The following is a 72,089-nucleotide window of genomic DNA, read 5'->3' on the forward strand; positions in this document are numbered from 1 at the left end:
ACGAGTCTTTCAAAGCCATTTCAATTGTGCAGGCCTGTGATTTGCCCTGCTTGTCTGGCTGTGGCTATGGTCACGGCCAAAACGACATCAACACCACATTGCCCCTGACTCCCCGAGCCTGAAAGAGAGACAAAACATTCTGTAATTGGGGATTGCTTTGCATGAGTTTTAATTTGATTAGTAACATCCCATAAGGCTAACCTGGTATATGGAAATTATGGACAATTAAAGCTGTGATCAATTAGGTCTAAATTGTTAGTCCATTAAGAGGCAGTAACAAGAACTCTTGATTTTCAAAATCTTTTCCCCTAAACCTTTTGCCCTATCAGTCCTCATAATGACAGATGAAAACTCCTCTGTTACTCCTGTGTTATGCCAGGAGTTTAGAGAAATCCATTCATTTTTATTATTTAGGAGCATGCAACCAGATCGTCTAGGCATAAATAATGTATAAAAAGATCTTTGCAAATGCAACACACTTCCTTTTTATCACCATCGTAAAAACAATAAAAATAATCGTCCAAATGGCTTTAGCAATCCAGAATATGCAGACCATGTGTACAGTACAAGGACCTACCATCTCTAGATAAATTAGGTACAAATGTCCTCAGATTAGTTTATAAAAGCTTCAGAGCAGTGTCTTCAAAGGACACTTGAACTTTAAAGATATGAAGTGGGACATAGCATTGTAGAAAAATCCTGACTTCAAAACGATAGCCTTTTTCTTTTTTAGTAATAGACTGAGGAAAAAAATATATCCAGTGGAGGAATTTTCAGAAACATAGTTCAGTGGGTCTCTATCTGGGGCCTTGTGTCTCCACCCAGGTCAAGAAGCACCTGTTTCCTATTTCCTGGTGAACTGTTCCCAAGCCTTCAAGGCCCAGGTCATATGCCACCTCTCCAAGAGGTAGTCTGTATTCATTCCAGAAAATGTACCTCTGAACTCCCATAGGCATTTCTTCACTGGGCCCCTTACGGTTATCTTGTGATTTTCTTCCTTGTCTTCATTGCCTTGCCCTTCACATTGTAGACTGTTCTCTGCCTCCCGTGGTGTTTGGCATATGATCTTGAACCCAGAAGCCACAGATAAGCTTTTGCTGAATTTATCAATGACCTACTAAATTCTTGTTACAAATGTACTCTCATGGCCTTGAGGAGATGATATATACTCTCTTTTTATTTTTCCCCCATTACTGAGAAAGGTCTAAAACTGAGTTTTATTGAGATTCAAGCTTGTGACCCTCATACATCAGCCAAAACAAAAATCTGGTTGCTCGCTTGAAAGAATTCTTGCAGGGAAAGATCCATGTGACACACTGACAGAGATGCTCTCTAAGCTCAGATTAAGAGTAGATATTCGGGAACTTCCCTGGTGGTCTAGTGGTTTAGACTCCACAATAGGGGGCCCAGGTTCAGTCCCTGGTCAGGGAACTTGATCCTGCATGCCATGACTAGTAAAAGATTCCAGGCAATAGTTTATAGCTGATTATACAACCTGCAGGAGAATGTTTGTTTTTTAATGGCAACTGTCCCCCAGATAAAGCAGTTAGAAAGGGATTGAAAGTGATGGAAAAGAGAGATGTTGTCCAGCTGTGGCTATGGTCATAGCCAAAATGACTGTTTTCCAGATTTAAGACTTTCTTGCTGTTTAATAGTGAATACTCACTGAGTATTAAAAATAATCATTTGAATTGCTGGAAGGGGTCATGAACAAAAGAAGCAAGGGTAATAGCCTCAGATGAGGTTCAGTTCAGTTCAGTTCAGTCACTCAGTTGTGTCCAACTCTTTGAGACCCCATGGACTGCAGCACGCCAGGCCTCCCTGTCTGCCTCCAACTCCCTTAGCTTACTCAAACTCATGTTCATCTCATCAGTGATGCCATCCAACCACCTCATCCTCTGTCATCCCCTTCTCCTCCTGCCTTCAATCTTTCCCAGCATCAGGGTCTTTTCCAGTGAGTCAGCTCTTCCCATCAGGTGGCCAAAGTATTGCAGTTTCAGCTTCAACATCAGTCCTTCTGATGAACATCCAGGACTGATCTCCTTTAGGATGGACTGGTTGGATCTCCTTGCAGTCCAAGGGACTCTCAAGAGTCTTCTCCAACACCACAGTTCAAAAGCATCAATTCTTTGGTGCTCAGCTTTCTTTATGGTCCAACTCTTACATCCATAGACGACTACTGGAAAACCATACCTTTGACTAGATGGACCTTTGTGGGTAGGAGATTAGAGTTTTAATCCCACTGCTATTCCTTTGACATTTTTGTTTATTGCAGCCATACCTTGTTTTGTTGTGCTTCATTTTATTGTGCTTTGAAGATATTGCTTTTTTTTTTTTTTCAAACAAATTGTAAGTTTGTTACAATCCTGCATTGAGCAAGGATCCCTTGGAGAAGGAAATGGCAACCCACTCCAGTATTCTTGCCTAGAGAATTCCATGGATAGAGGAGCCTGGCAGGCTACAGTCTGTGGGGTCAAAAAGAGTTGGACACAACTGAAGTGATTTAGCAGGCATTGTTGTGCTCTGAAGACACTGCTTGTGTTCCGTTTGTTTGTTTTTGACAGATTGAAGGTTTGTGGCAATTCTGAGCTGAGCAAGTGTATCAGTGCCGTTTTTCCAACAGCAGTTGCTCACTTTGTGTTTTGGTAATTCTCACAAAATTTTCAAGCTTTCTCATTGTTATTGTATTTATTGTGGCGATCTTTGATCAGTGACCTTTAACTTTAGTACTAGGACTTGCTGAAGACTCAAATGACCATTAGCATTTTTAACGATAAAGTATTTTTTCATTAGATATGTACATTGATTAATTTATTAGACTGATGCTATTGCACAGTATAGTGTAAGCATAAGTTTTATATTCACTGGGAAGCCAGACATTTTTGTATGATTGACTTTATTATGATATTCCCTTCACTGCAATGGTCTAGAAATGAACCTACATTATCTCTCAGGTGTGCCTGTATCTTTGTAAAATAATGTTCCCTTGTCTTGTCTGACACATTTATAGAAATCTAAGGGTTGACTTTCATTGCAGTTCAGTACAAAAGGCATATAGGAAGTGACCTTGGAGAGCCCAGGCAATAAATGTCAAAGGCGAGGAGCAGGGATTCAGATGGAAAGATGGCCCAGTGGAGATAAAAGCAGAAAGCTGTGGAGGGCATTAAATGAGGGCTGCATGACATCCCTGGCTTGGCTGTATCACTTTGCTGGTATTTCGTCACTTTAGATGCTATTTCTATAATTCTTAACATCTAAAGCTCAAGGAAAGAAAGAGTTAAGATTAAGGTAGTGAGAAGTTATGAGTGACTTGAGTTGGCAAGTGCCTTAGTAATTGTACAGGGGTCAATGAGCTTGTTTTGCAGAGGGGCAGATGGTAAATAACTCTGACTTTGTGGGCCCTGTGAGGTGCACTATAATTCCTCACCTCTGCCATTTTAGCATGAATGCCTGTGTGTGTGTACACTGAGTCACTTCAGTCATGTCCGACTCTTTCGCTTCCCCATGGACTGTAGCCCATCAAGCTCCTCTGTCCATGGGGTTTTCCAGGCAGGAATACTGGAGTGGGTTGCCATGCCCTTCTCCAGGGGATCCTCCTGACCCAGAGATTGAACTCACATCTCTTATGTCTCCTGCATTGGCAAGTGGATCCCTTACCACTGGTGCCACCTGCAAAGCCCAACATAAGAGCAGCCATAGGCAATGTGTAAATGAACAGGGCCGTCTGTGTTCCAGTGAAATTTTATTTGTGGCACAGATGTTTGAATTCCTTACAATTTTTGCATGTCACAACATACTCTTCTTTTGATTGTTTATCAATAACCTTGAAATGAAAACTATTTTCTTTTTTTTTTTTTTTAGCTTGTATAGAAGCAAGTGGGAGTCTGGATTTGCCCACAGGCTGTAGTTTGACAACACCTGGTCTTATCCAACCTCCTCATTTACAGATACAAAATGGAGGCCCAGAGAGGCAGTGGCCTGCTGGGGATCACACAGCAAGTTGTCATGGCTATTTTCTTCTCCTGAGCAGACTTGTTCTATTCAAGAAAGGACAAAAGGGAAGCATTATTCAGAGAGAATAACTGTAGATGTTGGATTGTTGGAAATATAAAATGTTGGGTTGCAGAACCTAATTGTATATTGTATATTCTGGGATGTATTTGTGATTGTGGACATTCCAGAGACCAGTTAGGCATTAATCTGATGGGGTAAATAATCATGTTTGTGAAAATACTGTTACCTGCCCCTCACTAGAAACCTCACCAAGACAGCAACATTGAGACCATGCAGACCTTTTAGCAGAAAAAGAAAGATTTTTTTAAAAAATGGTGCCAAGAACATGCAAAATGTGATTCTGCCACTGAGCAAAATCCTAAATTTCCCCCCCCAATAAGATTTTATAAATTATCAAGAGGTTTTATGTTACTTATGTAAATTTTATTTTATGTAATAAAATTTTATTTATGTAAATTCCTTTAAATATTAACTTCTGCCTGAGTAGGAGTTAATATTGTTAAATGTCTTCTCTAAACATGAGTTTAGAGAACTTATTTGTCATTCATCTCTCTAGATGGGATATACTTCTAATTCCTAATCTTTCTGGAGAAATGAGAGGTGAATGACTGCCCCACAGTGTGTGGCCAGGTGATATTTTGGTATCTGACATTGGATTTAAGATTTCTTTAAAGATTCCTTCTAGTGACTTTCCTGGCGGTCCAGTGGTTAAGACTTCACCTTCCAGTGCAGGGGGCGAGGGTTCAATCCCTCTTTGGGGAGCTAAGATCTTTCATGCCTCATGGCCAAAAAACCAAAGCATAAAACAGAAGCAATATTCTAACAAATTCAATAAAAACTTTAAAAAATGGTGTACATAAAAAAAAAAATCTTAAAAAAAAAGAAAGATTCTATATTCAACTGTTTCTGATTAGAACGACAGCTGCTCTCCCGGGGCATGCTAAAGTTACACACTGTACATGTGATCATGTCATTGAATGCCAGCCTCCTGGCCAAGGGCACACAGTGTTATTACTACCATTCTACAGATGAGGAAATTCAAGTTCAAACAGGTGAAGTAGATCCATAGTTAATTAACGTGAGACTTGGGATAGAACTCAGGCAAAGAGGATGTTGAGCTCCCCCACAGGGCACAAAAAGTTAATGTTGTAGCCCTCTGATGGCACTGAATTTCATTGATTTGGTGTTAATATTTCCAGTGTGAAACATTCTAATGAAATGTTTACTCAATGAGAGGAGGAGAAGGGTGGGGCCTCACTCTTTCATCCCCAACACCAACAGAATCAGAATTTTTCTACCACTTAATGACCTGTGGGGCATCCCACACTGCTGGGTTATACAGATGTCTCTGTGTAAGAAAATCCAATTCAAGGAAATCAAAATGTTTCCTTTTGGAAGTAATTATTTGCACCTCAAAAGGATGCTTAACAAAAGATTTACATTCGGTTTTCCTCTAAATAGTGAGTTAAGTATATTTATAATATGATTTCATCTATAAAAAGGTTTGATTGACACAATTTCCAAGTAGATCAGTTCATTGATTGTTAAGACATAAGCTACATATATATTCTGTAGCTGAATGAAACCAAATCAAAGAGCAATAAGGAAGAAATTAGAAAATTTGAGAATCCTTTAAAGGGAGTACCTCTTCTTCCCAGGGCAGGAATGCACCCTTTATAGCAGACAAAGTACAGAGCCTTTGCTAGAGCAAGACAAATCTTTGATCTTTAGAAATACCCATTTGATATTGTGGCAAAGTTTGCTCTTCATTCTTTTTGTCTGGCTGCATGATATGCCAGATCTAAGTTCCCAGGCCAGGGATCAAACCCATGCCCCTGCAGTGGAAACGCAGAGTCTTAACCACGGGACTACCAAGAAGTCCCCACATTTGCTTTTCTGATACCTCCACCTCGTTCTGTATTCTGCTCTTGGGCTTCCCTTGTGGCTCAGCTGGTAAAGACTCTGCCTGCAATGCAGAAGACCTGGGTTCAATCCCTGGGTTGGGAAGATCCCCTGGAGAAGGGAAAGGCTACCCACTCCAGTATTCTGACCTAGAGAATTCCATGGACTGTATAGTCCATGGGGTCACAGAGAGTTGGACACGATTGACTTTCATAGGGAACAGCCAAAAGCATGTTGCCTCTCTCAAATTCTTCTGATAATTCCAAGAGGACAAATTAGATTCTTTAAAAAAAAAAAAAATCATGTCTACTTCCTTTGTTCCTCATAAAGCACACGTTCCAAACTCCACTTTTCCTTACATGTGTCCTCTTCCGGATAATCCGATTCTGTCACTGTCCTTTCTTACATCGAGGGAACCAGCACTGAAAAAGTATATAATAAATGTGTTCCGCAGAGCACAGAGAATGATATGGACTTCTGCTTGCATTAATGAAATATAAGGAAAGTTTTTCACATCTGAAACCTCTACTCCCACAAAGAGGTCGCTGACTTACACTTTTGACGGTGTTGAACCAACATTTTAATCCTCGGTTCACATCTGCCGGTACTGTTTTCAATGAGCAACTGTTATGAAACATTTAATTTTAAAGCATTTTCTTTTACATTTGGTATTAATTCAAAAGAAAACAGGGGTCACAATAAATCAACTCCGTGAATGTTTACATGTACATTACAACAGAGCTGTTCACGTTTCCCATACATGGACCCTTAATTCATTGAAGGGAACTAGCTTGGGGGCATTACCCACGGAAAAACCTTGGACTAAAGCAGATACCAGTGGATTGTTTCATTGTTGTGAAGTGAAGTGGAAATTCTGGTGACGAGAGACTTCTGTTTACGTGAAACGGGTCTGTGCAAAATGTGATTTCAAGATGGCTTTTTGGTGGAAACCTGCTGTTTCCATGCCACTGGCTTATTACTCACATTTAAAAATGAACTCCATGCTAGGCAAGACATCCACATGTTCAATCACTTCAAAATGATTATGGCTGTGTTTTCATTAAAAATGTTTCAATAACCATGGGAAGCTCATGAAATTCAAAACATGAAAAATGTCTGGGTGATAAACATGTCTCTGAAATTCCGATTAAGCAAGGTGACCTGGGCTTCCATGACAAATGACTTTTAAAAAAAGAAGTTAAATGATTTTAGTTCAGTTTAGTAAAAGGAGGGGGATGTGTTGGTCGGGGGTGCATGTAGCGATGGTATGAATTGGCGGTCAACCCACGGTTGTTTCAATAGCCCCTGTCTCACTGTTCAGCTGTATCTACTGCAGAGAGAAGATGTGGTACTAGCCGATGCCCACAGCTCACCTACAGGCATGAGCTTTCCGTGAAAACTAGGGTTCTGTGGCCACATTTCCTTACTGCGTTAGTCACTGCTGCCTCTGTACGCTGACCTGCCTCTGTAAGCCAGTGTGAGCCCCTAACATTTGGATCAAGGATGATATAAACACATGGCTCTTGAACAGGGCCCGTGGAAGACGTCAGTAGTCTCATTTGACGGGTGCTTGTTCCCAGGGAGCTTAGAAACAAGGTCACACTTACCCTCAGCACAGAACTGGTCCAGTTCTCATTCAGTCCCGTTCAGAAAACCCATTCTGCTCCCACCTTTGTTCTCCTTGAGCATAACCTTCTGAGGAATCTTGCCTCATGCTAGACGCATGCATTTCTGTCAGCTCCGGTCCAAGGGCTGGAAGACTGGATACACCTAGAGTAATGGGGGAAATGTAAAGAGACAGGGAGCAGCCAGGAAATGCAAGCAACATGACGGAGTCTTAAATAGTCCTCAATATCTGCCATTTTGTCATTTTATTTATTTATTTATTTTTATAGCTGGGTATCTTATTGGCAGTGAGTTTGCTAAGGAAACCAAATAGTTGGAACAGAGAGCCCCAATCCCATTCATGAAGTCTTTTCTCTGCTTTAATGGAGTAAGAACATTGAAGCATAGCTCATGTTTTACAGAACTATAGCCCATCAGTCGCCAACATGATGGGTGTCAGCATCCCTTATTTAGAAGGAGATCATGTTGGTTAATCTTTTTGTTTTCACCAAAGGATTTAAGGTCAGTCATCTGTTGCAATTCTCTTTCCCTCTCTCCCTCTTCTCTCCATCCCTCCTTCCTTCCTTTCTTTCCTTATTTAATTGAGAATGTTCTCCCACTCATGAACATTTGGGAGAAGTTAAGCCAATTCAGGGATGACATTTCATGAAAACTACACCTAGTAAGACAAAACATATTTTGTCCTTCTTTTGGATGCCTGAATTAGAACTAAGCAAATAAACACAGGTGGGAGGTGTCACTCATGCAACAGAAATAACCATATACCAACGTGTACCTCAATCCACAGTGGCTGTTGTTCTCTACATGGGAGAAAGCCGTGGTCAGTCCTCTTTGTCATGGGCAGCATCAAATTCCTAATGGCAATACCTAACAGATATCCAGTGCTTACTTTATTATACCAGGCATATTATATGCATTGTCTGACTTGATCTCCAGCAAAATTAAAAAGGTATAAACTTTTCAAATGTCCATGTTAGCAGTGAGGACATTGAGGCTGAGAGTGGTTGAAAACTCTTGTTCCAGAGTCACAGTTGCCAAGTAGTAGGTAAGAATTTTGTTGTTGTTTTTGTTTGGCTGCTTTGGGTCTTAGTGGCAGCATGCAGACTTTTTAGTGATGACACGTGGGACCTAGTTCCCTGACCAGGGAATGTCTTGAGGCCCTCTCTGCATTGGGAGCTTGGACTCTTAGTCCCTGGATCACCTGGGAAGTCCCAAGAATTTAGAACCAGGTCTGACGGCTCCAGATTCAGAGTTTAGTCACAGTGCTTCAGTGCCTCCATGGAATTCGTAGGAGGAAGGAATTTCTCTTCCACCTCTGATATAAACAAGCTTTTGTCTACAAGTTCACTATTGCTACCTGTAAGAAACGAGATATGTAATGACATGACTAAATTAGTTCAAGCACATTTGACTCCAAATTAGAAGGTGCAAAGCGTCATTGATAAACCACCAGCTAACCACCTTAACCTCCACATTTCCTGAGTAGTTAGAAGGAAGTTACAGCCTCTCTTAAATCTCTGGATGTACAGGATGATAATTTCCCAATAAACCAAATCCTGTTACTATCGGAAGATTTGAAAACTTCTAACGATTATTACCAATGCCTCTAAACAACATGGGCTGGCAACAGCCAATCAAAATCTCCCACTGGATGATGCTTGAGTTTTATTTCCAAAAGGTAACTTAGCAGAAATGGAGTAACTGTTCATTATTTTCTGTCATTTTTATATCATTTTTTGCATGCATATTGTGCAGTAATTGCAGGAAATTAAATTTGAATCTTGTGACACAAGCATGTTGTGAATATCATAAAAAACACATATGTTCATAAATGGTAAAAAAAAAGAAAGGTGATAAAAATTACGTTTAGAAAACTTTTACAGTCTTTCAGAACAATGGGAAAGGGAGTGTTTGAAGGTTCTTTGTTCAGGCTGAATCTCTAGTGGAAATGCTTTCAGGAGGCAAAGTTTTGTTTCGTGGGGGCATATTTGTATTTTTGTTATTTTCTCCAAATTTTTCACATGGTGCCCTAAGAGCAGGAGGACATTTAAAATCCTATACAAAGAACCGGCTTGAAAAGAATTCCTGGCCAGGTCCAGTAGATACGGAGCCTGCAGACAAAGCCATTTTTCACTTGCACATGAAAGCAGGAATGGGCAGGGGACCGGCATGACGTTTTCAGCTTCTGCTGTTGTGTCTCCTCTGCTGGGGGGTACCTGCTGCTTTCCTTGCTGCCTCTTCCTGGATAAGGTTAATTCCTATCTAATCCTCTTAGTGATGCTGTAGAAACATCCCTGAAGCTGTATGTTTACACCCTACTGTGTGGCTTGACCTAGAGTCAACCTCATCAGTTGACGTGATGGGAGAGCCAGTGACTGGCACCCGAGTGCTGATTTGGCTGCCATCATCAATACCATCTCACATCCAGCTTTCATCAAGTGATTTCTCTGGGTCCATGGCTAATCCTCTGGAACAATCTTACTCTGTGATTTCCTATATTAATAATGGCAGACTATGAATTCATCCTAACGCATTTGCAGAATGATAAAGCATTACCTTTTATGAATTAATGCCACCCAGGATTGGCAAGTTACGTAAGTGCCTGACTCTCCTTACAAAAATCCTCTGTCTACCATCCAAATATAGTGTATAGTCGAGCTCAGACTTCCCATGAAGACTTCTCTGACTACTTCAGTTGATTACTATTTCCTCTCTTTGAAGTTCTTATTGACTGAGTTGTTCATTTCAGTTTAACAGTTGAGCATCAGTTATGAGAATCTTTTGTTAAAATGTCAAATCTTGGTAAGTAGAAACTAGGTCTCTGTTATCCTTCAGATCCTTCAGGATGCTTCAATAGTACCTGTATCTTCATCCAAAACCATCATGATCCTATTTGCCTCCCCAAGCCAGTCCTCTTCCTTACTTGCTACTGTTGCGACTGCTTCTGTTGTTTCTAATACCCAGGCAACAGTCTTATAAGGTAAGTCTTGACTTCCCTCTCTCCATCGCACCCCATAGTTAATCAATTGCAAAGTTCTTCAGATTGGCAATTTTTTGATTTGTTTGGTCTCTAGAACCCTTTTATCAAAGGAAATCTTGTATAAAAGTCCAGTGTATAAAAAAAGTGGGACTTCTTTGGTGCTTCAGTGGTTAAGAATCCTCCTGCCAATGCAGGGGACAGGAGTTCGACCCCTAGTCTGGGAAGATTCCACATGTCCCAGGGCAACCAAGCCCATGCTCCACAGACTACTGCAGCCTGCCTACTCGAGAGCCCACACGCGCTAGAGCCTGTGCTCGGCAGTGAGAGAAGCCACCCCAATCAGAAGCGTCTGCAGTGCACTAGAGAGAGCTTGCCTGCAGCAACGGAGACCCGGTACAGCCAAAAATAAATAAAACCGAAGGAGAAAAAAAGGAAAAGCAGCTAGTGTAAGAAGAGGCTGAACTGCCTGGTGCCTCCAACTGCAGCGCTTAAAAGAACTAGAATCTCTGAGGCTGAACACCATTTAAAGGCACAAAAAAGCAGCAATATGCGAGAGTGAAAAAACACGGGCATAGATCAGAGGATCTGAACTGAGCCTTGGTTTTCTTATCTTTAAAATAGGGTATCTTCCCTGCTTACATCACAGGCTTCTTGTAAGGATTAAACAAGACTCTGCATGTGAAAGCACATGGCAAACTGTCAAAAGCCATGTTGACTTAGGGAGCCATCACCTCTTGTGTGATCTTCAGGGTCCTATTCTCCTGATTCTACCTACTGCCTAGCCAAACACTGCTTCATAGAGTAATCCTCCTAAAGCACATCCCTTCTGCAACATTTTATTTTTTATAATAACATTATTTGTTAGAGTGAAACCATTGCAACTTAGTAAGATGGAAAATTCTAACATACAGACCTGAAATAGGTCAATGAATGCGTGTGCTCATTATCCTGCTTTAACAATAATCGATATTTTGCCTATCTTGTGTTTACGAAAAAGTTTAAAAACCTAACGAAGTGTCTGAAAGTAGAACAGTTGAATAAACTGGGGTCTATTGATTTGTAGTGCTATGAAGCCTTAAAAATAGTACAGATTTGTATTATGAAACAATTCAGAATATACGGCATTACTGCAATTATGAAAGTTCAAAAATGAATATTCAATCTGTGTAGAAAAAAAGACAGGAAGGAAGTACAGTAGAATATTAACTAGTTTCCCTTTAGTGTCTCATATCATTTCTTGACTCAGAGATGTCTAATAGTTACCACCGACTGCTAAGTTAAGACCAAGTGTTTCAGTTTAGTGTTGAAGCCTTTTACAGTGAAGTCAGACTTCCCTTTCTAGTTATTAGTGGCTGTCACTCTTCCACATAAACCTGGTGCTTTAGCAAAATCACCTACTGAGTCTTTTCTAAATGCATCCTCTTCTTGCTTGTCTCTCAACTTGTGTTCTGACTGTCCACTTTGGCACCATCCCTGAAATGCAATCTGTGATTCAAGTCGCATGTTTGGTATCTCATGTCTGGTGAAGCCTTTTCTGATCCCAGTCTCTGCTTCAATCTCCTCCAGACTCCCAACAGGAAGCAGGGTAAATTCTCATGGATTCCTGAAAGGCAGAGAAATACGGTATTTAGAAGCATGGAGGATTTATGAACATTTCTCCTAAGTATTTAATAAAGCAAACTGAAATATGTTTTTGAAAGCCACCTCTGTCTTTGTCTTTTGAAAGATAGGTAGACCTTTTAAAGATAGATAGAAATAGGCAGACCTTTATATGAGGGTGAGTTTTCTCAGTTTATAATTTTCTCCTTTCTGCTGAGAGACTAAAATGCAAGTCAGAGGATGCTATTTTGGCAAATGGGGACCTTCCTTGCTGGATCAGGGGAGATTTTTTTTTGGCCACGCCATGCAGCATGCGTGATCTTAGTTCCCTTAGTGTGTGTGTGCGTGCTACGTTGCTTTAGTCGTATTTGACTGTGTGCGACCCCGTGGACTGTAGCCTGCCAAACTCCTCTGTCTGTGGGATCCTTCAGGCAAGAATACTGGAGTGGGTTGCCTGCCCTCCTCCAGAGGATTCTCCCAGATCAAACCTGAGCCTCTTCTCTGTCCTGCACTGGCGGCAGGTTCTGCACCACCAGCGCCACATGGGAAGCCCCAGTTCTCTTGCTGCTGCTGCTGCTGCTAAGTCGCTTCAGTCGTGTCCGACTCTGTGCGGCCCCATAGACGGCAGCCCACCAGGCTCCTCTGTCCCTGGGGTTCTCCAGGCAAGAACACTGGAGTGGGTTGCCATTTCCTTCTCCAATGCAGCAAAGTGAAAAGTGAAAGTGAAGTCACTCAGTCGTGTCCGACTCTTAGCCACCCGATGGACTGAAGCCTACCAGGCTCCTCCGTCCATGGGATTTTCCAGGTAAGAGTACTTTAGACAGGGATCAAACCTGTGCTCCCTACAGTGAAAGCATAGTGTCTTAAAAACTGGACCACCAGGGGACTTCCAGACCTTCTTTTCTGAAAACTTACATTCCCTGAATATGAGTGTTGTTATCTTCACACCAAAAGATTTCAGTTGTTTAAAAACTGCTCATTTATCAATATATAATTTAGACTTAGAAAAGCAGGCTGAGTTGGTGAATATATTTAACAGGAAAAAAATGTCACTTTAAGGTATAAAAGAGAAAGGGACCATCTGCCATGTAGGGGCTCTCATCTGTGTTTGATGCAATAACTAAAAGAATTTGCAGAAAACTAGTGATGAGACAGAATAACTCAAGTAGGCTTTTAAAGGATCTCACTCATTTAACTACTTGATAGATAGCCTAAGTAATTTACTTAAATAAATAGACGGTGTTCATTTGAAATGATCAAAGCTTTTTGTTCATAATTATCTGCTTAAGTTAGAGATAGTTTTCCTTTTAAATACTTTAACTCTTTTCTTGTTGCCATCCTTTACACTGTCTATTTATCTTTTTAAAATAAAGACAGAATCAACTGAATAAAGATAAACTTAGTCTATGATGATTTGCATGATTTCTCTTATCAATTAGAGGGTTTGGAATCAATAGCGTTTTACTCCAGCACAACCTGGACACATGATATTCCATGGAAACTCATCCATGACTTCATATTTTCCTCTATCAGGTAGACAAAGAAAATGTTATATGGATACCGCACTGCCGTTCCATTGGTCACCTTGGAGACTCGATAGTGAACTGGAATGTCAAAGTCATTATTTTAGAGATGTGCTAATGACCAGAACTCTCTGTTATTCTCCATTTCCTGCGTGAAACAACCAAAAAAAAACAAACCAAAAAACAAAAAAATAATAACAAGGTATGTGGAACAATGAACGATGATTTTCAAGACACTGGTGAACAAGCTACTAAATAAGTTTGAAACAAATCAATTAAGCCTGCTCTGCAGTTGCCCCCAGATTTACCGCCTTGAGGTAATTTCTAGCCTTCAGTGCAGACAAGGGAGCCTGAGCAGAACCTAGAAGAATCCCTTGGGTGAAGGGGCAGAGCTGAGAGATTGACGGGGTCAGGAGGCCTGCATACTACAGGGTGGAGTGTGACAGAAATGGAGAGCTGCACAGAGAAGCAGCTCCAGAGATTTACCCAAAGGGCCCCTCAAATAGTTAGCTGAGTGCTGGCCAAACATGTACTTGAGGTAACTTTTCAGAGACGGGATAAAACTCACCTGAAATGATTAGAGATACAATTGCCTCAGAGTCACACAGACTTGAAAATATTCCCTGTTTCCATCAGCCAAATGAAGAATTCCATGATTCATAGGGTATTAGAGGGAGAAGGATCTTGCCTCACTACGGGGGAAGAAAAGCAATAACATACCTAGGCAGCATATTAAAAAGCAAAGACATTGCTTTGCCTACAAAGGTCTGTGTAGTCAAAGCTATGGGTTTTCCAGTAGTCCTGTATGGATATGAGAGCTGGATGATAAAAAAGGCTGAGTGCTAAAGAATTGATGTCTTAGAACTGTGCTGCTGGTGAGGACTCTTTGAAAGTCTCTTGGACAGCAAAGAGGTCAAACCAGTTAATGCTGAAGGAAATCAACCCTGAATATTCATTGGAAAGATTGATGCCAAAGCTAAATCCAGTACTTTGGCTACCTGATGAGAAGAGCCAACGCATTGGAAAAGACCCTGATGCTGGGAAAGATTGAAGGCAGGAGGAGAAGGGGACGACAGAGGATGAGATGGTTGGATGGCATCACTGACTCAATGGACATGAGTGTGAGCAGACTGCGAGATGATGAAGGACAGGGAGGCCTGGCTGCAAAGAGTCGGACACGACTGAGCGACTAAACAGCAACAAAGGGAGGAATACTCAGCCCCAGCATGAGCACTGCCTTGGTCTTGCCTAACAAGCCTTACAAGTAAGACTGAAAAGGATAAAATAGTTTGCAAGTAACTTAACTATATTACAGAGTAAAACTCGAGAGAAAAATGTATAGAAATGCAAAAATATTCAGTGCCCCCAAAGTAAAATTAACCTGGCATCCCATCAAAAATTACTTGGCATGAAAATAAGGAGGAAAACATAATGACTAATGAGAAAAAATTTTAAATGACATAAGAATTAGATGACGAAGTTATTACAACTGTACTCTGTATGTTTGTAAAGTTAAGTAGAAAAAACTAACTAGTGAGATGGTCATTCAGACATACACATTACAAAGTCTGAGGTGAAAAATACACAGGATTAGACATTGCAGAAAAATATTTGCCAATTTGAAGGCACAGTGATAGAAATTATTTAAATAAAACAGAGAGAAAAGAAAAATTTTAAAAATTTAACAGAGCATCAGTGAACTATGGAACAATTTTAAGTAGCTTAATATAGGTATAAATAGAGTCTCCCAAATGAAGGGGGGACAAAAATATTTGAAAAAAATAACAGGTGATATTTTCCCAAATTTGATGAAGACAGTAATCTTAAAGATCTAAGAGTCTCAATGAACCTCAAGCACAAGAAATGTAGAAAAAAACCACCCGAGGGCACATCATACTAAGATTTGTTCAAAAACAGTGACAGTGAGAAAAATCTTAAATGCTGACAAAGGAGGAGAAAAAAATGTCCCATACTTAGTAACAAAATAAGAATGACATCAAATTTCTCATCTAAAACAGTGCAAGTTAAAATGTAATGAAGTGTAAATTTTAAATTTATGAAAGGAAAAAAATTGTCAATATGCATTTATATACGCAGTTAGAGTGTCTCAAAATCTAAGACGAACTGAAGACATTTTAAACATATAAAAGCTGAAAGAATTCTTGCACTAAAAGAAACATTAAATAAAGTCATTCAGACAGAGGAAAAATGGTACCTGATGGAAATATGGATTTAAACAAAAAATGAGGACTGGAAATGGAATCTATATTGGTGAAAATACAACATTTTAATTAATATTTAAATTACTTTAAAGCATAACTGACTAAAGAAAAGTAACAATTCAGTGTGGACAGTGTTAACCTAAATATGTGACGATGGTGGCACAAAATTTGAGGGGGGAGGAAATTGCAGAATACTATTATGAAACTCTTGTTCTGTATGTGAAGTGGTACAGCATCATTTAAATACATGAAGTTGCGTAACATCGCTTGCTAAGTTAAAAATGTGTCCGATAAACTGTAAAGCAACCACTAAAATAACAATACAAAGAGTTTTAGCTGCTGCTGCTGCTGCTGCTGCTGCTGCTGCTGCTAAGTCGCTTCAGTCATGCCCGACTCTGTGCGACCCCATAGACAGCCTCCCACCAAGCTCCCCCATTCCCGGGATTCTCCAGGCAAGAACACTGGAGTGAGTTGCCATTTCCTTCTCCAAAGCATGAAAGTAAAAAGTGAAAGTGAAGTCGCTCAGTCGTGTCCGACTCTTAGCGACCCCATGGACTGCAGCCCACCAGGCTCCTCTGTCCATGGGGTTTTCCAGGCAAGAGTACTGGAGTGGGGTGCCATTGCCTTCTCTGAGTTTTAGCTAATAACCCCAAAAAAGAGATAGCAATGAAATCATGAAAAGTACTGTTAATCCACAAGAAGTCAAAAAATAAAAGAGGAAAAGGGGAACAAGAAACAAATGGGATAAATTGAAAACAAATGATAAGGTGATATATTCAAACTAAACCACACAAGTGATCATCTTAAACTTAAATGATCAAATGCTTCAGTTAGAATGTAGAGACTGTAAAATTGGATTTAAAAAATGACCCAACCATAGCTGCCTAAAAAGAAGGCATTTTGAATGTAAAGACACAAATAATAGTAAAAGGATGGAAAGTGATATATCATGCTGCTGCTGCTGCTGCTGCTAAGTCGCTTCAGTCGTGTCCGACTCTGTGCGACCCCATAGATGGCAGCCCACCAGGCTCCCCGGTCCCTGGGATTCTCTAGGCAAGAACACTGGAGTGGGTTGCCATTTCCTTCTCCAATGCATGAAAGTGAAAAGTCAAAGTGAAGTCACTCAGTCATGTCCGACTCTGTGCGACCCCGTGGACTGCAGCCCACCAGGCTCCTTCATCCAAGGGATTTTCCAGGCAAGAGTGCTGGAGTGGGGTGCCATATATATCATGCTAAGACTTGTCAAAAGAAAGCTAGACTTTACTTATGAAAAGACTAAATAGATTTTAGAGTGAAGAGTATTACAAAGGATAAAAATAGATATTTTATTATAATAAAAGACATCTGTTATGTATAACATATTACATACATATGTGGGCTTCCCTGGTGGCTCAGACAGTAAAGAATCTGCCTGCAATGCAGGAGGCCGGGTTCCACCCCTGGGTTGGGAAGATCCCGTGGAGAAGGGAATGGCACCCCATATTCTTCCCTGGAGAATTCCATGGACAGAGGATCCTGGTGGGCTATAGTCCATGGGGTTGCAAAGAGTTGGACATGATTCAACAGCTAACATTTTCACTTTTCAGGTACATATGTAACATAATACATCAACGTTATGTGACAGAGTAATCTGTGTCAATCTCAAGTCTGCTGTGTCCTGGTACTGTCTCTAAGCTCTCAGCACTTAATAGAGTACCAGTGTGTGTGGGATCAAGTCCTCTAACCTTCAATAGTCTTTCTTAATCTGGGAGCCTTTTACTTTGCATGGTCCCTAGCTCTGTGTTCATACAGACTGCTTTTATGAGTAGGGTCCTCTTTCTTATTTGCCTGCACCCTTAACCTTGGCCCTGCTTCTCTGCCACACTCAGAGATACAGTAATGACAGCACTCTGAAGCAAGGAGTTGGACAAGAATGGATTAATCTGCGGCCCTGGAGTCCCACTCTACCATGTAATCATTCCCTTCTTACAACTTGTTGCCTCCTCAGAGGTCTACTCAGAAAGCAGAGAGCTGGTCCCTCGACTCTCAGAGGTCACATGCCTGAGTCTTCACCTCTCCAGGGTTCTTCATGCAAAGTTACCCAAACAGTGCTCTCTCATACTTACTGTACTATTCTTTCTATCTTCTGGAGGGTTTTTGCTAAGGGGAATTTTTTTTCCTTTACGAGAGATGTGTTTTGTGTGTGCGTTGTGTTGAGTTGTATACACTGTGCAACTGTTGAGATACAGTACGGCTGTTCCCAGGTATTTCTCTATGCCTCACTATCGCTCATAGCTTTCAAAACACAAAGCCAGAATGCATATCTTTTTTTTCTTTTTTTTGCTTTCTGATTTATCACTTTCTACCTTGAGTAAGGAGAACAAAAAGGCTTAATTTCTTGAATAGAGAGAAGATGGTGGAGGGAAAATTAACATTTTATATTTGTGGTTTCACTAAACAGGTATCTAAAAAACTAACCATTACAAGCACATATCTTGAGAACAAAAACATGATTTCATGGAAAATCAGGTCTATATGGAAACCACCTTGCATCCTGATTGAGTAATTAGCTGCCTCCATCTTTACCAGTGTATCCTGAAAAATACATTAACACAAGACCTTCAGAAGTTGGCATGATCTTAAGCCAAGTTGTTGTAAAATAAGTATAGATATATTTTTAAAAGGTTTGCATTGCCTTCTTGCATTTTTCAAAAGCTTTGTGGATTAATCTTATTTTACATAAATATTTTATGTAAAATAAGAGGTGGAAATATATGTGAAAGGTTAAATAACTGCATCAGGCAGAATATGCTAGAATGCCAAGTGAATGGTGTACTATGTTTCTTTAACTGAAGACTAAGAAACCTGAGCACCCACGATTTACTTGAGAAATTTAGAATTTTATTTAGTTATTCCAGTACTTAAGTTTACATTTATATTTACAAATGCATTTTTGGGGGGGTGAAAGTCAGGTGGCTAGACAACTCACCATATGAATGCGAGTTTCATTAAAGTCCAAATGGAGAAACTAAGGCAAGACCTGAGTCATGAAATCTACCATAATATTGTCATGAGAACTCAAAGACTGAACAAGCCACACCAGGATTCCATCTTCACTGGGTCATAACCCTACGATGGGGAATTTTCCACTTCTGACTCCAGGAATAATCGGATTGTTGTTGTTGTTTAGTTACTAAGTCGTGTCGGACTCTTCTGTGGCCCTGTGGTCTGTAGACTGCCAAATTCTTCTGTGCGTGGGATTTTCTAGGCAAGAATACCTGAGTGAGTTGCCATTTCCTCCTGCAAGTTGATCTTCCTGACCCAGGAATTGAACCTGTGTCTCCTACACTGGCAGGAGGATTCTTTACCACTGAAGCCTGGGAGGCCTTCCCACCTGGGAAACCTAATTATTGGGTTAGGTACCCATTAAATGAGGGACGTCCCTGGTGGCTCAGATGGTAGAGCGTCTGTCTACAATGCAGGAGACCCGGGTTCGATCCCTGGGTCGGGAAGATCCGCTGGAGAAGGAAATGGCAATCCACTCCAGTACTGCTGCTGCTGCTAACTCGCTTCAGTTGTGTCTGACTCTGTGCGACCCCATAGATGATGGCAGCCCACCAGGCTCCCCTATCCCTGGGATTCTCCAGGCAAGAACACTGGAGTGGGTTGCCATTTCCTTCTCCAGTGCATGAAAGTGAAAAGTGAAAGTGAAGTCGCTCAGTCGTGTCTGACTCCTAGTGACCCCATGGACTGCAGCCTACCAGGCTCCTCCGTCCACAGGATTTGCCAGGCAAGAGTACTGGAGTGAGTTGCCATTGCCTTCTCCATACTATTGCCTGAAAAATCCCATGGACAGAGGAGCCTGGTAGGCTACAGTCCATGGGGCCGCAAAGAGTCGGACACGACTGAGTGACTTCACTTACTTACTCATTTAATGTAGATTTTCATAAGGCTATCATCTTAACCTTATTTCCAAGTGAACAGGTCAGCTTTACAGAGTGATCATGTGACACTATTACAGGTGATGTTAGAGCATTGCTCATCATCAGAGCTTTGGTTAAGTGTGAAGCTTTGTTATCCTCCATTATCAAATAAAACCTTAACACTACAAGCACCAGTGTTCAGCTCATTCGCTCAGTCGTGTCTGACTCTTTGTGACCCCATGAATCGCAGCACACCAGGCCTCCCTGTCCATCACCAACTCCCGGAGTTCACTCAGATTCACGTCCATCGAGTCAGTGATGCCATCTAGCCATCTCATCCTCTGTCGTCCCCGTCTCCTCCTGCCCCCAATCCCTCCCGGTATCAAAGTCTTCACAAATGAGTCAACTCTTCTCATGAGGTGGCCAAAGTACTGGAGCTTCAGCTTTAGCATCATTCCTTCCAAAGAAATCCCAGGGCTGATCTCCTTCAGAATGCACTGGTTGGATCTCTTTGCAGTCCAAGGGACTCTTAAGAGTCTTCTCCAACACCACACTTCAAAAGCATCAATTCTTCGGTGCTCAGCCTTCTTCACAGTCCAACTCTCACATCCATACATGACCAAAGGAAAAACCATAGCCTTGACTAGACGGACCTTAGTTGGCAAAGTAATGTCTCTGCTTTTGAATATGCTATCTAAGTTGGTCATAACTTTTCTTCCAAGGAGTAAGTGTCTTTTAATTTCATGGCTGCAGTCACCATCTGCAGTGATTTTGGAGCCCCCCCAAATAAAGTCTGACCATGTTTCCACTGTTTCCCCATCTATTTCCCATGAAGAGATGGGACTGGATGCCATGATCTTTGTTTTCTGAATGTTGAGCTTTAAGTCAACTTTTTCACTCTCCTCTTTCACTTTCATCAAGAGGCTTTTTAGCTCCTCTTCACTTTCTGCCATAAGGGTGGTGTCATCTGCATATCTGAGCTTATTGATATTTTCTGGCAATCTTGATTCCAGCTTGTGTTTCTTCCAGTCCAGCGTTTCTCATGATGTACTCTGCATATAAGTTAAATAAGCAGGTGACAATATACAGCCTTGACGTACTCCTTTTCCTATTTGGAACCAGTCTAGTTCCATGTCCAGTTCTAACTGTTGCTTCCTGACCTGCATACAGATTTCTGAAGAGGCAGGTTAGGTGCTCTGGTATTCCCATCTCTCTCAGAATTTTCCACACCAGTGTAGTTGTATGCAAATAGGCATTCTCTATATTAATATTACTAAAGTTAAAACACAAAAACTGGTTTAGATTAAAAGTAAAGGCTTCATTTCCCACCCCTCCACCATGATTAAACCCCACATCAAAGGTTTAGTTTCAGCAAAACAATGTAATTCATCACATTTAAATTCACATTGTCAAACTGAATTTTATTGACTATGTGGTTTTGGTGATATAGTGTCATTAATGTTGAAAACACAAGGATAAATGTGCTAAGGCACACAGTGGACTTGGTATGATTGCTGGCATGTGAAAAGCTTTCAGTAAACATGATCTGTTATTATTTTGTGGAAATTTATAGCAAGTTTTATTTTAGTACAAGTTTATGGAGCATTATTATTATATCTCATTTAGGATAGCACTGAGGTCCACCATTTTTTCTTTAAAGGTCTGTAAATAGGACTCAAGTGTAATAAACACTAAGTTGGAAAGTAACTGCCAGAAGTTCATTAGTAACCAGAGGGCTTCCTGGAAGACATCAAAAAGCTGCCTTCTTATTATGACAAAACTTAAAATGGAGGCGCAGAAAAATAAAGTGCCTTATTCAAGCCCCTTCATCAGAGCAATAGAAGAGCCTCTGATACTTTGAGTTCCCATCTCTGGCACTCTGAGTGCTTTCTTTCTCTCTTGTCACTGAACCCCAGGAGTACATAGTACTCATTCTTTTGTCTTTACGTAATGTTTTTGGAAGCAAATAACAGTTGATTATATTTAGCAAACAGTGCTTCTTACTGTATTTTGATATAAGAATTTTTTCAGTTTGCTTTGGAAACTGACAATTATGATGACATTGAATAGAGGTTAGGGGACACATTGATTATCGGGGTAACCTACGTATTCACATGAATGCCAGTTTTGATGAAGCATCAAATTCTTATTTGGCATATACATTATGTCAATTGTGAACTTAAATATTTCTGTGGAAATGCCAACAGAAAAGCTTGCAATCTGCTTGCCAAAAAGAAATTGCATGAAAAAAAAAAATAGAAGTTTATCATACCTGTGTAAAAGCTACATACACACCACATTTTAAAGGAAATTAGGGTTAGGGTGCTTAGAAAGAAATTATACATGAAATAAAAGCTGTGAACTATTATCATAGCGACTGGAGATTTCCATTCAAAAATCATCACATGGCGAAGACTGGCTACAAAAATTGGGAAGATTTGCCTCCCAGCACCAAGGAAGTAATTTGAAGCAAAATATGCACAAAAGTAGTGGTTGCTGAATCTTTCTTTCCCAAGCTATTTAGGGATATATTGGAGAGGGCCTTCCATGTGCAGGATGAATCGAGACTGGGACCTTTAAAAGATATGTTACATATAATAGATATGAGTGTGTGTTTACATATGTGTCTGTGTACATATACACACATACGCAAATATGCATGTATATAAATAACACATATATACATGTGTGTGTCTCTCTGTGTAGACAGATATTAATGGAGATAGATTAGACAGAAGTGGCAACATCTGGTCTTCTTTAAGGAGCTCAAAATTCTACTTGGAGAAATGAGACTGATACATGAAGCAAAAGTAAAAATTTTAAATTGAGATAGCTACAAATAATTGTAGCTCCACTGCCTCTAAGCTCCCCCAGCGTCTGGGTCATATTTCCCTTTCATATCCCCATACCACTGAGAGTTGTTCAGAGAAGAGGAGGGAGTGAGACTTCTTTGAGGTACTCTACCTTCCTAAATTCCGTATCCCTGGTCTTTGTCCTCCCTTTGTCTGCTATCACCTCTGTACTAACCACCCCCCAGCCCCAGCCTCCAGCCCCATGGTCACCCCCAGGGTATCACTTGATTCCTGTCTCAGGTCTGTCCCACTCCTGCTTTCTCTGTGCCCGTGTCTTTCTCCGCACATCCCCTCTGCAGCCAGGGAAACCCACGTCTACTCCCTGGACTGAGGGGGAACTTACTTCCTTGCCATCCATGTATCCAACCGAGAGAAGGTCACCATTTAGACCTTTGGTCTGACCTGCCGCCACGATTTCACAGATCATCCTCCCTCTGTTTTCAGCTCCTCGTTCACCTCTTCTTTTGAAGTCTTCTCTTTCAGAACTCCCCAAACTTTCGTCTCTCAGAGCATCACTGGGGAGTGGGGGGAGGCGGGAAGATCCTTATTATTTCATGACACAAAATGCACAATAAAAGCCGTCTCGACTGCTTTCATTCCAGACAAAACACTGTGTCCCAGCTTTGTCTAAGAGTTCTTTTTCTTTTTTAAAGATTTTTAAATTTTTGGCAGCATGCTGCGTGCAGGCTTTCTCTAGTTGCGGTGAGCAGGTTTCTTATTGAGGTGGCTTCTCTTGTTGCAGAGCACAGGCTCTAGGGCACACAGGCTTCAGTAGTTGTGGAACGAAAGCTCAGTCTTTTGCAGTTCCCTGGCTCTAGGGCACAGGCTCAATAGTTGTGATGCACTGGCTTAATTGCTCCATAGCTTATGGGATCTACCAGGACCAGGGATCGAACCCACGCGCCCTGCATTGGCAGGCAGATTCTTAACCACTAGACCACCAGGGAAGCCTTTTCTAACAGCTCTTTAAGCTGTTCCCCCAGAGGCATCTGTCCCAAAGTGGAATTCTGCCACTGTCCCAAAGCACAGAGATAGCATTTTTTCTAGTAAGCATTGGTATTGTATTTTCCTGAGCTTCCCTGGTGGCTCAACTGTTAAAGAATCCACCTGCAATGCAGGAGACCTGGGTTTTGTCCCTGGGTTGGGAAGATCCCCTGGAGAAGGGAACAGGTACCCACTCCAGTATTCTGGCCTGGAGAATTCTATGGACTCTATAGTCCATGGGGTCACAAAGAGTCGGACAGGACTGAGCGACTTTCATTTCACTTCCCTTGTATTTTCCTAATAAAGGTTAGTATTAGAGTAGAGGAGCAATACAGTATTCCATATATTTTGTTGCTAGTGAATAAAAAATTCTGAACATAGAATCGGAGTGAGATGGGAACAGAATTGGATGAGTAGAGAGGAGTCAGATGATGGGAAACTTTCAAGACTGAACAAAAATGGCTTGTTTGGGTGTAAATTCTTCTTTGATTCATGAAATGATCATCATTGTATTGATTAATTTCTAAATTTTTGGCAATTTATTAGTTTTATTTTTGATTTCTAGCTTAATTCCACTGTGGTCAGAGAACATACTTTGTTTGTTGTCAGTATTAAGGAATTTGTTGGAACTTGTTTTTATCACCCAGCATTTGGTAAATTTTAGTGACTACTAGATGTATATGCTTGTATATTGGAGAAGGAAATGGCAACCCACTCCAGTGTTCTTGCCTGGAGAATCCCAGGGACGGGGAGCCTGGTGAGCTGCCGTCTCTGGGGTCGCACAGAGTCAGACACGACTGAAGCGACTTAGCAGCAGCGGCAGCAGATGTGTATGCAAAAAGAACATATATTCTGCGGTCACTTGTTTTACTTTTTACATATGCCTACTAGACCAAAAGTGTTACTCTTATGGTTTCCGTCTTCGTGTACTTCCTCATTGTCTTGTCTGCTTGCTTCGTGTTACTGAGAAAGACATGCTAAAATCTCTCAATTAGTTTATTTCTACATTAAGACTCCTTCCAGTTGCAGGGATGTGGTGAAAATATATGGGACTTAGAATCAATGAAGTGTGGGAGAATACTACCTATCTGGACATATGAATGGTGTGTAGACTTACTTTAAACCCAATAGAATAAGAAAAGAATTTTAGTACATTCTGGGCAGTGGCTGGAATGGAAAGATGGCAGGATAACTGGAGTTGAGTTTAGGGTTTTGAGGGGAAGGGGTAAATAGGGACACCACAGAGAGGAACCTTGGGTTTCCTTTAATTACCCTTTGAGCCAAGAGCAAATCCCAACCAGCTCATTCACTTCTTCCTCCACTGAAGGTCTCAGCTTCAACCCCTTTTCTAGGAGAAAGGGTCTCAACCTGAGGTTCCATGGACACCCTAATTTATGAGTTTCAGGGCCCTCCCCATGACGTTAAAAGCAGGTAGAGAATTGTGTGTTCATGTGAATATGAACACTTATGTGGGGAGAAGTTCCCTTCTCTCACCAGATTATCGAAGTTTTCCATCACTCAAAAGCAAGTAAGGGCCACTGCTCTGGAGCCAGTGAAACTTTTCACACAGCATGTATTCACCCCAGGGGATGAGGCAGGGGACTGAAAGGCACCAACCGCAAGGGCCAGGCCCTCTCCCCTGAAACCACCCCAGCAGCCAGCCTAACTCTTCTAGATGTCTTTACATAACTGTTTGCACAACTGTGGAAAGAATATCAACAACCCCATCTGTCCTACACCGAGGCATTAACTTCCCACTGTTTCAAAAAATGAACATTTGTGAGTGACGTGCTTTACATTTTTGCCGTCTCCTTGGCTGTTTACCAAATCTATCTCCTCCCCTCCTTCTTTCCTGAGGACAAGATGGGTGACAGAGGACGTAGGGTCATAACTCAACAAAGAAGCTTCCCCTCTTTTCAGGGACTTCTGACTGAGCCTGGTCCCCATGTGCTCTGATGTGTGAGTTTCACACACCAGGTGCTCTGCAGCTTCTGGACCATATAAGGCTCCTGTGACTCAAGAGTGTTTTTCAATCCTGGATACATTTCTGCTATGGCAACAGTCCTAAAGACATGGCTTAAGGTTTATCCTGGGCAGTGACCTCATCCCTTTTTTTCACGTTGTATTTGTAAACATTTCAGGATGACAGTTGACAACAAGGTCGTGCACAGGAGGAAGACCGTTGTGCAAAGAGACTCAGAAACAGGAAAGACTAACTCAAGTTCACTGGCCTTTCCCAGATGTACATCTTCTGGTCCTCAGGCATAAAAAGCTGGATTAGCTGACTTTTTCCAAAGAAATTGAGGAAAACAAATGTGCTAAAGACATCTACAAGGCTTAGTAGAAGTCAGGAAACAAACAAAAAAGAACCACTTTTTTTTTTTTTTTTTGGTAGGGTCATGTAGAAATCCTCAATACATGGGGATTTATATTGCCTAAAATATCCCCAATATAAGGATACTTTTTAACTCAACACATGTGGAAATATTACACAGCTTTTTCAGTATAGGTGAAGGGAAGTCTGCAGGGGTGATTTCAGGAAACAGTTTCTTAAATGTTAAAAACAGATGCAAGGAAGACATTGTCTCCCCCACTCCTCCAGCATTCCAAGTTATTGGTGGGTAAAGATGTGATGCCCGGAGCTATAGCAGTCATCGTGTGATAATGAGGAGACCTAAAAAACATGCAGACGGTAGAGCAGAAAGACAGAAAGACCTTTGATCTTCATTTCACTCTGAGTGACTGAATAATCCAGCCTTAAACTTCTTCCCTTCTGCAATTCTTGTCATGTGAAATTACAGGGATTTTTAAAATAAAAATATGTTTGACATAAGATCAAACTTCTATGTGCTTGAGAAAAGTATTTTCCAACTGTTTTATTGAAGTAGAGTTGATTTGCAATATTTTATTAGTTTGAGGTGAATAACATAGTAACTAAATATTTTTTATAAATTATACTCCATGCAGAGCTTCCCTGGTGGCTCAGACAGTAAAAGTGTCTGCCTGCAATGCGGGAGACCTGGGTTCGATTCCTGAGTTGGGAAGATCCCCTGGAGAAGGAAATGGCAATCCACTCCAGCACTCTTGCCTGGAAAATCCCATGGATGGAGGAGCCTGATAGGCTACAGTCCATGGGGTCGCAAAGAGTCGGACACGACTGAGCGACTTCACTTTCACTGTCATACTCCATGCAACGTTATTATAAATATTGACTATATTGCCTGTGCTGTGTATTATATCCTTATAAATTGCTTAGTTGATACCTAGTAGTTCCTACCTTAGTTCCCTAGTAGTTTCGGCCTCTCCCACCACCATCTCCCCTCAGGTAAACCACTAGTTCTCTGTCTCTGTGGATCTGTCTCTATTTCATTATATTTTTGTTCATTTTTTGCATTTGTTAGCTTCTACATATAAGTGAAACCTTACAGTATTTGTCTTTCTCTGTCTGACCATTTTCACTAACCATAACACCCATCAGGTTCACTCACGCATCTCAAAATGCAAAATTTCATTCTTTTTTTTTTTTATGGCTGAGTAATAGCACGTCTTCTTTATTCATTCACCTGGTCAATGGACACCTCGGTTGCTTCCATAACTACGAATACTAGGAAGCAACCTAGTTAATAGTTCCTAGAATCATTATCAATAGAGAATAATGCTGCTATGAATATTGGGGTGCATCTATCTTTTCAAACTACTGTTTTTGTCTTCTTCAGGTATGTATCCACAAGTGGTATGCTGGGCAGGGTGGTGGTTCTGTTTTTATTTTTTGAGAAACCTCCATACTGTTTTCCACAGTGGCTGTACCAATTGAGGCTCTTACCAGCAGCGTACCAGTTCTCTTTTCTCCACATCCTCAGCAACACTGATTACGTCTTGTCTTTCTGATGATAGCCATTCTGACAGATGTGAGGCGGTGTATCATTATAGTTTTGATTTGATCAGGGCAAACCTCTGATGATAAGCATGTTGAGCATCTTTTCATGTGCCTGTTGGTCATCACTATGTCTTCCTTGGAAAATCATCTATTCAGGTCCTCTGCCCATTTTTTAAAGGTCTGACATTTTGATATTGGATTGTATGAGGTCTTTCTATATTTTGGGGTATTAAACGTTTATGGAGACGGCAATGGCAACCCACTCCAGCACTCTTGACTGGAAAATCCCATGGACGGAGGAGCCTGGTAGGCTGCAGTCCATGGGGTCTCGAAGAGTCGGACACGACTGAGCGATTTCACTTTCACTTTTCACTTTCATGCATTGGAGAAGGAAATGGCAACCCACTCCAGTGTTCTTGCCTGGAGAATCCCAGGGACAGGGGAGCCTGGTGGGCTGCCGTCTATGGGGTCGCAGAGTCAGACACGACTGAAGTGACGCAGCAGCAGCAGCAGCAGCAAACCTTTATCACATGAGCTGAGTGTGCTTAGTCGCTCAGTTGTGTCTGACTCTTTGCAACCTCGTGGACTATGGCCCACCAGGTTCCTCTGTCCATGGGAATTCTCCAGGCAAGAATACTGGAGTGGGTTGCTATGCCCTCCTCCAGGGGATCTTCCAAACTCAGGGATCGAACCCAGGTCTCCCTCAATGCAGGCAGATTGTTTACCTTCTGAGCCACCAGGGAAGCCCAGATTATCAGATGTATCATTTGAAAATATCTTCTCCCATTCAGTAGGTTGCCTCTGTCTTTTGTTGATGGTTTCTTTTGATGTGCAAAAGCTTTTTATGTTTAAGTCAACTGAGTTGGGCTTTCTACTAAACGTAACTAAAACCTTCCAAAATGATTCAGTCATATGGTACAATTAGTTTTCAAAGGTTTGCACCAGTTCCTCTCGTATCAGCAATGTGTTGATGTGTCAGTTTCATTGGAATCTTAATTGAGGCTGTGTGCAAGCTCAGCAGCATCCCCATGTGTGTGTATCTGTGTGTGTGTGTGTGTGTGTACACACGCATACTTTAAGGGAGTGCATATTTAGCCTTCACTAAATTAAACTGGCTAAATTTAAAATAGTACCTCTTTACTATTTTTCACTGAACTTAAAGTAAACTGAGCTGAAAACAAGATTTCCATTTTGAATACATTCTCTCCCATCCCCCCTTCAGATCTTTTTATCCCATCTCTGTGAATGCACCATGACCCACTTAGGTGCCCCGACCTAAAACTTGGCATCTTCCCTATCTACTGCTTTCCCTTTCCATTCTCCATTTAATCAGTTTCCAAGTCACTTTTGTTTCATTTGGTACTTTTTACTCCATCCCTAACACCTCATCTTCTTCACTCATCCTTTCTTCTGAATTCCTAAAACAGTCTCCTAACAGGTCTCCCCTGCTGGTCATCTCAACCTCTTTGCAACCCACCTTCTATACTTCCTTTTAGCTATCCCAGATGGATACAGGTCTTAACATGTCACTCCCTTCCTGAACTCGGATCATGTGATCTGATTCTCACTTGGTATTTAAGGCACCATGTAGTCCTCCTGTTCATTTTCCTCCAATTATTTTCTCCCACCGTCTTGAATACAAGTTCAGTTCAGTTCAGTTCAGTCATTCAGTCGTGTCCAACTCTTTGCAACCCCATGAACCACAGCATGCCAGGCCTCCCTGTCCATCACCAACTCCCAGAGTTCACCCAAACTCATGTCCATCGAGTCGGTGATGCCATCCAACCATCTCATCCTCTGTTGTCCCCTTCTCCTCCTGCCCTCAATCTTTCACAGCATCAGGGTCTTTTCAAATGAGTCAGCTCTTCGCATAAGGTGGCCAAAGTATTGGAGCTTCAGCTTCAACATCAGTCCTTCCAATGAACACCCAGGACTGGTCTCCTTTAGGATGGACCGGTTGGATCTCCTTGCAGTCCAAGGGACTCTCAAGAGTCTTCTCCAACACCACAGTTCAAAAGCATCAATTCTTCGGCGCTCAGCCTTCTTCACAGTCCAACTCACATCCATACATGACCACTGGAAAAACCATAGCCTTGACTAGATGGACCTTAGTCGGCAAAGTAATGTCTCAGCTTCTTAATATGCTATCTAGGATGGTCATAACTTTCCTTCCAAGGAGTAAGCGTCTTTTAATTTCATGGCTGCAATCCCCATCTGCAGTGATTTTGGAGCCCCCCCCCCAAATAAAGTCTGACACTGTTTTCACTGTTTCCCCATTTATTTCCCATAAAGTGATGGGACCAGATGCCATGATCTTAGTTTCTGAATGTACAGCTGCCTAAAAGCCATGTCATGTCATATCTTCTTCTTTTGACCAGTTTTCTCTTTCTTGAACACCTTTTCCTAATTGCTTGAAAAGTCAACTTGGATATTACCTCTTCAAGAATGCAGTGCCCCTTACCTTCATCTGTGCCGCTACTACGTTTATCTCCATCACTGTCTTTTCCTTTACTAGATCGTGAGCAGGGATTATGGTTTATTCCCTAGCTCACACTAATAATAATGCTAATTATAACAATGACAGCACTTATATAATGAAAGTAATATTTGCAAAGGTGCTTCTTACATGTTTAATTTAACTGATTAATTTATTTGATTTAACTCTCATATCTGCCTTATCAGGGAAGTTACTACTATGATTATTATGCTCAATTTTTATCTGGGAAAAATGGAGGTACAGAATGATGAAGAAAATTTCCCAAGTTACACCATTGCTAAGAGACAGAGCGAGGCTCTGAGTTCAGGCAGTCTCACTCAAGAGACTGACTGCATTTTTGTCCATGTTGATGGATGGATTCTCTGGTTATTTGATGAATGTCTGGTTGATGGAAGCCAAGGCAGGATGGACAGTTTGGAGAGATGCTTCTGACACTTCCAGCCCATGTGTACCTCTTGAAGGAGGCAGGATGGGTAGGCTGGTGTAGGGTCCCCTTCCCACTTATAGCTTTCTCCTGATGAGCTTCCACAACAGAATCTTCTTTGATTCCACAGTAAGGCTTGTATCTTCCTCTACTCTCTAATCCTTTGAATACTCAGTGTTTCCTTTCTCAGGACATGATCTGGTATCTTAAAAGCATAATAATAGTAATAATAATGTTGATGATTCCTAACATTTACTGATTTTCAAAAAATTTTAGATACGCCATCCCCTTGTCAAGAAATTTTGAACAAGAAATCTTAGTGATTGCGTTCATGTCATATAGCTGGGTATCCCTGCTGCTTGCTTGCAAGCTGCTCTGTTGAGGCTCTTAAGCTTTCTCTTGCTATGATCAGGACAGAAAAGCTATTTGCTCCTTCTCTGACTACTCGCAGCCCACCACCCCTGAAAACCTCTTTTTAACTCCCCCTCCCACTACCAGCCACATCCCGCACCCACAGCAGCTATGGTGTCACGGCAAGAGAGCGAGTCTAGGAGCCCGAAGACCTTGTTCATGGGTTAATAGCTGTGTTACCTTCAGGAAATCATTTTGTCTCGCTGAGCCATGGGTGCCGTATCTTTTAAATGCAAGTGACAATCACTTGTGCCTCACAAGGTTACCTCCTCTGGGGGATCTTCTCTGACCCCATCATCTTGGGAAGGAATTAACCTCCCCTTCATAGGAGTACTTAGCTGCCTTGTTCAGGCTCTGTGTGCCACACTCCGTTGTAATTATTAGTTTATTGACACCATCTACTACACTGTTAATGTCTCAAGAACAGGGACTGGCTTATAGTTGTCTTTGGGTCCCTGCTTCCTGAATTTCCACAGTGACCACAGCCTTTCTCTTGAGCTTCTCATATGGAGTTCCATCTCATCCTCACAGCCATCCATGACATCCATTTGGATCCAAAACCACTTGAGTAAAAATGAATGGGAAAACAAACATGGAACCCCATCAGTCTTAAATAGGAGACCAGGAAACATTCCTGCTCGTGGTCTTCAATCATTGTCCCATCCAATAATAATAAAAGTCATCCTGCTTCTAATGCTGATGAATATGGTAGGACTTCTGCTGATGACGTGGCCAAAATACCTACAGCACCATACACGGTATCTTAATTTCTAAAGCAGAACTTGGACAGGGGGATGAACTGTGACTTGGTTTTCAGTGGAATGGCTCTGCATAAGGGACTCGATGGAGATGCATTATTGAGAGATTCTGAACTTCTAGAACATGTGGTAATCAGTGATTTTTTTTTCTTTTTTTGATAATAGTCTTCCCCACCCCCTTCTTCATCCCACAGTCTACTATGGCTCCAGGGTCTGGAAACTTCTTTGGGCTGAATATTGTTTGGGATGTCAAAACAAGCATGCATATTTTAATGATTAAGTTGATCTCTTTCTACGAGGATACCACTCATCTGGATATTTTCGCCTTGGAGTGTGAGGAAATGGATCTCGGAGTGTGTGCACATCCTATCTTCAAAGAAAAGAAGAGAGAGAAGACAGTCTAAGTGTCAGGAAGAGGAATGACTGCTCCAGATGTGCCCTTTGACTCCATTTCCTGCTCCCCACCAACCCTCTGGAGAGTATGCTCAGGGAGCTCTCCTTCTTCCTGTGAGGCCAGAGATGTTTCTAGTTTTAGGGCTGTTGTGGATGGCATGTCTGGGCAAGCATGTGGCAAAACCACAGAGAGACGGAGGAGGAAAGAACGAAAGCTGGGCAAACTCAAGAGCAGCTTCTGCAGGACTTCTCTCAAGCCTGCGGTAAATATCGCCACCTCCTCCTCCTCCCTCTCCAGCGGCACAGTCCACTTTTCCCCCTGTGTTTGCCTTGTGGCAAGTCCTTCTGCTATAGAGAAGGGGAGGCAAGTTGCCCTGTAAGAGGGGCTTCTCCCAAGTAGCAAGACTTCTCTGAGTTCAGGTCTGAAAGAGAGACTGTCCCTTCCTGAGGGGAGTGATCTCAAAGGCCAGAAAGCCGTGGCCTCCATCCCGTGAGGGTGCGTGTGCTTGCTTGCTGGGCGTGTTGAGGATAACCTTTCCTTAGAGCCACACCCTGTGATCTTTGGATCCGAGCACCAGACCAGCCCACGTCAGAGAGTGGGCAGCTCTGTCCCTTTTTCAAGACACATCAGACTTACAGGAAGATTTCTTCCCAAGGTGATCATATCTTCCTCTTACCTGCGATGAACCCTGTCTGAGCCAGGCTTCCTTCGGCCCAGTTCCAAGTGCCATCTTGATACGGAGGAGGCCCATGAGTGCTCACCAGTGATTCTCAGCCCAGGCATATGCAGCAGCCTCATCCAGATTCCAGCAAAGAGGAATTGGCAGGGCATGAATAAGGGCAGAAGGTAATTGAGGAGCTGGGGCTGGTTTTAAGGCAGGACAGAGCCCAGCTCCACGAGCTGAGCTGGAAGGAATTTGCTGTCTGTGCCAGATGTCATAAAGAGCTGCTGAGCTGGTCGAGCTCGCCCGTGCTCAGGAGTGAATCAATCAGATGAACTGGGACTGCGGCTCGGCTACAGACCATGAGTTAATGCGGACTCTACTGCAGCAAGCCAGCGCCAAGGGCCCGGAGCCGGCCACAGGAGGCCGGAGAGCTGAAGCCCCAAATGCCTGGAGCCAGCAGGGAGAGACCAAAGGGGGTCCAGGGTGAGGGGGGCTTCCAGCAGCTGTGTTTCCACGCTCATACGCTCATCACCGCTGGGCATGTTAGGGGCGCTAATTGTGGAGCCGGAGAGCTGTTACAAGCAGACCAGAAATGTTCAGGGGGGTCCTGATGATACTTAGACCAGTGTCTGAGTGAATAGACACAAAAGTATGATGTCCAGAGAAGAAATAAAAAGAAAGCAGAGAATGAAGGAAGCTGATTGGCTGATCCCACCTGTTACCTCAGCAACTTGTCCATACTGTTTTATCCAGAGAGCCTTTATCACAGAGTGATAAATCAATAAATAAAAATCTCTTGTTTATTGAACTGTTACTATGTGCAAGCACCCTTAAGGGAATTTGATCTACATCATTTCATTTAATCCAGACTCAGTGAGGTCAAATATCTTTCCCAAAGATATATAAATGTGTGTAAGTGTATATGTGTATAAACACGTAACTATTGAACAGCAATCAAGTTTCAAATCCCATTCTCCCTGACTTCAAAGCCAATGTGCCATGAAGTTTCCTATTTTAAAAACAGATACTTTACAAGAATTTTTCAAATTAAGCGACTATGGCACTGATGGTCAAGAAAATAAAATTAACCAGTCACCCAGTTTGGAAATTTAAAAAAGAATGTTTCCCCAGGAACCAAAGAAAGGGACATACATTGGCCATATGGTCACAGATTAAAGTTTTCCGTTTTCTTTCCTTATAATAGCCCTGACAGACAGCTAATAAGAAAAACATATTGCAGAAAGAATGTACTCTTCTCTCAAATCACATGGTACAGATTTTTGGTGGCAGCAGAGTTTGCTGAAAACAAGTAATAATCTGGCAATAGGTAAATTCAGCCCCTCTCATCCTGGGGGGGCAAAATACACTGAGAGATTTATGAGTTTATCCTCTAAAGACTGACCTTATTTAAAAAATATTGAGGACGGAGGCATGGAGACAGTGATTGTCCTCTTGGACAACACTTGAGTTCATCAGATGCCCTGTCCCCCCATGTGCCCCTCCAGGTCAGACTGTTCACTTGATGGAATCACTTGAGATTGTTCTGGATGGATAGATGAACATTCATATCATCTATAGAAGGGGAGACAGGCTTCACTACTACCTTTTTTATTAGAATATTTCCAACAAGAAAATATTCAAGTTAGTCTAAGGAAAGGAAATCAACTTTGAACACAAACAGTGGGAAAAATCACTCTTCACAGTAGAAAAACTCCAAGCTCCTACACTCCGTTGGCCCTCTGTTTTCTTTAATTTAAATCAAGGTAAGAGGATGGGAAGTACAGCTCCTTAGAGGGGTATAGAATCCACTGTGCCTTGTAACAGAGCTGTCTAACACGAAGTTAGTTCAGATTTTTCAGCCTCTTTGGTATTCCTCACCAAAGGAAGAGCAGAACAGACAGCTGGGTTTGCTCAGTTCTGTTGAATCTACATGCTTACTCTTCTGCTGAGAAATTAGCAAGCATCATATGAATGCCTCTCCTCCACTCCCCTGCTCCCATGGGTCTTTTTTTCTTTGCAACAACGCACTGTAAGCACTTGTGTTCAGCAAGTCATTTAAAAAGTAATTCTAAAGTATCAAAGTTTGCACATAGTTTATTTGCAAAAAGTAAATCTGAACATATTGAAAGTTACCTTTAAAAATATCACTTGCTCACAAAAACCTTAACTGAGTTGCTGTGTGTGTGTGTTAGTCACTCAGTCATGTCCAACTCTTTGCAGCCCCATGGACTACAGCCTGCCAGGCTCCCCTTTGTCCATGGGATTTCCCAAACAAGAATACTAGATTGGGTTGCCATTTCCTTCTCCAGGGGATCTTCCTGACCCAGGGATCGAAACCAGGTCTCCTGAATTGCAGGCAGATTCTTTACCATCTGAGCCACCAGGGAAGCCCACAATGTCTGCTGGTAGACTTAACCTCCATCCTAGCATTCAACTTTCTGACTGAGTTACCATATGACCCAGCAATTCCACTCTGAGGTTCATACGCAAGAGAAGTGGAAACATGTTCACACAAAAATCTGTACATAGATAGTCAAAGAGTCATAGCAGCGTTATTCACCATAACCCCAAAGTGGAAACAACCCAAACAGCCATAACAGATGAATGGATAAACAAACTAGATATGTCCAGACAATACCCTTTTATTAAGCAATAAAAAAATTACTGATACATGCGACAACATGATTGAACCTTGAGAACATTATTATGCCAAGTGAAACAAGCTGGATACAAAAGGCCATATATTGTATGACTTCATTTATATGACATATTCAGAACTGGCAAATATCTAGAGATAGATGGTAGATTAGTGGCTGCCTAGGGCTGGAGGAGATGGGGAGTTGACTGATAATGGGTTCAGGGTTTCTTTTTAGGATAATAAGTATGTTCTGGAATTAGATGGTCATGTGGTGATGTGCGGTAGTTTGAGCATTCTTTGGCATTGCCTTTCTTTGGAATTGGAATGAAAACTGACCTTTTCCAGTTCTGTGGCCACTGTTGAGTTTTCCAAATTTGCTGGCATATTGAGTGCAGCACTTTCACAGCATCATCTTTCAGGATTTGAAATAGCTCAACTGGAATTCCATCACCTCCACTAGCTTTTTTCCTAGAGATGCTTTCTAAGGCCCACTTGACTTCACATTCCAAGATGTCTGGCTCTAGATTAGTGATCACATCATCATGATTATCTGGGTCGTGAAGATCTTTTTTGTACAGTTCTTCCATGTATTCTTGCCACCTCTTAATATCTTCTGCTTCTGTTAGGTCCATACCATTTCTGTCCTTTATCGAGCCCATCTTTGCTTGAAATGTTCCCTTGGTATCTCTAATTTTCTTGAAGAGATCTCTAGTCTTTCCCATTCTGTTCTTTTCCTCTATTTCTTTGCATTGATCGCTGAAGAAGGCTTTCTTATCGCTTCTTGCTATTCTTTGGAACTCTGCATTCAGATGCTATATCTTTCCTTTTCCACTTTGCTTTTCACCTCTCTTCTCTTCACAGCTATTTGTAAGGCCTCCCCAGACAGCCATTTTGCTTTTTTTCATTTCTTTTCCATGGGGATGGTCTTGATCCCTGTCTCCTGTACAATGTCACGAACCTCATTCCATAGTTCATCAGGCACTCTATCTATCAGATCTAGGCCCTTAAATCTATTTCTCACTTCCAGTATATAATCATAAGGGATTTCATGTGAACCGTGAACTCCCTGATGTTCAAGCTGGTTTTAGAAAAGGCAGAGAAACCAGAGATCAAATTGCCAACATCTGCTGGATCATGGAAAAAGCAAGACAGTTCCAGAAAAACATCTATTTCTGCTTTATTGACTATGCCAAAGCCTTTGACTGTGTGGATCACAATCAACTGTGGAAAATTCTTAAAAAGATGGGAATACCAGACCACCTGACCTGCCTCTTGAGAAATCGGTATGCAGGTCAGGAAGCAACAGTTCGAACTGGACATGGAACCACAGACTGGTTCCAAATAGGAAAAGCAGTACGTCAAGGCTGTATATTGTCACCGTGCTTATTTAACTTCTATGCAGAGTACATCATGAGAAACGCTGGACTGGAAGAAACACAAGCTGGAATCAAGATTGCCAGGAGAAATATCAATCACCTCAGATATGCAGATGATACCACCCTTATGGCAGAAAGTGAAGAGGAATTAAAAAGCCTCTTGATGAAAGTGAAAGAGGAGAGTGAAGAAGTTGACTTAAAGCTCAACATTCAGAAAACGAAGATCATGGTATCCGGTCCCATCACTTCATGGGAAACAGATAGAGAAACAGTGGAAACAGTATCAGACTTTATTTTGGGGGCTCCAAAATCACTGCAGATGGTGACTGCAGCTGTGAAATAAAAGACGCTTACTCCTTGGAAGGAAAGTTATGACCAACCTAGATAGCATATTCAAAAGCAGAGACATTACTTTGCTGACTAAGGTCCGTCTAGTCAAGGCTATGGTTTTTCCTGTGGTCATGTATGGATGTGATAGTTGGACTGTGATGAAGGCTGAGCGCCGAAGAATTGATGCTTTTAAACTGTGGTGTTGGAGAAGACTCTTGAGAGTCCCTTGGACTGCAAGGAGATCCAACCAGTGCATTTTGAAGGAGATCAGCCCTGGGATTTCTTTGGAAGGAATGATGCTAAAGCTGAAGCTCCAGTACTTTGGCCACCTCATGCAAAGAGTTGACTCATTGGAAAAGCCTCTGATGCTGGGAGGGATTGGGGGCAGGAGGAGAAGGGGATGACAGAGGATGAGATGGCTGGATGGCATCACGGACTCAATGGATGTGAGTCTGAGTGAACTCCGGGAGATGGTGATGGACAGGGAGGCCTGGCGTGCTTCGATTCATGGGGTCACAAAGACTCGGACACGACTGAGCGACTGAACTGAACTGAACTGTGGTGATGTGCACACATCTTGTGAATATATTAAAAACCACTGAATTGTGGTTCAAAAGGGTAAGTTGTTTGGTATGTTAATAATCTCTCAATGAAGAAAAAATATCACTCACATCATAAAAATGTGTGTACACCTTGCAGCCTCTGAACACAATGAGGCACAGCAGCTCCTGATCATGGGACTTGCGTCATCCATCACTCACTTGCTGAGACAGCAGAGCACTGAGGTTAAGAACATAATCTCTAAAGCCAGTTCATCTGGGTTCAAACTCTGAAACTGTCACATGCTGACTGTGTGAGCAAGTTACTTAACTTCCTTACAGTTCAGCTTCCTTGCCTCCACAGTGGAGGTTCTAATTAGCCTTTTAGAGTAACAATAATTAAGTTGGCTAATATGTGAAGTGAAAGTCACTTAGTTGTGTCGTTTGTGACCCTATGGACTATACAGTCCATGGAATTCTCCAGGCCAGAATACTAGAGTGGGTAGCTGTTCTCTTCTCCAGGGCATCTTCCCAACCTAGGGATCCAACCCAGGTCTCCTAGATTCTTTACCAGCTGAGCCACTAGGGAAGCCCAAGAATACTGGAGTGGGTAGCCTATCCCTTCTCCAGCAGATCTTCCTGACCCAGGAATCAAACCGGGGTCTCCTGCGTTGCAGGTGGATTCGTGCCCCCTGAGCTACCAGGGAAGCCCAGTATATGAATAGTGGGGTGTTATCTATCCCCATGATCATCACCACCACCACTCATCATCATCGTCATCTCAAGTGTCCCAGTGGGAACAATGTGGGAACCATATCTTGTAGAGTTACACAATCAGCATTTATTTCTTAATCACTCATCACTCTTGATATATATCCAACTTTATTTATGAACCACATAACAAATAAATTGAATAATTAAACTATAGTTGGACTTCCCTCATGGCTCAGTACTAAAGTATCTGCCTGCCAAGCAGGAGACCTGAGTTCAATCCCTGAGTCGAGAAGGTCCCCTGGAGAAGGAAATGGCAACCCACTCTGGTATTCTTGACTGGGAAATCCTGGTGGACAGAGGTACCTAGCAGGCTACCATCCCTGGAGTCGCAGAAGAGTGAGACACGACTTAGCAACTAAACAGCAACAAAAACGATAGTTAAATGATTGATTTAATGTTATTTATGAACCACATAACTTGGTTACAAATTAATTGAAAGCAAGTTCCTGCATTCGTCTTTCATCCTTTCCACTTGTTTTATATTCCCCAGTATCCAGCCCAGAGCTGGCTCCCCCTATTTCATCTGTTTTACCCGAGATAGGCTTTCAAGCCCAAGACAGGCATTAAAGGAATGGCAAGTCTCCTCAATGACAAACTCATGGGTTTAACTGCATTCCAAGAAAGCTCAGTGGTGTTCTCAACTCTCTTTCTTCCTTAGGGTATTGTGGTTGTTGATCTTCCTCTACTTGCGCTGTTACCAAATTCATTTTGACCGCTGTTTCCTGTTTATTGTAATATATGGGGTCTGATGTGCTTGGGGAATACTATGACCAGGTATCTGGTGATCGCTCTTCAACACCTTGGTGAGTCCTTGAGACTCATTGTTGGTGGGATGTTCCCTTGGCCCCTTTCTACTCTTAAAATGGCCATACATGCCTCCAATGCAACAGCAGAAGGCTGTTGAGAAATGGCTAAAACCCAAGGCCACAGAATGTACTCAGTGAGGATTTTTTTCCCCCAGATTATTTTGGGATGCTATAGAGATACTCTATTGAGAACCCCATGAACAGTATGAAAAAGCAAAATGATAGGATACTGAAAGAGGAACTCCCCGGGTCATTAGGTGCCCAATATGCTACTGGAGATCAGTGGACAAGTAACTCCAGAAAGAATGAAGGGATGGAGCCAAAGCAAAAACAATACCCAGTTGTGGATGTGACTGGTGATAGAAGCAAGGTCTGATGCTATAAAGAGCAATATTGCATAGGAATCTGGAATGTCAGGTCCATGAATCAAGGCAAATTGGAAGTGGTCAAACAATAGATGGCAAGAGTGAACATCGACATTCTAGGAATCAGTGAACTAAAATGGACTGGAATGGGTGAATTTAACTCAGATGACCATTGTATCTACTACTGTGGGCAGGAATCCCTCAGAAGAAATGGAGTAGCCATCATGGTCAGCAAAAGAGTCCAAAATGCAGTACTCGGATGCAATCTCAAAAATGACAGAATGATCTCTGTTCGTCTCCAAGGCAAACCATTCAATATCACAGTTATCCAAGTCTATGCCCCAACCAGTAACCCTGAAGAAGCTGAAGTTGAACGGTTCTATGAGGACCTACAAGACCTTTTAGAACTAACACCCCAAAAAGATGTCCTTTTCATTATAGGGGACTGGAATGCAAAAGTAGGAAGTCAAGAAACACCTGGAGTAACAGGCAAATTTGGCCTTGGAATGCAGAATGAAGCAGGACAAAGACTAATAGAGTTTTGCCAAGAAAATGCACTGGTCATAGCAAACACCCTCTTCCAACAATACAAGAGAAGACTCTACACATGGACATCACCAGATGTTCAATACCGAAATCAGAATGATTATATTCTTTGCAGCCAAAGATGGAGAAGCTCTAGACAGTCAACAAAAACGAGACCGGGAGCTGACTGTGGCTCAGATCATGAACTGCTTATTACCAAATTCAGACTCAAATTGAAGAAAGTAGGGAAAACCGCTAGACCATTCAGGTATGACCTAAATCATACCTTATGATTATACAGTGGAAGTAAGAAATAGATTTAAGGGTCTAGATCTGATAGATAGAGTGCCTGATGAACTATGGAATGAGGTTTGTGACATTGTACAGGAGACAGGGATCAAGACCATCCCCATGGAAAAGAAATGAAAAAAAGCAAAATGGCTGTCTGGGGAGGCCTTACAAATAGCTGTGAAGAGAAGAGAGGTGAAAAGCAAAGTGGAAAAGGAAAGATATAGCATCTGAATGCAGAGTTCCAAAGAATAGCAAGAAGCGATAAGAAAGCCTTCTTCAGCAATCAGTGCAAAGAAATAGAGGAAAAGAACAGAATGGGAAAGACTAGAGATCTCTTCAAGAAAATTAGAGATACCAAGGGAACATTTCAAGCAAAGATGGGCTCGATAAAGGACAGAAATGGTATGGACCTAACAGAAGCAGAAGATATTAAGAAGAGGTGGCAAGAATACACAGAAGAACTGTACAAAAAAGATCTTCACGACCCAGATAATCATGATGGTGTGATCACTAATCTAGAGCCAGACATCCTGGAATGTGAAGTCAAGTGGGCCTTAGAAAGCATCACTAGGAAAAAACCTAGTGGAGGTGATGGAATTCCAGTTGAGCTGTTTCAAATCCTGAAAGATGATGCTGTGAAAGTGCTGCACTCAATATGCCAGCAAATTTGGAAAACTCAGCAGTGGCCACAGAACTGGAAAAGGTCAATTTTCATTCCAATTCCAAAGAAAGGCAATGTTCTCACATGCTAGTAAAGTAATGCTCAAAATTCTCCAAGCCAGTCTTCAGCAATACGTGAACCGTGAACTTCCTAATGTTCAAGCTGGTTTTAGAAAAGGCAGAGAAACCAGAAGTCAAATTGCCAACATCTGCTGGATCATGGAAAAAGCAAGACAGTTCCAGAAAAACATCTATTTCTGCTTTATTGACTATGCCAAAGCCTTTGACTGTGTGGATCACAATCAACTGTGGAAAATTCTGAAAGAGATGGGAATACCAGACCACCTGACCTGCCTCTTGAGAAATCTGTATGCAGGTCAGGAAGCAACAGTTAGAACTGGACATGGAACAACAGACTGGTTCCAAATAGGAAAAGGAGTACATCAAGGCTGTATATTGTCACCGTGCTTATTTAACTTATATGCAGAGTACATCATGAGAAACGTTGGACTGGAAGAAACACAAGCTGGAATCAAGATTGCCGGGAGAAATATCAATAAGCTCAGATATGCAGATGACACCACCCTTATGGCAGAAAGTGAAGAGGAGCTAAAAAGCTTCTTGATGAAAGTAAAAGAGGAGAGTGAAAAAGTTGGCTTAAAGCTCAACATTCAGAAAACAAAGATCATGGCATCTGGTCCCATCACTTCATGGAAAATAGATAGGGAAACAAGGGAAACAGTGTCAGACTTTATTTTGGGGGGCTCCAAAATCACTGCTGATGGTGAGTGCAGCCATGAAATTAAAAGACTCTTACTCCTTGGAAGAAAAGTTATGACCAACCTAGATAGCATATTCAAAAGCAGAGACATTACTTTGCCAACTAAGGTCCGTCTAGTCAAGGCTATGGTTTTTCCTGTGGTCGTGTATGGATATGAGAGTTGGACTGTGAAGAAGGCAGAGTGGCGAAGAATTGATGCTTTTGAAGCGTGGTGTTGGAGAAGACTCTTGAGTGTCCCTTGGACTGCAAGGAGATCGAACCAGTCCATTCTGAAGGAGATCAGCCCTGGGATTTCTTTGGAAGGAATGATGCTAAAGCTGAAACTCCAGTACTTTGGCCACCTCATGCGAAGAGTTGACTCACTGGAAAAGACTCGGATGCTGGGAGGGACTGGGGGCAGGAGGAGACGGGGATGACAGAGGATGAGATAGCTGGATGGCATCACGGACTCAATGGACGTGAGTCTGAGTGAACTCTGGGAGTTGGTGATAGACAGGGAGGCCTGGCATGCTGCGATTCATGGGGTCGCAAAGAGTTGGACATGACTGAGCGACTGAATTGACTGAAATGAACTGATAGAGATACTCTTGCTTACCTCTGTGTTCAAGACTCTTTGGATTTTCTGTGGGTGAAAATAGTCACATTGCAGGGGGAATGGCTGGGGTGGGCATGATTGTGGGGAAATCATGAGAAAGTTGTGCAACCAAGAGGGAGTCCTGGGATGTGTTCTGTGATCTGTATGGAAACCCCAGAAAGAGATTGTGAAGGGATTTGTCTCTCCACTACCATAGACAATGGTGATTTTCAGCTTTGTGGCCCTAACTAGCAATAACTAGTACTCAAATGGGCTTCCCTTGGTGGCTCAGATGGTAAAGAATCTGGCTGCAATGCAGGAGACCCAGGTTCAATGCCTGGGTCAGGAAGATCCCCTGGAGAAGAGAATGGAGCTACCCACTCCGGTGTTCTTGTCTGGAGAATCCCATGGACAGGGGAGCCTGGCAGGCTACAGTCCTCGGGGCTACGAAGAGTCGGACATGACTGAGCAACTAAGCACTAGCACTAGCTAGTGCTCAACCGCTAGGGAGAGAGGAGGCTGAGCTAGAGAACAAAGTGTCCAAAGTCTTTGACCCTGGACAAATTGGTGTGGGAATACGCCCTGAGCTTTTCCTGGTTTCCTGTTGCTCCCTGTGAAAGTGTCCCTACTTCCTGTGTGGTATCTTTGGTACAAGTCCTACTGAGCCATTCAAGTCTCTAATAAAGTCCTGGAGGGGAAAAACATGGCTTTTATATTTCTCTCTCTTTGCTCTCAAGTCAAGCTAGGAGCACTGGAGCGCCAGTACAACTCAGGAAAACATCCCTTTGCCAGGTTCCCCGGAGCACATTTGGTATGCTAGCCTTCTCTGTATTTATTTTCAGGGTAGTGATAAAAGCACAGAAAAAAAACATCAGGGAAAAATCGGTAAATTTCAGTAATATTTCAGTACATGTGCAAAGGGCAAACAGTTTAGAATTTCTCCTGCCCCATCTGAAGCTGGAAACTCTCACCACAGCGGGAAGCTTGGCTGTTTTGACTTGGCAAAGCAAAGCAAACAGCAAGCACCTGCAGATGCACGTCTCTGACGTGAATAGCTGTGGCCGGAGGGTCAGTCTGTTCTCAGGTTTTCATCCAGAAACCGCACTTTGCAAATGGAGAGAAAACCACTGTTGGATTAAAGGAAATCCTTGCCACAGAGATGAAGCGCACAACTTTAATTAACTCATCATTTTCTAATGAGCATCCCCAGAGTCCTGTGCTCAGGCAGCTTATGTGGTCGAATGTCCATCAGATTGTTCCAGACAGTTTCATAAAGTTTTAGTTTTTGTAAACATTTATTTTGGAGAGTTGGAAAATGTAGAAAACATTTCAAATGTTTGGGGTGAAGTACCCAGAACTTATCACTCATAGAAAGTCAGTCTTTGGTGTATTTCTTTTCAATCTTTATGTTTTAAATTCTGCATTTTGTGGAGAATTGAGAGTGTCTCATCTGTAGAAGTGTCTTTCTGGCTTTTTAAAATAACATTTTATGTTAGGCATTTTATCATTTTAGTGTAAACTAAAGTCACTGTTAATATCTGCATATTGTACTTTTTTCAAATTTTTCTGTATGATCTCAAATTCTTGCTATTATAATAATGCTGCCATGAAATCATCATGCTTACAGCTTTCTTATGTATATTAAGAATTATTTTCTGAAGAAAGATTCTCAGAAGTAACCTGCATTGTGGAAACTCATATAGACTTCTAATGCAGCATGCCAAATTGATTTCTAAGATTTTCACTCTGCTATCTGTAATGGGGTAGTACTTTAATTAATGGGTATATGTGTGTTATTCTCTCAGTCATGTTTGACTCTTTGAGACTTCAAAGACTGTAGCATGCCAGACTCCTCTATCTATGGGATTCTCCAGGCAAAAATACTGGAGTGAGTAGCCATTCCTTTCTCCAGTAATCTTCCTGACCAAGGGATCAAACCCAGGTCTCCCATATTGCAGGCAGATTCTTTACTGTCTGAACCACCGGGGAAGCCCTTAATAAATAACATTAATTTTCATCTGATAAGATAGACAACGATAGAATCGAAGCGTTGATTTACTTTGCATTTATTTGATTTTTCTTTTTTTTTTTACCTGTTTTAATCCAACTTTGTAAATGATCTCTTTTAGCTCTTTGCCTATTTTTGAGGATCTGTTATCAATTTATGTGAATACTTTATTTACATAAAGGGCCTCCCACGTAGCTCAGTCAGTAAAGCATCTGCCTGCAATGAGGGAGCGAAGTGAAGTGAAAGTGAAGTCGCTCAGTCGTGTCCGACCCTTTGTGACCCCATGGACTGTAGCCTACCAGGCTCCTCCCTCCATGGGATTCTCCAGGCAAGAGTACTGGAGTGGGTTGCCATTCAATTCCTGAGTTGGAAAGTTCCCCTGGAGAAGGAAATGGCAACCCACTCTAGTATTCTTGCCTGGAGAATGGCATGGACAGAGGAGCCTGGCAGGCCACAGTTCATGGGGTCGCAAGAGTTGGACACAACTTATAGTGCTATCTTTTCTTTCTTTCTTTTTCTTTATTTACATAAAATGTACCAACTTTTTGCTCAACTTATATGCTGAAAATAATTTTTCAACTTTATTGCTTTCTGTCCATTTTAATTATGCCTTGAGATATAGAAATATGATTTTAGTAGTCATATTATTGATCTTTTCACTGATAATTTTCTCTCCTGCTTAACTTCTTACCCTCTAGAAATTTTATAAATATTCATCTATATTTTCTTTTAGATTTTCTATGGTTTGACATTTTTCATATCTCTAATCTATTTTTAATTTATTTTAATGAATGGTGGGCAATATAAATAAACCATGTTTCACATAACCCATTCTGCAAATGTCTAACCAAATTCAATAGTACCTGTAAGGTTAATATATCCTTTCTCTACTGGATCTTTCCATTGTCCTTATGAAGCTGGTGCTCTAAGGTTTTAAATTCAGTTTCTATTTTGTTTCATTACTGTGCTTGTAAGTTTTTCTTTTAAAGGCTGTGTACTTTTACTTCAGTGTTAGTTGCTCAGTTGTGCCTGACTTTGCGACCCCAAGGAATATAGCCCACCAGGCTCCTCTGTCCATGGGATTCTCCAGGCAAGAGTACTGGAGTTGGTTGCCATTCCCTTCTCCAGGGGATCTTTGCTACCCAGGGATTGAACCCGGGTCTTCTGCATTGTAAGCAGATTCTTTACTGTCTGAGCCACCAGGGAAGGAACGTCGCTCAGTCGTGTCAGACTCTTTGCGACCCCGTGGACTGTAGCCTACTAAGCTCCTCTGTCCATGGGATTTTCCAGGCAATAGTACTGGAGTGGATTGCCATTTCCTTCTCCAGCGGATCTTCCCGACCCAGGGATTGAACCCAGGTCTCCTGCATTGTAGACAGACGCTTTACCGTCTGAGCCACCAGGGAAGCCCCCAAAATCTTGTTAAGATGATGAGCTGCTCCATTCAAGGCAGTGCAATGGAACACGTGGGAAATTGTTAGTTGTTCAGTTGTGTCCAACTCTTTGTGACCCCGTGGACTATAGCCATCTAGGCTCCTCTGTCCATAGGATTCTCTAGGCAAGAATGCTGGAGTGGGTTGCCATGCCCTCCTCCAGGGGAACTTTCTCACCCAGAGATTGAACCTGAGTCTCTTACATTGGCAGGCAGGTTCTTTGCCACTTGGGCCACCTGGGAAACTCCAAGCTACCTTACTTATATTGATACAATTTCAGCCTCTAGTGGGATAAGTTCTTATCTTTGTCAAAAAATTCTTTCTTATACAAAAATTGAAAAAGACACATGTATCCCATGGTTCATTGCAGCACTATTTACAATAGCTAGAACATGGAAGTCACCTAGATGTCCATCAACAGATGAATGGATATATAAGTTGTGGTACATATACACAATGGAATATTATTCAGCTGTAAAAAAGGAACACCTTTTAGTCAGTTCTAATGAGGCGGATGAACCTAGAACCTATTATAGAGAGAGCAGTAAATCAGAAAGAGAAAGATAAATATCATATTTTAATGCATATATATGGAATGTGGAAAAATGGTACTGAAGAATTTACTTCCAGGGCAGTAGTGGAGAAATAGACGTAGAGAATAGACGTGTGGCCATGGGGAGAGGGAAGGAGAGGGTAAGATGTATGGAGAGAGTAACATGGAAACTTACATTGCCATGTTTAAAATAGATAGCCAGCAGGAATTTGCTCTGTGACTCAGGAAACTCAAGCAGGTGCTCTGTATCAACTTAGAGGGGTGGGATGGGGAGGGAGATGGGAAGGAAGTTCAAAAAGAAGGGGATATATGTATACCTATGGCTGATTTGTGTTGAGATTTGACAGAAAACAATGAAATTCTGTGAAGCAATTATCCTTCAATAAAAAATAATTTAAAAAATATTTGTTATACAAAATTAAAGTAGCATCCAAACCCCAGTAAGATGGCTCTTTGGGGGTGCTCATCTACCATCTTCTCAATGTACTGGCTTTCCAAATAAAGTTGCTATCCCTTGCCCCATCTCCCCTCAATTTCTTCATTGCTATTGCTATTTCATTCCAGGTAAACTTTAGAATTTTGTCAAGTTCCTAAAATTCCTGATGCCATTTAGTTCTAACTGCATCTGGCTTAATTTCCTGGGAACTAATCTCACCCTCAAAGCACATGGTAGGTCACAGCACATATATATATATATTTTTTCATGAACATCATCATCTTGTATTGTTTTTATTTTTTTTTAAAACTTATGTATTTCTTTTTGGCTGTGCTGTGTCTCTGTTGCTGGGAGTGCTCTTGTCTAGGCGTGGAGGGCGGGGACTGCCCCCTAGTTGCGGGGCACAGGCTCTGGGCACAGGGGCTTCAGTAGCCGCCGCACCTGGGCTCAGTAGTTGCAGCTTGTGGGCTCTCGAGCTCTGGCTCAGTATTTGTGACACAAGGGCTTAATTAGATGCCCCCAGACCAAGGATCAAGCCTGTGTCTCCTGGAGGCAGGCGGCTTCTTCACCACTGAGCCACCAGAGAAGCCTCTGTGTATTGTTTCTAAATGCATAGGTATGTGACTCTATTCTCATCAAAAAAAAAAAAAAAAAGAGAGAGAGAGATGAAAGGGGAAAACTTCTCTTGCTAGAAAATTCCTCTTTGGAAGGTTATTTGGGTCAATTTAAAATTTTTACTGTGATTCAAAAGTCAATCTGTGAAGATACCTTTGTGCTTATTTGCACGTATTTCTCTGGAGTATTCTCCTAGAATGTGGGTGAAAGGGTATTCATAATTTTGATAGTTCCTGCCAAATTGTCCTTGAATAAGGCTGTACCAATTTACACTCTTATTAACAGTGAATAAGAAATTCTGTTTTCTCACACTAGATGTTATGGAAATTTCAAATATTTGCCAATCTGGTGAAAAATATAATCTCAGTGTTGTTTTAATTTGTATTTTCCTAATTACTAGTGAAATGGAACATATTTTCTGATGTATGTGACCATTTGCACTTCTTTTTCTTTGAATTGAATCTTCAAATTAATTTCTTAATTTTAAGTTAGGCTTATTTGTCTCTTTACACATTGCATATATTAAGCCTTCATCTGTTACATACTGTGCAGATATTTTCTCTTAATCTGCCCCTTGTCTTTTAATATTGTTTTACCGTCTTTCCTTGTAAAGAAGTTATTCATTTTCATATGGTAAAATCTGTCATAATTTTTATTTTTGTCTTCTGATTTTCCTCCAATTTTCTATTTCATGATTTCATAGATTAAAAATGTTTAAACTTTCAAGCTATGTAGAATCTGACTTTTATATGTGGTGTGAGAGAAAAATCTAAGTTTGTTTTTTCTTTCTATCTAGTTGTCCCAGTTCCAATAAATGAATAGTCTATCTCCTTCAGGAAGTGTCTCCATTACCATATGCTAAAAATTGTAAGAGTATGTGTGTATATGTGTGTGTGTGTGTATAACACACATATTCTTCAACTTTATTTTGTCCAGAATCTGTTTGTCCATTCCTATGTTAGTGTGCCATTGCCTTAATTACTCTATTCATAAATAAAGTAATTATTTAATTATAATAAAATAAATATAATTTGAAGCTGTAAAATAATATATTAACTACTATATATAGTATTCTGGTAACTTATAGGGAATGTCTTTTTTAACTGTTATTTTTTAAAAAATTTCACAGGCAATCTTTTGTATTTTCTCTCTCAAGTCAGATTGTAGAGCTTCTTTAAAACTATTTTTGGGGAACTTTGATTTGGCTTATTTTGTAGTTTTATGTTTATTTGAGGAAAATTGATCTCTTTATGATATTGTATCTTCTAATCAAGGAATATAGTGTGTTCATTCACTCAGGTCATCCTCAAGACCCCTCGGTAAAGTTTTATATTTATCTTCATATACCTCTTGCATATTTTTTGTTAGACTCACTTCTAGATATTTTAAAGTTCTTTTGCAATAATGAATTACATCTTGTTTTCCCATTGCATTTTAAAATTTCTTTTCGCTCATCTATAGACACTTAACAAATGGACCTTTCATTGAGTTTGGTGAGAGATTTTTTAATAGCTTTACTGTTAATCTTTCTAAATTTTTGATAGACCATCATATACTTGAATATAATGACAATTTTGTTTCTTTCATTCCTTCCCCTTCCTTTTTTTTTCTTATTGGATTGGCTATTTTGCTAGTATCATATTAATTTGTAGCAGATATAGCAAACATTTAGCTAAAATGAGGACCATTGAAAAATAACATCATGTTGTGTGCTTCAGATTTCTGGTAATTGTCTATATTATTTAGCATGTAGGTTTAGCTGCCATAATACAAAGACTCAAAGTAATAGTGATGCATGCTAAATCCGGATGTAAGCAGTACAGAGTGGTATAGTGGTTTACCTCTGCCATCATTCTAGATTGTTGATGTACCCTATAAAATGCACAGCTTGAGTCTTGCCCTCATGCCAGCTAAATATTCTCCCACCATGGGAGAAGGAGAGAATAAAGATTGGGGAAACTAACAGCTGTTATCACATTGTATTTATTCACTTTAAGGAATTTTTCTTCTATTCTTAGCTCAGTGAGAATTATTGCTGAAAAGAGTGTTTAAACTGTTTCAAAGACATTTTTTAGTCTTTAGTCTCTACTGAGACTAACATAACTTTCCCCCTCAAACCCTTCCCCTCAATATTGAGTTATTAGAGGAGAAATCATAATTTGAATATCCTTTGTGTCTTTGTGTATGACATTTGTCGGGAGATTATTATGTCATATATTCTTATTTTAAAGACACGTTCAACTTGAGATTCTTCCTTCTTTCTTTTCTTTTTTAGCATCCTTTTTCTGTGCTAGCCATCTATTTAAATAGGACTTGTTGGTAATTCCCTGGTGGTCCAGTGGTTAGGACTCAATGCTTTCACTCTTCATTCCCTTATCAGGGAACTAATATCCCACAAGCAGCACAAGTGGCCAAATAAATACATAAATTGGAATTATTGTCCATTTATTATCAATTATTTAAAATTTGATAGAATAAAATCCTAAAATGGCTTATTTTCAAGGAAAGAATTTGTCCAACTTTGCCATTTTTTTCTCCCTCTGTTTAATGGGTTATTTTAGCACTTCTGATTCATTTTTGTCATTAGATAATTGATATTTTATATTTTCATATAGTTACATATACCAATATTTTCCATAATTATCTCATCTTGTTATCTTATTTAGAGACAGCAACCCTTGCCTAAATAGTCATCATACATTGTATGTGTGTTTGAATATTTTACATTTAACCTTTTAATCCATCTGGGATATGTTTTGGTGCATGGTTGACCTGAATTCTAATTTTAGCTTTCTTCTAAATGGCAACCTAACTGTTCTAATAATACTTATTGATTAATCCATCTGTCTCACTTGAAATTCTTATTTTAATTTGCACTAATTTCTTGTATCTACATATCAGTTTATTTACTTTTATTAGTTTATTTATTTAATCTGTTTCATTGATCTATCTATTCTAGGACTAAAGCTATACTATTAAACACTATTAAATTTTATAGTGTTATAATTCATTTTATAATCTGACAGGACAGGTATTTTGCTGTTTAAAGACTTCCTGGCTATAACAGATTTAATTTTCTAGATGAATTTTAGGATACAATTTTGGTTAAAGCATTTCAAAGGGTTTGATTATAAGTGCATGAGATTAAATTTTAAATTCAATTTTTTGAAATTATATTTTTAGAAAAGCTGTATAAATATTAATAATATTGAATTCTCCAGTCCAAGAATATAGTATATCTCCCTGGCTATTTAGACTTATTTTATATCCCTCAAAAATGTTTTGTAATTTTCCTTTTACAGGATCTACATATTTTTTGGTTAATTTAGTTTTAGGACATATATATCTATAAAGTAAATGGAATACTTTTTTCCTTATATTTATTCCAGATATTTGGTATTTCTTATATCAAAACTAGTGATTTTGTATATTTTGTGACCAACTACCTACTAAGAGATCTTATTAGTTTTTATAGTTTCCCTCCTGCAGTTTTCAAGTGTGCAGGAGTTTTTTTGACATGTTAGCGCTTTACCCTTTTAATCCCTTGAATCTGCCAGGGTTCTTTGGTTTCCAGTTTCTGTTATTTTAAACAGAAATATTTCCTCACAAACTCAAAGGAAAGGCTGGAAATGAGATCAGGACAAGGGTAATGTGAGTGAGGTGACTTTCTCAGACACCAAATTTAAGACGTCAAAAATCTCAGTAGTCAGGATAAATAATATTTTAATGGAATTGAAAAATTTTATGAAAAAAAAGTATGCTGAACAAAATGCCCAAGACTGAAGTCAAGATAAGCTCAAGATGAAGAGCCAGCCTCTGACCAGGCCAGGAGCCAGGCTCACGGGAAGGCTTGGTCTGGGGCGCCCAATGGTGATGTACGATGGGATGGGCACACTTCAGAGAAGGGAGCGATCGCCATCTCTGACTAAGGGGAGGGCACGGTATGTGTCTTGACTGTTCAGGACTCCACGTGACGGGGCAAAGGTAAAGGTAAGTTGGCGTGCTTGAGGATATCTTAGAAATTTCTGAGACTTGTTCATTCATTTTTATTCTTTTTTCTTTCTGCTCCTTAGACTAAACAGTCTCACTTGACTTATCTCTAAGTCTGGCAGTTCATTCTTCCACCAGCTCAGTTCTTCTGTCTCAATCCCATTTAGTGAATTCTTTTTTTAACTTCAGTTATTGCGCTTTTCAACTCCACAGTTTCTGTTTGGTTCCTTTTAACAGTTTCAACCTCATTGTCATATCCTCTATTTGCTGAAACATCATTCGTATATGTTTCTTTTCTTTGGACATATTCATAATACCTGATTCAAACTCTTCGCCTAGTAAGTTCAACATGTGCAGTTCCTTAGGGACAATTTCTGTTGACTCATTTACCCTGAATAAAATTGTGTGTGTGTGTTTCTTGCAGGGTTTTTTTTTTAATTGGAAATGGACATTTTAAATAATTTAAAGTGGACATTCTGAAAATTGCACACACACACACGTATGCACACTCACCACTTCCCCACCCAGGGTCCACTGTTGTTGTTGCAACTACTCTTTGTTTGCTTTTTTTTAAGTGACTTTCCTGAACTAATTCTGTAAAGTCTGTATTCTTTGTTTTGTGTGGCCAGTGAATGCTCTGCTTGGATAGCTTAGCAGTCAGCTTATGATTCGACGGAAATTTTCTTACGTATCTTCAACCAAGCACCCTCCCAGCCTTATTCTCTCTCTCTCTCTTTGTGTGTGTGTGTTTGGGGGTCACATTTTCAGGGCTCTGGCAACTTAGAGCTCTGCCTTAGCCTTCACTTCCTCTTTCTGCAGAGCCTCCAGGACAACCCAGAGGAGAGATTAGAGTCCTCTCAGATTTTCCTTGAGAATGCACATGACCTTGCAAGTGGGTGTGGCTTTCCGGAATCTCAAGAATACATTGGAACTTTTCAAAGTCCTGAAAAAGCATCTCCTTTCCTATATTTTCCTTTCACTTTTTTTTTTTTTTTAGTCAGCCTCTTGTTTACCCCAGCTGCTATGCTCTCCGAGGCAGCGGCTCGTTTTTCACAAGTGCCCTGGGGGTAGAGTTGTTCTCACTGAGGAAGATCAGAATTAGGTTAAATAAAGACAAGCCCTGAGAATGACATTTTTCCAGGGAGCTGCCAGACAGCCCTAACAAGGACAATTATCTGGGGATAAGTTTTGGGGGGACTCCAAATCTGTTTTGCCCCTCTTCATCGACTGTTAAGCTGCTGGCTTTCATAGGATAATAGTGTCTTATTGTTCAATAGCTAAGTCATATCCCACTCTTTTATGACCCCATGGACTGTAGCCTGCCAGTCTCCTCTGTTCATGGGATTTGCCAGGCAAGAATATTGGAGTGGGTTGCCTTTTCCTACTCCAGGGAATCTTCCCAACGCAGAGATCAAACCTGTGTTTCCTGCGTTGGCAGGCAGATCCCTTGTCATTGAGCCGCCAGGGAAGCCCCATAGTGGTGTGAGGCTGGTCATTTTCAAGGCTACTATGGGTCTGGGGAGAAGGAGGTGGGAGTAGGGCAAGTTCAAACATCACAAAACTCGATTTGTGCTAAGTGGAATGTCCATGCTGTAATCTCTGGATCCTCTGAATATTTTATATCTCATGGCACAAGGGTCTTTGCAGTTGTGATTAAGATTATGGGCCCTGAGATGGGGAAATAATCCTAGGTTGTCTAGCTTGGGCCCAATGTAATTGTGAGTCCTTAAAAGCAGAGAACTTTTCTCTTCTGTATCAGAGGGAGATGGACTATGGAAGAAGGGTCAGAGAGATGCAATGTGGCTGGTTTTGAAAATGGAATAGGGGCCATGAACCAAGGAATGTGGGCTGGAAAAGACAAAGAAACAGATTCTCTCTGGAGCTTCCAGAAAGGAATGCAGCCCTGTCGACACCTGGATTTTAGATCAGTGAGGCCTGTGTCATACCTGTAACCTACAAAAATAAAATAGCAAATTTTTGTTGTTTTAACCCACTAAGTTCAAGGTGATTTGTTTCATCAGCAATAGCAAAACTAATACAGTGTTGTTACTGAGATTCAACCATTTAAAATGAATGCTCCTCAATGTTGCAAGCATTTGGTTAATAATCAGATTGCTAAAAATGTTGATTTTGGCTGTTTTATTCCCCCAGTGTTCTCATTGCCTTTATGGTGCAGTGGATTTTCAGATATCCTTATTCTGTCTTTCTGAAAGAGCTTTCCCCCCACTTCCTTTTGGCGTCTGTTATTACAAATGAAAATCAGATTTTTGTTTTGCTATGTATAATCTGTGGGGTTTTTTTACTCTTGGGAAACTTTTTAAACTTTTTCTCTTTTTTCTGAATTCACTACATTGTGACTAGGTTTGGAAGTTTGCTTTGCTTTTAATTCATGCTGCTAAACATTTGGTAGAGATTTTGAATGTAGGAACTCATGTCTTTCTTAAATTGGGGACAACTATCTATTTTTATTTGGTTAGTCATGTTCCTTTTCATTCTTGCTATCTTCTCTTTTTAGATTTATTAGATTAATATTAAAATTTCTGCAGATATCAATGCATGTCTCAATTACTCTTTTTCTCATTTTTTTTCCAGTACTATGTTTAGAGAAATCTTTATAACAGTTTTCTTTCTAACTAATTCTTCAGCAGTACACCTCATTTTATTTTGTCCATGGACAGAGTTTAAATTTTAACAATCAAGTTTTTAATTCTTATATATCCAGATAATTATTCTTATAGATGTAATACTTTTTAATGTCCTTCTGAGGAAAATGTATATTTATTTTATTAAAATCCTGCAGTGATTGTTTCATTAACTCTGTTTCCTAGAAGGAAATGGCAACCCACTCCAGTACTCTTGCCTGGAAAATCCCATGGACCAAGGAACCTGGTAGGTTACAGTCCATGGGGCCGCAAAGAGTCGGACACGACTAAGCGACTTCACTTTCAAAGCCTTCTATGTGTTGTGTTTAGTGCATCTTTGTGTCACCTTGCTGAAATGGGCTTAGATGGATGAGCAGATCTCTCTGTAATTTGATTTCTTGAAGACTGTTCTTTTATGCAGCTTATTTGGGAATAGGGCAGGACTCTGTTTACTGACTGCTTAAAGTGAGATCAAGATAGTCAGGAAGCCTGACTTAAGGGAAGATGGGTGCTGCAGGTCTTCCTGGATTTTGCCAGTCCCGTGGTGCACAGGTGGCACTCACTGACCTCGCCTCAGGGCACGTTTCCCTCCTGATGCTGTGTCCAAACGGTGCTAAGGGGTAAGGAGGCAGAAGACAGTTGGGCTTCACGTATGTTTCCTGATATAGTACCATTTGATGTTTAATGGTTTGTAGCTCTTTCTTTTTTCTCTTTTTGGCTGCACTGTGTCTTCACTGTGGTACACGGGCTTCTCTAGGCGTGGCATGCAGGCTCCAGAGCTCTCAGGCTCTCTATTTGCCACGTATGGACTTGGTGCCCCACGGCTTGTAGGAAGGACCCTAGTTCCCTGACCAGGGATCAAGCATGCGCCTGCTGCACTGGAAGGCAGATTCTTAGCCACTGGACCACCAGGGACGTCCAGTGTAATGCTTTATAATTCTTATACCTGCTATGAAAACTATAATTGCCATCAATAAAAAGTTACCCTATTAATCCTATTCAGTGACTTCTCCACTTTGCCTGATATTGCCATTTCTCCTTGAATAAGGGGAACAATATTTCTTTGCTTGAAATATCCCAACCTTCCTTGAATTTTCAGTTTCCAAAGTATTTTCCTTTTATGTGTCTTTTGCAGAGACAGTGTCATTTAATGTTATTTTTACATTCAATATTTTTACATTACAGTATGAATATTATGTCTTTCATAAGGAAATCCAAACCATTTTCAAGCTTTGACTTTATATTTGCCACCATAAGAATTGCTGTCTCATTGGAGGCACTCAACATATATGTGTTAAATGGATGAAAAATTTCTGATAATAAGGTTTCCTTACTTTCTCTACTTTCAATATCAATATTTTAAAATTTGCTCTTTTGTAGGCATCTTGTTTATAATTTTACTAGGAGTGAATTGTTGAGCTTTTAGAAATACTTCTATGTATACTACTGTATATGTAGATTTCCAAGATTCATTAGGGATCTATTTACACTGTGATCACAATTCTGAAATGTTTTATTTTCAAGTCCTTAGCAGACTATGAGCAGTAATTGTGTGTGTGTGCTTAGTTGCTCTGTCATTGTCCAGCTATTTGAGATCCCATGGACTGTAGCCTACCAGACTCCTCTGGGGCAAGTTGCCATTTCCTCCTGCAGGGGAACTTCCTGACCCAGGGATCGAACCTGTGTCTCTTCAATCTCCAGCATTGGCAGGTGAACTCTTTACCACTGTGCCATCTAGGAAACCCATGAACAATAACTGCCTCTCTCTCTCTTTGGTTGCTAAGTTGTGCCCGACTCTTGCGATCACATGGACAGTAGCCTGCCGAGCTCCTCTATCCATGGGAACTAACAGTCTGCATATGACAGGTAAGTCTAATAAAGAGAAGAGTATCATGGATATAGCAGCAAAAAGCCAGGATTAGATGTCTTTAAGGGCCTTGTATTTCAACATTACAACTGAAGTTTATAATACTGTCTTATACATTAAGAGTAATCTATATAGTATGTTAACTATTAAGGAATTACTTATACTTTACAGAAAGATCACTTCCAAAAATAAATTAAATTTCAAAGAAATGATTGAGAAATTAACTGTGCAAAATTCAGTCATCTAAGGCATTCATAAAGACTTCCCTGGTGGCTCAGATGGTAAAGGCATTCATTATGTGGAAATGCCTTCAGCGTCCTAATTATACTCTATAAGCTACCTATTTATCATTATTGGTTCCATGTGTATAGAATATTGCTTTAAACTGACTTGATTCTGTCCCTGTTACATATTTCTAAACTTTGTCTTTTGCATCTTTTTTTTAAAAAGGGAGAATGTTAATACCTAATAAGGTGCTCATATGGGTTATGGGCTTCCAAGGTATCGCTGGTGCTAAAGAACCCGCCTGCCAGTGCAGGAGATGTAAGAGATGCAGGTTCCATCCTTGAATAGGGAAGATCCTCTGGAGGAGGAAAGGGCAACCCATTCCAGTATTCTTGCCTGGAGAATCCCATGGACAGAAGAGTGTGGTGGTCTATAGTCTATAGGGTCGCAAAAAATCGAACATGACTGAACATGCAACTTAGCATGCATGCATGGATTATGGTGAAAATTAAATAAATAATCCATGTAAAGACATTTGACACAGGGCCTGGCATCCATTACCCCCACCACCTACTAGGTATGTGACTTTTGGAAAGTTCATTCGCCCCCTCAATGTTTCAGATTTCTCATCTCTAATATGAAGATTATAATAGTTCTTTCCACATAGATTTAATGTAAAGAGCTTAGAGCAGAGCCTGGTACATCTTAAGTTCTCAAGTGAGCTATTATTAGTATTTGCAAACAGGAAGGGCTGCAACACACACCGGCAGCGCCAGTCAGAGAACATCCTTTTTACACACAGATCAAGGAAGCAATAGCTGTGATGTGGTCCAAATCTGTGCAGAATGGATTTGATATGAGAATTCTGAGTTGTGATGTATAAAAATATTCTATGCTATAATATCCAAAATGTAATGTAATATCAATTACTAATAATAGTAATAGTATCAGTACTATTTAGTGGGAATTGTTTTTGATCACGTCGGCACCTCCTATTCTATTAACTTGCCTAGCCCCGTCAACGTTCAGAAAAGGATGTGTATTCTTGCCAACACAACCTCCCTCTTCCTTCCCTACTTCTTGGATATATGTGTCATTTGCAAATCTGAATACAATTACCACAGGGAGTAGAAATGAGACAATCTTTTGTGAATTACAAACAAATTTCTAACTCTTCATTTTGTGAGACCAACTCTAGACCAGCCACTAGAGCTGTCATGGTGATTTATGATGTTCTTCAGCAAACTGACAGCCGGTGGAGAAAAAGCTCCAAGGAAGAAAAATTCCTTATATTTATTCTACCTAGTTTAATACCTGATGAACCATGTTATAAGAACAGTTCTTAAAATAGCCTTGAGGAGAGCATCTCTACATTTTCCCAGCATGTACAATCCATCATGGAGAACATGGAGGAGATGGTGGTCTTGCTGCGAACTTGACTGCTTTTCAAAAGAGACGTTCGTTGGAGGCCTGGCAACATATGAAGCTTTCAATACTAACTCATGCCCTGCTATTTTTGCGTTCAGTCATTTCTTCCTTACCATAAACCTTCATCATAGGTAATATATTATCATATAAATATGATTATAAATAAGAAGGAAAGGCCAATCCATAAATATGATTATAAATAAGAAGGAAAGGTCAATCCAGGGAAGATGCAACAGATTATCACCAAAGCTGCTTCATTTGGAGATAGAAGTGAAGAAGGAGCTTGTGAAGAGGGAATACAGCCCATCTTAAGGAGGGTTTTTTATGTTTCACATCTTTCTGAAAACTTGTCTGCCCATTACAAGCCATCACAGTCCACTATTTAATCTATATAATTCATACGGTACCCACTCTATTGACTTATTTTTTTATATTGACTTATTTTTATATTGCTCTTTAGGGCTGTGTAATTTGTGTGCCTTTTCTTCTCATCTACATAGTGTCTTCAACCTCTCCTGTTTCCTTTGAACTTTCTGCCCAGTTTATAAACATATGAACATCTCTTCAGATTACAAACCTACCAACAAACCAGACCAAAGCGTTCCCTTACCTTTCCATCTACTTGAATTGCCTACTTGTCTGGCTGAGTTTCCCACTTCCTACAAGAGTGTGTAACTCTCACCTGCACTATTCGGCACTCTATTCCCTCGGTTTTGATGGCACCCCTTGCTCTTGCGTCTGTTGGATGCTGCCTCCTGCCCCTATTCACACTCGGACCACACCCTTTCAGGATCCTCCCCTGGCTCCTCTCTCTATCTTCTCCTTCAGTTCAGTTCAGTTGCTCAGTCGTGTCCGACTCTTTGCGACCCCATGAATCGCAGCACGCCAGGCCTCCCTGTCCATCACCAACTCCCGGAGTTCACTCAAACTCACGTCCATCGAGTCCGTGATGCCATCCAGCCATCTCATCCTGGGTCGTCCCCTTCTCCTCCTGCCCCCAACCCCTCCCAGCATCAGAGTCTTTTCTAAGGAGCCAACTCTTTGCATGAGGTGGCCAAAGTACTGGAGTTTCAGCTTTAGCATCATTCCTTCCAAAGAAATCCCAGGGCTGATCTCCTTCAGAATGGACTGGTTGGATCTCCTTGCAGTCCAAGGGACTCTCAAGAGTCTTCTTCATACACATTGTTATTCCCTAGACTTATCTAGTCCCAACATTCCTTGGACATCGTCCTTTATTTCAGTATCTGGAATATGCTCAAATGATGTACATTTCAAAAGACACATCTTTCTGAAGTCCAGAATCATATTTTCAGTTGCTTTTTGTAGATCTCAAACCAACAACAGAATTTGTTTTCTCCCCAAAGTATTTTCCTTTATTCACCCTCTTCATCAGGGAGACTTGCACAATTAATCCCTTCCTCTCTCTCTTTCACTTCTATGACCCAGTTGGTTCTACTCCTCTCTCTTGAAAATATCCAGGTATATTTCCATTCCATTTCCTACAATGTCATTGGTGTTCTCCCTGCCTTTCCCCTAAATGACCAGAACCTTTTCTTCAATCCTCACCCAGCCTGCAAGTCATCAGGATAGACTTTAAAAACAAAGTGATACTAAAGGGGAAAAATCCCTCCATTATGTCATTCTCCTGTTAAAAATCCTTGAATGGTACTCCGTTGATGTCAAAGCGAAGTATCAATTCTTTGGGCAAAGTCAAGGCAGTTTTCAGTCTGACCCTCATCTGTCTTCCCAATCTCATCTGCATTATTACTCCCAGGTAACCTTTGGTTCCTGTTTGTACCCTTATTGCCTACATGCTTCTGTACATTTATAGTTTTCTCTTCTTGGAATGTACTCCTCTCAGGGTTCTGCTTGGCTATCTCCAGATCCTCCTTCAAAATTGCTTCAGCGCATTATCCCTTCTGGGAAGATATCCCTAACCAACAGTGATGTGAGGCACTGTTCTCATCACTGCTTGCACATATCTTTATTAAAGCCCTATGACAATGCACTATGACTAATTATTATTCCCACATCTGTCTTCATTGCTCAGCTGTGAACCTCCTGAGGCCAGGATTGTCTTATTCATCTTTCCATCCCACTGCCGAGCATGGATTCTGACACGCAGAAGGAATAGGTAAATGCTTGTGGGATACACAGAAGACTAAATAGAATGAAGCCCCTTCCTTTCTAAAAGAATAGTGCGTGAGGTCATCATCTGTTCTTCTGGTATCCATAAAGCGCAAGATACTAATGAGTAGGCTGGCTGTTGGTTCATTTTGTTATAACCCCCCTGACATTTCTGCTAGAGAATGCTTGCTCTGGGGCAAGTGTGAGGGTTCTGTATTTTTAGTTTCTAATGACCTCAGTTCTGTTCCGGATGCTTCCCAGTTCCAAGCATGTGTGTGTGTTAGCCATGGAGACTGGCTGTGCATACACACTTCCAGGGAGTTAGCTCAGAAGGAAACGTTTGAGCAGCAGTCATCAGTAGGGAGTGGGAGCATTTAACTTGTTGCAATCGGGAAAAATGTAGGATCCCTCATTATGACGTTCTTCTCTGAACTGTACTTCCCATTTGGGGGTGGATAGCTGAGCCTTGGAAAACGTCTTTGGTTCTTTCAGAACTTGTTCTATAGATTAGCATTAGATCAAACAACAGGTTCTACAGTCAAAAGACAGGAGTGTTGTGTGTGAATAGCCCCACCGATTTTACTATACATCTGCATTCCTGACTCATCCAGATGACCTAACAGTGCCTGTGACTTTGATGAGCCAAAACTCACACTCACTAACTCCACATTTGGGGGGCTTATGCAAAGGATGATGTTTCTGAGGACTTGATTTATTCCATTACCTCTTAGTGGCTATCATTTGTAAGGAAACGGATTAAACTGGTCATTTCAGCATCTAGTTACATTGTCTTCAATGGTTTGACATGCTGTAGCCTTGCTTCTGGAACTATATATTAGGTTCCTTAATGAGAGAGGCCACATGGTCAGGTACTGGGCTTCCCAAGGGGCACTAGTGGTAAAGAATCCGCCTGACAATGCAGGAGACTCAAGAGGTGGGGGTTTGCTCCCTGAGTTGGGAAGATCCCTTGAGTAGGAAGTGGCAACCACTCCAGTATTCTTGCCTGGAAAATCCCATGGACATAGGAACTTGGCGGGCTACAGTCCATGGGGCCACAAAGGGTCGAACATGACTGACTCAGCACACATAGTCAGATACTTCTGTGAATTCCATATGGTTGGAGTATAGCAGCTTTGATAAAATCTTAGAATAATGGGTTTTATGAAGACTCAATTTCTTTATGTTTCCCTCAAAGTTTCACGTATTTTACAAAATGTATAAACTAATATCTGACATACAAATACTATTTTCATTTAAAAATGACTGTACTTACTAAGGGCTTCTCTGGTGGTTCAGATGGTAAAGAATCTGCCTACAATACAGGAGACCTGGATTCTGTTCCTGGGTCAGGAAGAGCCCCTGGAGAAGGGAATGGCAATACTCCAGCCTTCTTGCCTGGAGAATTCCATGGACAGAGGAGCTTGGTGGGCTACAGTCCATGGGATCGCAAAGAGTCAGACACAACTGAGCAACTAACACACACAAACACACATACTTACTAAAAGTTTTTCCCCAAATGATTTAAATTATTGTTCTGATTTAATGGATGTCCCCCTTTTCAAATTTAGTGGTTGCTTGTGTAATTCTGCATGGTGAAATGATGCAAAGGGAGCTAACGCTGAGAGGGGGTGAACTATATCCAGTGCAGTCTAACTGAAGTTGATCCTTATCTGATTTGGCTTCTCTGGGGGCTACTTGGAAATAGCAGTACCAGAGGCATTCACTAGTGTCCCAGCAGATGTGAAGAATAGAGGCTGTTGACTTTAAAATAAAGGATGTGTCTCTAGACTGCAATGGCTACCAATTAAAGGATGGGCATTTGGTCCATGAGTTGATGGTATTAATGCCATGTCTCGTGCTTGACTGATTAAACACCTTCCCCCTGCCCTGAATTAGCCAATCTATTGTCCTAAGAGGCAGTGTTGTTAAAAACTGCTATCTGTATAGACCGGTAGACCAACCACCCTCACTAATGTACAGGATAGAAAGAACTATCCGTTACAAGAGGGTATCTCTTTTTAATGACTTATCAAAATGAAATTAACCTTTTTAAAGTATAGCAGTTTTTAATGTATTTACTGCAGTGTACAGCTATCATCAACATCTAATTTCAAAACATCTTCAGCACCCCGTTGGCAGTCACTCTCCATTATCCCCTAACACCAGCTCCTGGAAACCTGTTAATATACTTCCTATTTCTATGATTTGTCTAGTCGGGGTATTTCATCTAAATGGAATTGAATCATTCAATATGCAGCCTTTTTGTGCTAGGCTTCTTTCACTTAGCATTATGTTTCCAGAGTTCATCCATGTGTAACATGTGTTGGTACTTTTTCCCTTCATATTTCTGACTAACATTACATTATAGGAATGTACAATATTTTGTTTACCCACTCATCAATTGATGAACATTGGGGTGTTTTCCAGTTTGAGCTATTATCTATAATGCTACTATGAATATTTATGTACAGGATTTTGTGTGGACATAGGTTTTCAGTTCTCTTGGGTACATACTTGGGAATGGAAATGCTGGGTCACATGGTAACTCTATGTTTAATGTTTTAAGAAACTGCCAGATTATTTTCCAAAGTAGCTGTATTATTTTACATTTCCACCAGCAGTGTATGAGTGTACCCATTTCTCAACATCCTTTTAAATTTTAGGTACTCTAATAAATTTGAAGTGGTACCTCTTGTGGTTTTGATGTGCATTCCCTAGTCACATGACTAATGATATTGTACATTGTTTCATATGCTTATTGGTCATTCATATATCTTCCTCAGAGAAAATGTCTATTTCAATTGTTGGCCCCCTTTTAAAATTAGATTTTCTTTTTGTTGTTGAGTGGTGGCTCAGATAGTAAAGAATCTGCCTCCAATGCAGGATATGTGGGTTCAATCCCTGGGTTGGGAAGATGACTTTGAGTAGAAAATGGCAACCCGCTTCGGCATTCTTGCCTGGGAAATCCCATGGAAAGAGGAGCCTGGTGGGCTACAGTCCATGTGTCTGCACTCAGTCTGATGCAACAGAGCACACAAGAGTTCTTTCTTTATTCTGAACGCAAGTCCCTCTCTTAGAAGTCACGTGATCTGCCAGTGTTTTCCCCCTTTCCATGGGCTGTTTTTTGACTTTCTTGATGGTGTCTTTGAGGCACGAGTTTTTAAAAATTTTGACAAAGCCCATCTATTTTTTTGTTACCTATGCTTTCAGTGTCATATCGAAGAAATCATTGCTTACTATAAGGTCAGAAAGGATTGCTTCTATGTTCTTGCGTGGAAGTTGTATAGTTCTTACTCTTTAGATAGAAGATTCATTTTTAATTAATTTTAAAAAATTTTAAATTAATTTTTTAATTAATTTTTTTGTACATAGTGTGCAATAGGGTTGAGAGGATCTTGTTAAGCACTCTCCCCTGATGTCTATTGGTTTAAAATGTGAATACATAAGTCTGTAAGTTTCCTGGAAGCCCACATTATGAAAAGCAATTTCTATGGCCAGCTTGGCTGATTGGTTATTTATTCAGTGGATTTCTATTCAAGAAGATGGAGGGCCAAAATTGTGCTAAAGGAAACGTAGGATTTTTGGCAGGACTATGAACCAATTTAAAGAACTTCTATAAAATTTCAAATGTGATTTTAAATTCTCAAAACTGGAGGATGAACTTGGAGACAATTGCCACAGATGTTGTTCCAAACATTTTTAATTTGGTTCAAACCAATTATTAAACCTTGTGTATATGTTTTGAAGATTTATCCTCTGTCTTCCAATACAGTGTTTGACTAATTTACACGAAAGTCTTCAAAACTCTCTCTAAACCACACTGTGCATCAAAGAAACTCTATATATGAGTTTCTTCTAAAGTCCTCTTAAAAACACAGCAAAATCAAGTTAACAACTCCAGGTTCTAAGTTGAAATCTATCTTCAGTTTGAGAGCCATCAGCTTTGAATGTGTCTGGATACAAAACCTGTTTTTCCCACTTGGAGGGGAAAATCCTCTTTTAGAGACTATTTCTTGAAGGAACATTTGTTATAATATATTTGGGCTTAGGACTAAGACCTTTAGTTTGTAAGTTGAAGTTTTCCTGTGCAGTTAACATCAACAGAATGTAAGTAGAAAACAATCTGAAGTTTAGTTGCTACCCTGAGGAGAGATCACTGAGTATGGGAACATTTAAATCATGGCCCGTCACATTTGCTGTTTGCTTCCATTTTTCTTTCATTCAAGGAGTACAGTTAATTGAGATTGTCTTTGGAGATCACAGTGCCTATGGACTCTTCTTTAAACACTTTTAAAGGATGGAAAGAAGGTCTTGAAATGCTTTTCATTTTAATCACTTTAGAAAAGTAGGTATGGGGAAGAAAACCTGTGAATAAAGAAAAATTTGCACATGTAATTTCTCTGAGCTTATTACTTAATAGTTATGGAAGAAGTGAGGCTTTCTCTCAACACTGACTGATGCTGTGCTTGGTCATTCGGCCATGTCTGACTCTTCGCGACCCCATGGATTATAACCCACCAGGTTCCTCTGTTCATGGGATTTTTCAGGCAAGAATACTGGCGTGGGTTGCCATTTCCTCCTCCAGGGGATCTTCCCCAGCCAGGGATGGAACCCGAGTCTCCTGTGTCTCGTGCGCTGCAGGCAGATTCCTCACCGCTGAGCCGTCAGGGAAGCCCTCTGCATTAGTAAACACTTAGAAACCGATGAGAGCAAAACTGAGACTTTTTTTCTAACCAGAATAGAGGGCTCGGGACTATAGGGCAATAGATTAGACAATTTGTATCCCAGGCAATACTGTTGTCACCACCAATTCTAATGGGTATTTTCTAGCTTATGTCTTTAATGCATTTAGGATAAGAAAGCTTCTGAGTATATCACATAAGTAGTGGTTTGCCCCAGGACTGGATATTCAGGAGACGTGGTTTTTCAGAATTAGCCCTGTTCACTAAATATTTGGTTGATGGATTACTATTATTTTTAGAAGGTCTGAAAGAGTGGAGACTTGCAAATAAAATACAGTGCAGTGTCAGAAATTATGCCGCTTCTTCTTAATATCTATAAGAGTTTTGAAAATTAGCTCCACAGTAAATTATGAGACAATTATCCAAAAAAGCATGGTATTTTTACTAATATAGTTTAGTTCAGAACCACAGAGACTGCTCACAATCATTGCTATAGGTAACTAAGCAAAGCAGAAATTTAACAGAAATTAGACGAGACTCATGAACTCAGGACAGATGTTCTCTAGAATTGATAAAGGTGAAGGTGAAGTCGCTCAGTCGTGTCCGACTCTTTGCGACCCCATGGACTGTAGCCTACCAGGCTCCTCCGTCCATGGGATTCTCCAGGCAAGAATACTGGAGAGGGTTGCCATTTCCTTCTCCAGAGGATCTTCTCGACCCAGGGATCGAACCCAGGTCTCCCGCGTTGGAGGCAGACGCTTTAACCTCTGAGCCACCAGGGAAGCCCTTAGAATTGATAAAAGGAAACAAGAAACAAATTGAATGGGATTTAAGTGAAGTGAGAGATATCTTCCTAGTTCTTACACTGATTTATTTGGAATATGAAAAGGGACTTAGAACGTTGGCATCTTGATCCTAATTTGGTGAGATTTCTTGTTTCAATTTTATGTTCAAAAGGTGATCATTAACTACTCACTGGCTGAGGTGCGTGAAAGAGAAGATACTGTCTCTAAGGTGAAGAGAGACAATTTGGGGGAACCAGAAACACAGGAATAATTTAAATCTTAGTTTCCAAAGAATACAAACTAATATAATATTTCCTAACATGAAATTCTTAGAAAATAACTGATTCCAAGTATACCTTACCTGCCTCAGGTAGCTAGTGAGATCATACTTCCTTTAATTTTCAAATTATTTATATCAGACTGAGTTTCCTAGGTCCTTCACTAAAGGATGCCCAGAACCCCTGATCCAAGTGTTTCCAAGGATCCCAAGAAATGTTTTCAATGTTCTGTTTCTTGTTTGGTTGTTTTAATTAAAGTATAGTTGATTTACAGTGTTATATTAGTTTCTAGTGTACAATGAAGTGGTCCAGTTACACATGCGCACGCACACACAAAGTGAAGAGGAACTAAAGCACCTCTTGATGAAAGTGAAAGAGGAAAGTGAAAAAGCTGGCTTAAAACTCAGCATTCAAAAAACGAAAGTCATGGCATCCGGTCCCATCACTTAGATGGGGAAAATAGATGGGGAAACAATGGAAACAGTGACAGACTTTATTTTCTTGGGCTTCAAAATCACTGCAGATGGTGACTGCCGCCATGAAATTAAAAGACACTTGCTCCTTGGAACGAAAGCTATGACCAGCCTGCTGCTACTGCTGAGTCACAGCAGTCATGTCTGACTCAGCGTGACCCCACAGACGGCAGCCCGCCAGGCTCCTGTCCCTGGGATTCTCCAGGCAAGAGTACTGGACTGGGTGGCCATTGCCTTCTCCATGACCAACCTAGACAGTTTATTAAAAAGCAGAGACATTACTTGACTGACAAAGGTCCGTCTAGTCAAAGCTATGGTTTTTCCAGTAGTCATGTATGGATGTGAGAGTTGGACCATAAAGAAAGTTGAGCACTGAAGAATTGATGCTTTTGAACTCTGGTGTTGGAGAAGAATCTTGAGAGTCCCTTGGACAGCAAGGAGATCAAACCAGTCCATCCTAAAGGAGATCAGTTCTGAATATTCATTGGCAGGACTGATGCTGAACCTGAAACTCCAATACTTTGGCCACCTGATGCGAAGAACTGAGTTATTGTAGAAGACTCTGATGCTGGGAGGGATTGGGGACAGGAGGAGAAGGGGACGACAGAGGATGAGATGGTTGGATGGCATCACCAACTCGATCGACATGAGTTTGAGCAAGCTCTGGGAGTTGGTGATGGAGAGGGAGGCCTGCTGTGCTGCAGTCCGTGGGGTAGCAAAGAGTTGGACATGACTGAGGAATTGAACTGAACGGAACTGGACCTCTGTTAGCTGCCGAAAATAAACTTAGAGTAAGTAGAGGGGAAAAGTGTGACATGCAAGAAGCTGCCCCCAGAAACATCCTCCTTAGGCCTCCTGGGATGTTGTCTTACTGCTCTGGTCCGTCACCATCATAGTCATCAGTGTCACAGTCGTCATCATCTTTGTCAGCTGTAGCAGCAGTGGTGGCTCTCGGTGAGATTTGATGGAGCGCCTGCTGTGTTCCGGACCCCAGGAGAGGCTGTAGAGGCAATGACCATCAAGTGCTTGCACACAGACAGGGAAGAGAATGGTTTCCATGCCTTTATTTTTATCTGATGATTAAAAATTAGGCACATTGTTACCTGTGCAACTAGACAAGTAAGCACGTGATCTGTGTTACTGTACCCCTGAGCTGATGCAGATCCTTCAGTCTCAGAGCTGGAAGACACCTTAGAGATGATCAGATGTGCCATTCAAATAAGGACGTGAAGGTCCTGAGAAGTCATGGAGAGTACGGACTGGACCTTAGATCTCTTGAGTTCAAGTCCGGTAGGTTTCCCAGGGTACCATCCTGCCTCTCTTCCTGTATACCTTCCTGAGGTCCTAAGAAGCATTATATATATATATCAGAGATGAAATAATATTAGTACTCCTGGTAGAAGTAGTAAGTAGAGAATACTTCTGAAATTGTGATGGTTGATCTAATTTTCTGGGGTTCCGACTTGCTTTCATGACTCACATTTTGGAGTCTCAAATTTTGTTAGTAAAGTGTATTTGTTTTTGTTGTTCAGTTGCTCAGTCATGTCGAACTCTTTGCGATCCCATGGACTGTAGCCCACCAGGCTCCTCTGTCCATGGGATTTTTCCCAGCAAGGAAATTGGAGTGGGTTGCCATTTCCTCCTTCAGGGGATCTTCCCAACCCAGGGCTCAAACTCCTGCATTTCCTGAATTGGCAGGTGAATTTTTTTTTACCACTGAGCTACCTGGGAATCCCTATATATGGAATAAGTACATGTAAAGTGCCTGAGACATATAGCCTCTCATTAAATGACAGCTAATTTTAAAGCTGCTAAAGGATCACTTTCTAGAGACCAAAAGCTCTAATGTATTATTTCATTTAATCCTCATAATTCCACTGCAGGAAAACTCAGACTGAGAGAATTTGGGCCATTTGCCCAGTGCCTCCCGTGGGGTAAGGTCGTAAAAGAGGCAGAACTGAACTAAGGTTGGCTTGCCTCTCCAATCTAGGGTAAATGTACTCTTTTTTGAAACACTCTAATGGCTCAGGGGATGGTATGGGAAGGGAAGATGGAGAAAGCCTGGGGACCTTCAACTTTGCAAAGATTCAGTGCCTCTTTCTCTCCCATTCCTTTGTACTTTTAAGGCAGAACGCCTTGGAAATCTTTGTGTTCATCCAACGTGTGTCAGCTTTTCCATATGACTCCATATTTCTGAGCAGACTGCAAACGATTCATTCCAAGCTCAAACCAAGCACTCTGAGAGGAATTCAGTTGATTATCAGGAGACAAGGGTAGTACTCCTGCTAATACCCCCTGTCCTCCACCTCCCTGCCTACTTTCTGGCTGTCAGCGTGTTCATCTTTTTGCATAAAGCATCCAAGAGCTGACAGGTTGGCACGATAATCGATATAAAAGAGAGCAGATGATTATCAAGGGCACAGAGGCAAAGGTTATCACGACAAGTTTTAACTTCTGTTTAAATCTCATGGGAACTGCACGTGGAATGGTGAGCATGAAATAATTTGCTAGAAAATTCAGAACTAATTAATCTATTACCATATTCCATTAAAATACATTTAAACAAGGCACCTACTCTCTTTTGTAAAAGTCATGCATCCAATTCTAACAAGCTGTTTTCCCTCTTATGCAATGTGGAAAGAAAAAAAAATGATTTTCTACTATGCTGAAAATTAAATTGGCTATGTGTACAAAAAATACCCCACAAAACAATATAAGGCCCATGGCACTAAAAACTCATTAAGATTTTTTTTTTTTTTGGTGGCAGTGCACAAAATGTTATAAAATAATGTGAAATCCAAATATTCTTAAATAATCGAAAATTAAATGAGATGGGATACACTCTTTCAGTACCAGAAGGAAGTTACTTTTAGAAATCATCTGTAAGTATTATATTTAGAACCAGCTTTGGTAGCATATACTGATCCTAAGATATAAGATAATCTGTGGAGTGTTCAATCATAAGAAATAAAAAGTTATGTTAGCTTTCATGTAAGATATATCATTCAGAATATTGCCTTACACAGTTAAATATCCCTATAAAGTTTTCAAATGCACTTTTTTTTTTCCTTTGGTGTCTCTGACTTCTACAGTGGGAGCCCTAATGAGCCTCAGCCACAATTGTTTGGCTGCTTAAAATGCTCAGCTTGATGAATGATTTGGGAGAGATAATATGATTAAAAGCCAGAATTTTGTCTCTTATTACCATTCAATACTTTGCCCTAAGGTCACTGATCAGATTTATTAAATTCCCTCATGGTAAAACCCAAGGCAATTCCACCTTCCCCTTCAGTTCAGTTCAGTTGCTCAGTCATGTCCGACTCTTTGCAACCCCATGAATCACAGCACACCAGGCCTCCCTGTCCATCACCAACTCCCAGAGTTCACTCAAACTCACGTCCATTGAGTCGGTGATGCCATCCAGCCATCTCATCCTCTGTCATCCCCTTCTCCTCCTGCCCCCAACCCCTCCCAGCATCAGAGTCTTTTCTAATGAGTCAACTCTTCCCATGAGGTGGCCAAAGTCCTGGAGTTTCAGCTTTAGCATCATTCCTTCCAAAGAAATCCCAGGGCTGATCTCCTTCAGAATGGACTGGTTCGATCTCCTTGCAGTCCAAGGGACTCTCAAGAGTCTTCTCCAACACCACAGTTCAAAAGCAATAATTCAGTGCTCAGCTTTCTTCACAGTCCAACTATCACATCCATACATAACCACAGGAGAAACCATAGCCTTGACTAGACAGACCTTAGTTGGCAAAGTAATGTCTCTGCTTTTCAATATGCTATCTAGGTTGGTCATAACTTTTCTTCCAAGGAGTAAGCATCTTTTAATTTTATGGCTGCAGTCACCATCTGCAGTGATTTTGGAGCCCCCCCAGAAATAAAGTCTGACACTGTTTCTACCATTTCCCCATCTATTTCCCATGGAGTGATGGGACCGGATGCCATGATCTTCATTTTCTAAATGTTGAGCTTTAAGCCAACTTTTTCACTCTCCTCTTTCACTTTCATCAAGAGGCTTTTTAGTTCCTCTTCACTTTCTGCCATAAGGGTGGTGTCATCTGCATATCTGAGGTTATTGATATTTCTCCCGGCAATCTTGAGTCCAGCTTGTGCTTCTTCCAGCCCAGCGTTTCTCATGATGTACTAACCTTCCCCTTAGACAGAGTTCATTTTTGCAACCCTGAAATGATTTTTAAGTTAAGATGTTGTTTTTGCTGAAATAGCAAGTACCTCTCAGGCCAGTGATTTTTTGGAGTGTGTGAGTTTCTAGACAACATACTATCTTGCTAAGGATCAGTTTGATTTGGGGGTGGGTAGAGAGGCGATTCATTGGAGGCCTAAGTCTGGAATGCAGAGCAGAAAGATCTCTTTGGAGACTACAGTTCAGTTCAGTCGTTCAGTTGTGTCTGACTCTTTACGACCCCATGAATCGCAGCACGCCAGGCCTCCCTGTCCACCACCAACTCCCGGAGTTTACCTAAATGCATGTGCATTGAGTCAGTGATGCCATCCAGCCATCTCATCCTCTGTCGTCCCCTTCTCTTTCTGCCCCCAATCCCTCCCAGCATCGGGGTCTTTTCCAGTGAGTCAGCTCTTGACATCAGGTGGCCAAAATGTTGGAGTTTCAGCTTCAGCATCAGTCCTTCCAGTGAACACCCAGGACTGACCTCCTTTAGGATGGACTGGTTGGACTACATTGGGCAGCTATTGTTCTGTCCATGCAAAATCCATCCTTTGCCTTCTGGTCACAGCCCCTCAGCGTCCTTTTTGGGACTTTCTCTCTCTCATTGCCTACAATTCTGATGAAACTGTCCAATATGGTGTCCTGCCTTCCTCAGGATAAGGATGGGTGCATGACATTAGCCACGATATTTGGCCCTCTTTGGAATTTAAATATGAGAGCATGACAATATTAAAAAAAAAAAAGTGATTGGAGTTGATTCAACCCAAGCCTGGCATGCTGCAAAGATTGTCACTTACTTCCTGTCACTTAGATCCTTAGAGCAACTTGTATCTTTCTGTTTTCTCTCCATAGCTTTTGATTTTTAGAAACTATCCTAAAGGTAGTTATTGAAAAGATACCTTATCCTTTCAATAAAATCCTTTCACTGAAAGCAGTCAGTCGTTGCTGTTAGTGAAGGACATACCACTCCAAAATATGCCACTTTGCTATATTGATTATTTTCAGCTGTAGGCACTTGGAAAAAAGCAAATGCAGGGGAGGCTTTCCTTTAATCTGCTTTATTTTCCTGAAGACTGGATCCTCTAGAAGGAAATCCATTGTCATAATCCCCTCCCTGGGATTATATTTGGGCATGCCTGGTGACTCAGGATGGTAAAGAATCTGCTTGTAATACAGGAGACCCAGGTTTGATCCCTGAGTTGGGAAGATCCTCTGGAGAAAGGAATAGCTACCCTTCTCCAGTATTCTTGCCCGGAGAATCCCATAGACAGACCATGGGGTTGCAAAGAGTCAGACACGACTGAGCAACTTGTACTTCATTGACTTGGGAGTATATTTAACTAGGGAAGAGCGCCTCTGATCCTGGAGGCAGGAGGCCCCACACCCAAAGAGACTTTGCCACAACCATCACACCTCCCATCCATCTATTCTTCTGGGGGCTCTTTCATCTTCTCTAAAAATTGTTTCCTCTCCCTTAAGAGGCGTCCATCCTCACTCCCTTTTCCCGATAAAGATGATATTCAAGTCTGAATTCTAAGCCACCCCTAAAAGTTACTCATTTTTCCCTGGGTCTCTCCCATGTGATACACATGTTAATAAAATTTTGTTTATTATTTTCTCTTGTTGATCTGTCTCCAGTCACAGGATCTCAGCTAAGAATTCAGAAAGGTAGAGGGAAAATCATTTTCCCCCTCTACACCAGCAACAAGGAATCCTAACCAGCACAGATATGCTTTAAGGAGATGTAGACAGTATCAGTCACTGGGAATCTGGGAATAAGCTCTACCCATAAAGGGGTGTCAATTTAAACTTAAAAACACACAACATAGAAGTTATGAGTTTAAGTGTTATTCAGATTTTTACTGGGGACTATAGCATAGGAGACAATTCTGAGAAACTCTTCCAAAGAGGTAGGAGAGGAGCCAGTATATATTGGAAATGAATTTTTTTTTTTTTTCGGCTAGGAAATGCATGTAGTCAAGCATACATTTTGAGAAATGATTACTACTATCACAAAGAACAGATATCTCAAGTTTATGGTTTTAGTGACATTCTAGGTACAGAAAAATGCAA

Source organism: Ovis canadensis, chromosome 23 (assembly GCF_042477335.2).
Source record: "Ovis canadensis isolate MfBH-ARS-UI-01 breed Bighorn chromosome 23, ARS-UI_OviCan_v2, whole genome shotgun sequence".
NCBI classification, from domain to species: Eukaryota; Metazoa; Chordata; class Mammalia; order Artiodactyla; family Bovidae; genus Ovis; species Ovis canadensis.